The sequence below is a fragment of the Cupressus sempervirens genome, chromosome 4, assembly GCF_028749045.1.
Source record: "Cupressus sempervirens isolate cs-2001-9-10 chromosome 4, ASM2874904v1, whole genome shotgun sequence".
In the NCBI taxonomy this organism is placed as follows: Eukaryota; Viridiplantae; Streptophyta; class Pinopsida; order Cupressales; family Cupressaceae; genus Cupressus; species Cupressus sempervirens.
The window spans coordinates 633936037-634008125 of NC_143121.1; the positions used below are offsets into that span (position 1 = coordinate 633936037).

The window sequence follows — 72089 nt, forward strand, 5'->3', positions numbered from 1 at the left end:
CAACATATTTTTTGTGTATCTTAAAAACACTCAAAGCATACAATGGAATGTTTTCAATGGTAGATTTTAGCACAATTATCTTACCAGCCAACTTGGTATGGATTTTATCAATCAAAGAACTCCAAAACGTCTCAGGAGGGTCAAAGTAGAGAGGGAAGCCAAGATAAGACCCTGGAAGGCTACCCACCTCACACCCCATAATTCTTTGGATTTTATATTGTCTTTTCACATTAACATTAATGAAATAAATAGAGCTTTTATTCCAATTTATAATCTGTCTCGTGGCCTGCCCACAATCTTCAAGTGCCTTTTTGATATTCCTAGCATTTTTAACTAAGGTTTCTCCCATCACAATCGAGTCATCCACAAATTATTGGTGTGAGCAAGTTCATTCCTTTGATGAAGGTCTTAACCCCATAAAATCCCCCTTTTGAACCATTTTCTCCACATATCTTCTCAATCATTCAGCCATTAAAACAAATAAGACAGGGGATAAAGGGTCCCCTTGTCTTAAGCCTCAAGAAGCATGGAAAAAAGGAGTGAGTGACCCATTAACCAAAATAGAAAAAGTGACAAAGGAGACTAGCATGTGAACCATATCCAAGACTTTGTTATTGAAACCAAAGGCTTCCAGTCCACACCTCAAAAATTCCTAATCCACCCTGTCATAAGCCTTAGACAAATCAAGCTTCAATAAAAACCCTTCTTTGTTTGATTTGGTAAGGGAGTGAATATTTTCATGGATTGAGATAATAAAGTCCATAATTTGCCTTCCTAAAACAAAACCATTATGTTGTCTCGAAATCAGAGAAGGTAACAAATTCAAAATCCTAAGAGTGAGAACTTTGGAAATGATCTTATAAAAAGAGTTACATAAAATAATGGTTCTAAACTTATCCATACTATCTACCCCTGACTTTTTGGGAATCAGGGCAATAAAAGTATTGTTCAGTTCTTTTAGTTAGTTTTTTAGAACCAAAGAACTCTTTAACCCCTTTGATAACATCCTTCTGTATTATGTGCATTATTGTTTTTGAAATAAAAAGTGACCAAAACTAGGGGGTCAACCCTTACAAGCAAAAAGCTAGTAACCAGCACATTACCAACAATGTCCATCAGCAAGAAAAAAACTATCTAACACATCGAAAAGCCAAAGAGTCTTCAGCTAGAAACTAAATAGCATAATACTAGGAACAACTAAACTAAAAAGTCCAAAAGATCTAATACTACGAAAGTTCAACCAAATAATTGTTGGCAGAATAGGCCAACACCAAGTCTTAATTACAGCTAGATACCAACAAAACCAAAATCAACAGATAAACATAAAACTCTTGGATCTGAGGATCCCATTAAACTAAATAACTTAAATTTCTTTTTTCTCCTTCCCCTTCTCAGCTAGCAAAATCCAAGACCAATCATCAGCAAGGAATTTGAAGAGCAGCTTATGGTCCTCCATATCCATTCCAATATCCTCATTTTCCTGTGCCAGCAGCTGGAGGGTAGTGGCTACAACGTGGGTGACTTTGAGGTTAAATTTAGAGAAGGTAAAGAACCCTTCCTCTAAAATTTTAACCCTCTTTTCCAACTTGGCATACTACTCTGCCTACTCCTCAGTCTCTTCCTTGGTTTCCATTTCCATCTTCCTTGTTTCCTCCTTGGTATTCTGGACCTAGATTTTATCCTGCAAAACCTTAGGATTAGTAAAAACCTTAGAATTTCCTTGGACGGGGATGAAATGGTTATGGGGGAGGTATCCATTTTACTGCTTTCTTCACAAAAGGTTATGGGCTGGAGGGAAAATCTTGCAAACACATGTGTAACCTCTGTGGTATCAACATTACCAGTAGAAACCTGAGTCTGTGCATTATCAACAGAATTATCTTCTGTGTTTATACTTCTTTCCACCTCCTCCTTACCTCCTTCTTCTTCCTCCTCCCTTTCTTCTTCATTATTTTTTGAGTTTTCCTCCTCAACCTCCTTCACCCTAAATCTGTAGGATTTTTGTTTATGCCTTGCCTAGGATTGGGCAAGTACATATTTGTTGTTCATTATTGGGCAAGTACTTGCCTAGGATTGGGCAAGTACCTGGATTGTGTATTATTGTTGTTCCTTATAAGAAGTACATTTTTTTTTCATTCTTGTTTGAAATATAACATAATATTATTAATGCATAAATGAAAATTTCCAATATATGCCATCTAGGATTAGAGTGAGTGTTAATGCCAATAGAATCAATATTCAAATAATAACTTTTTTTAACAAGAGTTGCATGCAGTTGGAGTCCTTGCCTAAGGTAAGGGATTAAAGAAACAACCTAAGGTAGTGGTTTGTAGGGGAGTAGAGAAATTGTATGTGTTCTATTGATAATTCATTTGGTTGACCAATAAATTTAAAAGTCAAATTCATAGGATCTAATAGTAGAAATTGACAACTAGTGGCTTAAGATGTATTGAGTCTTTTTAGTTCTAAATTATGTGAAATATTACAATGTATGAGTACGACAAAGTGAAGTACAATTGATCCTCGCATGTCCCCCACTTCACATTCATATTCTCCATTTCTCTACCTCCTCCTCTACTCTTCCCATCATTCAACTTCACCCCATCACAATACCACATATCTTCGACGCAATCGAAACCAAACAATCCCCTCAATCCCAGTCTCAATCTCAATCCCACCAATTTCTTCCAGTAAGAAAAAAAAACTCTCGTTGTGCATAACAAACAACTGAAGACTATGAAACCATTGTTCGCTAAAGTTGTTCCTTGCAATGGATGAAACCTAAACATTCTAGAAACCCATTGTTTCGATGCAAAATTAATTGAGATCATCAATAATGGTAAGAAATTATTACCCTATAGTTTTCAAACCCTGCTTCCACATCGTCCATGATAACAAGAAAATTCTTTTCATCCTAGTTGATTAATAAACTGATTCATCCTCTCACAATTGTTTCAAGACCTCTCAGCCGAAGACAAAATAGAATTACCACTTAAGAGGATTGGGATTAAGAAGTGAGAATGTGAAAGGTTAAGATTAAGAGAGGGAAATTTGAAAGGCTAAAATTAAGCGGTCAAATAAAACAAAAATAAGTTAAATGATAATAAATAGATTAAATATATAGGAAGATTTATTTTTATGGAAAGTATATAATTAAGATTATTACATAAATTAAATATTTATTTAATCAATAATGAGAGAGGTTGAAGAATTAATTAAATAATTTATTTAATTTAATTTATAGAAGACTAATTATTAAATTATTAAATAAATTTTAAAAATTCATTAATTAAGAGAGAGAAAAATTACATGATGTGTAACTTACATCGATAAAATACATTTATATATCTCAATTGAAATTTTTTAACATTGATTAAAATTTTGGTATTTCTTGCAAAAGTAGATTTCATGTTTGAAGTGATATTTATGTTATTTAAAAAATGTTATAAATAATTTTGAATCAATTTTTCCATGAAACTAATTTGCTTAAATTTTTATATTTATTTTCTACAAGGAAATCAACAAAACCCATCCTTCAATGAAATGAGTTGAAGATCCCACAATATAGTTGCATTTCTTTAATATTAAGATAAGAACAATAAATAAATGAAAGATAATTTGCTAATTAATTTGATGTTAGTTCCTCTATTTAAAACATTTATTCTAAGAATTTGAATTTATGATGAGATAGATTTATCATGATGTATCTAAAGTATGTAAGAAACTAAAAAATATATAAAATAGTTCACATTCTTGAATTACATGAATACAATTGAATGAAAATTAATATTAAAACCAAAAAGTTAATAATATTGTTTTAACAGCATTGTGCTAACTCAACATGAGGTGAAAATGAAAACTTTATTAGATGCTTCCTAAAATAGTCAACTTAGGAACAAGGATAATTCTTGATGCTTTTCATTTCTTTTATCATTAAGTAGTTTATTATCGAAGCTTGCTAATAGAAAGAGATTGTAAATGAATTAATTTATTGGTTTTGAAGTTTTATGATAGTTAAAATAATTTAAAAATAATTCAAATTAGACAATGCAATGCTACATAATGACTACAAGATTCTAAGAATTACCAAAACTACATAAAACCGTATCAAGCGAAAGAAAAATGAAACAACAGTATTCAGTTGTCTAGAGTATATCGCTACACAGATTCAAATTCTAGAATGCCAAAATAAAAATAAAGGGCAAATTGGCAAACGATTTCATCTTATTTAAATAACAAAACTAATAACAAAGCTAAAGTGGAAAATTATTTCATCCACTCTAAGAAGTTATGCAACAATAGAAAGAGAAGGCGGTCCATTGATCACTATCTATGTGAACATAGTTGTAGGCTAGTAGAATCTGTCTTGGATTTATATGGACACAGAAATATTTTATGTACTGCACATGAGAAACTAAATCAAAAGTTTAGCGATAAGGAAATGGAGATGATGTTATTGGTGGGGTTGTGGTGCTCTCATCCAGTCCTTGCGTTGAGGCCCCATAAATGAAAAATAATTCTTCTCAATGAACACAAAGAGAACCACCAAAAGAAAATGTTTCCCTTGCTTCTTCGATGATTATCCTAGTCTTGTACAAACTCTTTGATTCACAATAAAAGTGCAGCTCTACTAGTATCATTTGCATTCAAGAAACAATTTAGTCAAACTTTGATAGAGCAGGCACTAAGATCCCCTTCTTGATCTTTCTCATTTCCATTCTTCACTCTCTCTGCAATAAACTCAACAAGCCTAGAAAGTGGCAAGACAATGGTGCAGTTAACTCAACATTGAATATAAATTTCACAAAAAAATTAGTTGTTAAAAGAGAACCACTTACCCAAAATTTTGAATATCAAAAAAAATCCTAGTGCAGAAGGTACCACCCCTTTGCATAGGCAGAAACCAAACAAAAGGTTGGAAGTAGAAAGAATATAACAAGGCCTCTTACTATCCTTTGTTCACAGACACGTATTCGTGAGAAACAACGTCATGTGTTAACGACATGCACATTGCCACATTGCCTATGAAAGAAACATGCAGAAGCCACGGTTAGTTCCCATGAATCATTTTCTTATGACAGCTGGCAATAATTCTTAGGTTCATATTTTTGGTGAAATTTATGAGGTAAAAAATGGAAAAGACTGTCGACAATAATGTTATCTGTCAATGAAAATTTTGAATTATTCAATTCAGAAATTATGTTAAATATAGAATATTGAATGGTAAGAAATTTTATGAGAATGTTTAGATGTATTCACTATTTTAAAGACATTGATTAATTGAAAATAGTCACTTAGATAACTTCAGTACAAGGCAAGAGACTAATGATCAAATTTGCATTATTGTTTTCACACATAGCCCATCAGAGAGGACACTTAATTTAATGCATCACACACCATGAGGGCAAAGAGGGTAACTCACATGCGTAGGAAGCTCAATAACCCATGTGATACACCTCTAGTTACACTACTCTAGGATTACATCTCTTCTTTAGTAAGGAATTCGATAAAATATGTGAGCCTAGAAACATGAATTAATGGTCCATACATACTACACGTGATGGATTTGGAAAACATAAAGTGGTAAGAAAGGAACTATAAATGCATTAATTAATTAATTAATTAACAATAAATGCATTTAAATTGAATATGACATGTTTACTATTTGGAAATTCGTACACCTTTTATATGATTGATTTAAAGAAAATTCCTTAGTCCCCACATCTTCTCTTTATTTTATTTTTTAGCCTCTTTAATCATGTCGGTGTGTTAAATATCAATTAGTACTTTTCTTATATTTCTCGACTAAAAGAAAGAAGTATTTGCACTTCACGTAGAAAATGACATAGTTTGACTTTAGAAAGCATATTGTGGATAAACCTTGGTGGATTGACTCTTTTAAATCATAGTTATTGTTTGTTATTATTCTAATAAATATCCTAGTTTGTTTCATATTTAATTGTATTTGGAGATCACAATATAAAGAGTAAATTGTTTCTAATTTTAAAATTAATATAAAAGATACAAAACTAAGAATATTTAAAAATAAGCAAAATAATAATAATTTATAATGAAAAAATTATGCAAGAATGATCTGCACCTCATTAAAGCAAAATAAAATTAAAAAATACAAAGTTTTAATATAAAATAATTAGATAATATTAAAAGCATAATATTAAGGTTAATGAATTTTAATAGAAATTTTTTAAGCAATTTTTTAAAATAAATAGTATTAAGTTAGAATTTGATTAATAAAAAATATTGTACAAAATGTTGAGAGTTGATTTGCCAGTGTATAAGAAAAATCTAAAAATATTCTAGAATCTAATAATCATATTTTAGAATCTAATAATCAATTGTTTGCTTTTAGGTTGCCTTGATGTGTGTTTTACCTAACTAATTAACAATTTGAAAGAATTCTTTAATGTGCTTATAAGACAATTTTTTTGGTTCTTTGGTCAAACTCTTGAGGCGCTAATTTAATAACCTTTAAAAATAATCTAAACCAATACATAGTCATAAGAATATGCTCTTGTTCGACACAAGTATGCAATGTAACAATACTATTCTTTTAAATAACAATGAAATGATGCTATCTTATGTTTTATAGGTGCCAAGTCATATAAAATTGCATTAAGGTATGTTCTTAAAGTACAACTCCAAAAATGACAAAAGAAGTAAGAGATATTTTTCATAGCGAAATTATGATATTGCTATGTAGTTTTAGAATCAAACTCATTGGCCCATGTTTTATGAGCAATGGTTCCCAAGATTTTAACTCTCTTGAGAATGAATGGAAATTTTAGCACTCATTGCATCCAAGTTATGATCTAAGAGGTGAAGCATTTGGCCTTCCTAGGAGGCCACCCATACTAGTATGACTCGAAATCAAGCATGTTTAACCATATAATTTCCTCTATTATTAAACCTACCTAGTTTGCTACCCCATTTGTAAAACCTTCAACAAGTGTTATGCATTGTGTACCATTCATTATAAAGTCCCCTTAGCTTATGAATTGATAATTAGGAGAGATTTCTCCTTTTTGATGATGCTACAAGAATAAGGGTATGCAATGGATATGACGAGAAGGCTAAGAAATAAACTTTTTTATGGATCTGTGTTGTATTATTATTTTAATGCATGTAATAAATATTATATTTATCTTGTAGTTAGAGAATAAGACTTTTTCCAATTACCATGAGAGTTTGGAATGTGTTTTTTTAGATATACCTAAGGTCGGGCCATATTTTATATGCAAAAATATGTGGTTGGGTTGGTTGTGTGTATATAAAATACCTTAATTCGACATTAGATCAATCAAATATCAATCTGAAAGCTAAAGATCTATTTTATTTTAACAATTCAACTTGAAATAACTGAAAGCATCTCGTGTTTCTCTAACTACAAGGAATAACAAAATGCTCTCAACTACAAAACCATCCTAAAAATGAGAGAATAAATATTGATGGATGAATGGATCTAAGTTGCAAGTTTAGCTAAATTGAATGCAAATTGTGTTAAATGCCCTATTTTGCATGCTCAAATTGATTCAATTGTTTTATTATGATGATGTACTGAATTTTAATTACTCTACTCTAAATGAAAAATGGATGCAAATTTCCTATATTGGTGATGTAATGAAGACATTGGATTACTATCCTCTAATCATGCATTATATTTATAGGATTTCCCAAGAGATAAGGGGTGAGTTTGATGTGAGCAATTCATATGGTTAGTTTTGTTTTTTGGATGTATTCAAATGAAGGGCAAGATTAACTCCCCCAAAATGAGTGGTCAAGATAGAAAAGCCCTAAATAATCCACGTGCATGTAATATCCCTCTCTTACTGGTTAATAATTTTTTGTCTTGTAGCATGGTTATTCATAAATTTTAGGAATAATTAATTCAAAGAAATAATTAAATTAGCCATGCAAGTGAATTGAATAAGTTGGATTTAAATTTTTTATTGAACTATATAATCGAGTATCTCGTTGAATTACTTAATAATTTCTTTTTCTTTTTTAATTAATATAAATGGCTTGAATAGGATTAATTTATGGATTTGACTTAGTTTGACCAATTTTATGTGTATGTAGATTGATATAAAACTATTTTTTTGCAACATTACTATTTGGAATCATCACCTCACATGATCCAAACCCAAAAAAGGCATCTAAAATGGAAAGTCAAGGCTTTCTAAATATGAGCAAATATACTCCTAATGTTTCTTTGTTACATTATATGAAATTGGGAGGTTATTCTTAAAAATCTAATATAATAAATAATTCTTCTACAATCCCTTCAATTTTTAATGGAGTTGTCTTTTAATTACAATAATATAGGAGTGAACCTTAAGTCAAATAGATACAAATTTTGTATGGTTTCAATCAATGTATTAGGTATTAGTAGTCCATTAGGAGTAGCATTTACCAAAAGGATATCAAGATCAATGTATTTAAGAACAATTATTTTTCCTATCATGATAGATTCCCTACAACATGAACATTTAGGGAATCTTTTTTCTTCCTACTAATATTCTTAATATATAGATCCTAGATAGAATTTTTAGAGATATGAGCATTAGTGATTACTTGAAATGAAAAAAAATGTTATGTTGGCATTCTTTTATTAGTCTAATAAAGTGTTGATTTAGGTTTGAGATTTTATAAATTTAGCCTTTGTATAAACTTAGTGTTGCCATAACTAGCTAAAGTCTAAGGACTAACTACTGAAGTTACTAGTATACTCAGTTATGACCAAGTTATCATTGATGTCAAGGTGAAGATGGAATGTCAACTAGTATAAAGCTCAAACCGATGAGGCATATTGAGAACACATGTGTGACTCTAATTCACAAGGGTGACCAAAGGAATGAGGAGGAAAAGCCAAGAAGAGGTAGTAATAAAGGACAACCATTAAGGTAGAATCATGCTAAGTGACTAAGAATATGAAGAATGATGCCAAGTATATAGGCAAGGTGGTGTAACTAGTAGTCATGCAAAAAGGTTAATTTGAGTCATTAAGAGGAAGCTAATGGAAAGATACATGTGACTTCCATATCAAAAGCAGATTGAATGCACTCATCATTGTATTTAATAGTCATGGTGTTGTCACATCGAGGACAGATGAAAGAATTCAAATTTAAATCATGTCTAGTAGTGCAAGTCATCAAAGTTACATAATATCCATAACTTTTATTTGTACATAGTCTAACAAGGATGACATGTGACAATAACAGGAGAACAAACTAGATATATGCTTGAGAATTCAAATTTTGAATTTGTATATTAGGTTTCTAAAGAAGAGTACATAAATACTATATAAGTTAATGTTGCTTCAAGTAAAATGGTTAGATTGCAAAGTGAATATAAAAAGAGCCATAGAGTTGAGCTAAGTGTAATCTTAAGGTGAGAAGTGTAATGTTGAGAACTCATGAATAGAGTGAGAAGGATAGTGTGTTGAGGAGAAGCCAATATGTTCGATCAACAGAAGGAAAGAAGCATGCAATTTCCAATAGAGCCAAGTATATAAGTGATCATGTTTGAGTTGCAAAGTTGAGGGAGAGTAGACAAAAGTTGCAAATAAGTCCAAGGAGCATCAAAGTGATCTATATAGAAGGTAATTAAAGTAGCTATTCTAATTATATCATTCCCTCTATTATTTTTTAATTACTACAATAGTAAATCCCATTGAGGGTGGACTTTAATGAGTTCTTTTTATTAAATCCCCTAACAGGGTGGTATATTAGTTTGCATTAAGGAGTCCTTTAAGTAGGTTTCTCTTAATTGGGAAAGTATTTCATAGTCTTATCGAAATCCCTTAATTGGATGACACCTAATAGTGTCCTTGTAATATTTTAAAATAGATAAGACCTTGATTGGGAACACTTTAGGAGAGTGCAAACTTTGTGAGAGTCATCTTACACGTTGTGGTTTTCACCTTAGTTGGGTTTCTATGAGATAAATACAGGTTAATGTGATGTTACATTTGTCTCTATTATTTTTTCTTAGTCCAAATCAATCAAGTTATAGCTAGCATTAACTAGTAGATTGGTGTGAAGATAAACCAATAGAAAAGTTAAAGCTATTTAGGATATATTGATACCCCCCCCCTCTAGTATATTCACATGTGTGGACTAATAGTCAGTATCATATCCTAGGACCTTTGAAGAAAGGAGTCTAACAACTCAAGGTAAAAGATCAAGATGTTGAAAAGAGAGGCACCAAAGTTTTCAAAAGAAAACTATAGCTCATGGTGTAGAAAATGAGGTTGCATCTAAGAACTCTTAAAGATGCATACTGGAGTCATGTGGAGACCAAATATGTGGAAATATTGTTCAACTTAGAGCAGACCGGATAAAGGACAAATAGACTTACATGGCCACAATGGGTGCACTAGCCAGCACTCTGCCTTATGTTGATAAAAGGAAGTAAAGGAGCTAAAGACAACATATAAGATGTGGGAAAAACTTAAGATCATCTATGATGCTGACAAGATTGTTCAAAAGGATAAAGATGATAGCCAGAGAGAAAATTATTATGAGATGAGAATGCAGGAAGGAGAAGACATAGAAACCTATGGAAAAAGGGTGAGGGATGTGATTCTAGCCATTAGAGCTTCTAGAGGCACGTTGGACAAAGATGATGTGGTGAGAAAGAAACTAAAAGCCTTGCTACCCAAATACACCATAAGGGTCTGAGCCATTCAAGAACTAAGATCCATAGAGAAAATGGAGATATCTCTTAATTCCTTGATAGGAAAGTTCATTATTTTTGAACTAATTTTTTTTACAACAATCAACCTAAGGTTGAAGCTAAATTCAAAGCCTTACTTTCACTTGTTTCAACCTAAAGAGGAAAGAAGGAAGAAAGAACTTTCAATATAGAAGAGACCAGGATGGTCTCTACGCTAAATAAGTTGAACAAGAAGCATTGGAGGCTTTGTTTGCAAAGAGATTAACAAGAGGAAAATGGAAGTACACAAGCAATCTTTCATTCAAATGTTTTAGTTGTAAAAAGGTAGGAAACTATGTTGCTAAATATCCAAATTCAATTAACAAGGAGAAGAACAAAAGATGCTCAAGCTTCAAGGGTTAAACAAGAGACAATAATTGTATTTGACTGCAAATATAAGTTAATAAGAAATCAAACGATGAAACATGGAGAAAAAGTTATGTTATGCCAAGATCATTTATATTTATTAGATGCTAGCTCACATAAATTCCTTCCTATTTCTATTAATTTGGATACCAATTGACTATATAGTCTCACTGTAAATGAGTGAACTGTTAGAAGCTATCTATTATATTTGCCCCCATATTTCTAAATAATTTCAAATTTGAGAATAGTCTTTTGAAATGTAAACATTAGTAATCTATTTCAGTAATTTTAAAGAATAAATAGGGATAATTCAAAACCTATAGGGGGACCGCAAGGCATGATACAAAAATCATAAACAGATCTATGTCGGAAAGAGAAAATGCTAGTGCTGGAGATGGAGATTGTTAAAGCTATTTGGATTCTTTTTATAAAGAAGATGAAATAAAACTCCAAAAAAATGTTAGTTATGATTTAAAAGAGATTTGTTCCATTAAACCTTATTGTAATACTCTATTGGGATCAACTAGTCAGTTTATTAGTGGCTCATCTATGAGACCTATTTGCATCATTTATTTCCATCATGATAGGTTTGGTAGAGAAACCAAAGCACATTTAGTTACAAATGTTCATATGAGCTTTCTTGAGTTCAAGGTAGCCTGATAAATGATGGGATTAAAAAATCTATCAAAAACAGGAATAATAGGGTTTTTTTATGGACAAAAACAAATTAAAAAATATGAATAGTGGGGGTATTCTTATGGAGAAAAGGTTATGAAAAAGAGTAGCGATTAGAATAAAACAATGACAATGAGGTTTATAAAGATAATGACAAATTGGAAATAGAGACAAACATGAAGCCAAAGGATTGTGATCCGAATAAAAGTCTTGAAAAAAAATAATGCACTTTCAAACTCCATAATTGACAATGTTAAAAATTGACAGTGTTAAAAAAAGAAAATTTCCCAAAAAAAAAGTCTTACAAATAACAAATTTTTGTAAAGGAAAATTCCATGCTATTCTTGAGCAAGTTTAACTCACTAGTGCATTTCTTTTGGATGAGCAATACAGTCATTCAATCTATGTTCCGCCATTGAGACTAGATTTGTTCAATGAATGGAAAGGGATACATGAAGATTCATGGTGGAAAGGGTATACCACATTTTTAGTTCTAAAGAACTTTTTGTAACCTTAATGTAAGGTGGGAATATTTTATACAAATAGTTTTTGAAAGTTTCTAATTTCTAATTATTTTTTAAGATGGCAAACTTTTCGTACATGTCAATGTAAGATGGGAGTTTCTAAGAGTATGTCTGCATGTGATTGCTTAGTTTATTTTTGCTAGCAACAACTGTTGATATATGATTAAAAAGATCATTTGAGTTAGAACATTGTTATAAGAAGAATCATTGTTTTGTCACTAATGTCAAACTTGCTATATGTTGGTGAGACAATTGCTTATATGTTTCAACCACTATCACATAGTTGATTGATGAAGAGGATTTAATCAATAAGATATAATAAAAGTACCTAGAGGAAAGGTTGAGTTATGATTATGTCTTGAAGTGCAAGAATCAGTTAAGCCAGTGATAACATAATGTATAGATTATCTACTTTGGGTTACAAAATGTTTGGCTACACTTAGAAAGTTCAGATGAAAGAGGTTAGACAAAGTTCATTTGCTAAGCTTGACCAAGTTGATAGAAGGTGTCGAGTAAAAATAGTGCAAGTCGAGCAAAAAGTCAGTTGGAGCCGAGTGAAAGCATTTTCTAGTGGATGTCGAGAAAACTAATAGGTGTCGAGCAAGTTAGTAGATGTCGAGTAATTTTTAGTATGTGTCGAGCACCAGTAAAATCCAATTGATGCCAAGTGATTTTACAGTATATGCCGAGTAACACAGTATGTGCTGAGCATCAGTAAATTGATAATGTTGAGCTGCTGCATTATGAAAAAGATCAACGATTCGCCAAATAAGAGTTGACAAGTTTGTTTTCTTGGAACTTGTGAATTAGGAGGAAGATAAGATTGATGAGCTGGAGACACAAAATCTTATGTAAACCATTTTGGAGGTGAATTCAAATGGATTCTAAAAGAAGTTTCTAGAGAAGACAAGATATGGGGTAGATACATTGTATTGTACCTAATCCATCGAAAACCCTAATTTTTGAGATGGATATTGAGCAGGAAAAAGAGTTCTAATTCCCTATATCTAGGGATGCTCGGTCATGAAGCAAAGGTTGAGAGAGATCAGAATGTTTTTGGATGTGGAAATCTGACAAGAAGAAGAAAGAAGGGTTTGCTTCATCAAGTGATCTAAGTAAAGAAGTTTGCAATGGTGAACTAAGCAAGAAGGCTTAATGAAGATGAATGCTTGAAGGGTGAACAAGCTATCAAAACTGCAAAGATTAGAAGCCAAGCAAAGTTGAGGACTGAATAGTGATCTATAATCTGCAAGTAAGGTTGTAAGTTGTATCAGATCAAACTCTATTGTTCCTTTCTAACAATTGTATCAGATTAGGGTAAATCCTTTGGAGAAAGGTTGACTTAACAGTCATTGGAGAATCCTTTAACAGGGTGGTATTCCAAGTGAATGGCCTAAAGTCCTCTAACAAGGCTCACTTTTAACAGGTTGATTGAAATCCCTTAACTGGGTCACATTTAACAATGTGTGTTGTAACCTTTAACAAGGCATCACTTCACAAGAGTGAGAAAGGAGTAGCATGTTACTGGTGGTTTTTCCCATATTGGGTTTCCAAGTTAAATCATTGTGTCACGTGTACTGATGGATGTGCTGTGTTCTATGTTTTACATTTCTGCATGTTAGTTTAATAGTAACATTTTAGTTTTGGTTTACACACAATGAATACATGCATGGTCAAGAATGTTTTATGGGTTCACTAAATTATAAAAAAAAATTTAAATCAATTTAAATCATTTTTCTTCCAAATAATTCTAAAAACTAAAATATAGGAAAATAAAAATGGGATGAAAAAAAATGTGGTGAAGACATGTGTCACTTTTATCAATAAGCAGTCACTACTTATTCCTAGCCCCTCCTCTTTTCCCACAGCTTATTTTTATTTGCTAAAAAATAGCTGCTCCACAAAAGTAGGAAAAAATTCTAAATTTTCCTTTTCCTATAATTTTTATTTTTCATGGGAACATATTACTACTTAAAATTAAGCTGAAAATTGATTTAAGCGATAGCATGGGGACATGGTGTAATCTTTAGTTATTTTTTAAGATTACAAATTTAGGAATTCAAACTTAGAAAAATTTTGAACTTTCTAATTCATAATATTAGTTTTGTCAGAAAAGTAGAAAAATTGGCATAAAACAGAGAAGTCTTAATATACATTGTATCAAATAATATACATTTGAATTGTGAATTGCGAACATATTAGATTCATTTGCAATTTCAAGTGATATTAATGTTGAACAAGGTGTGCCAAGCACATCAAAATGTGGCGAAAACTTTAAAGATTAGAGAAAATCTTATATGTAAATTGTAAACTATGAACTATGACCATTTTCATGGACTATGAGATGTTTCAAAATATAAATATCTAAGAAACAACTTCAAAAAAAAGATTGGATACAAAAAAGAAAAAAGAAAAAGAAAGTAAAAGTGTTGATGAAAGATAAGTATTGTACCTGAGGTGTCAAGCTCAAATCTCGCCAAGGCCAAAAACTAAAGGCGATTGATCTATATAAATGGCTGTGAAGATTACACAATGATTTGGCTTCCATTGCAGATTATCACAAAGCATGTAGATTGTAGTTGAGACATTCAACAACAATGTTTAAGGCTATCGATAAACATTTATAGAAATCCACAAAAGACATATAAATCAGAGAATTACCTCATGTTCCCATGCTGCTACTAAAGTGCCATTTGTGCTTAAATTTAAGCAGCTAAGTGTTCCCATGTAAATTTTTAATTCCAAGAAAGGGAAAAATTGGAATCTTTTCCTAAATAAGTAGAGCAACTATTTTTTAGCAATTGAGAATAACCTCATGTTCCCATGGTGCTACTTAAGTGCCATTTTCGCTTAAATTTAAGCAACTGAAGTGTTCCTGTGTAAATTTTTAATTCCAATAAAGGGAAAAATTGGAATCTTTTCCTACATAAGTGGAGTAGCTATTGTTTAGGAATTGAAAATAAGCCATGGGAGAAAAGGGGGGGCTTAAAATAAGCAACAACTGCTTGTTGAAAAAAGCTAGAAGTGTCTTCATAAAAATGAGTTATCTTGTTTTCCATTGGCCAAACATTTTGCATCTATATTTTATTTACAACAAATAACATTAAGTTTTTATTCAAAACATATATTTAAGAGTAATGCTTAAAAATAAGCAACAAATTTTGTTTTCATGGGGCCATAAGCTCCACATATTACTCCTAAAGATATTGAGAAACTATTGTTAGCCAAGATAAGCTTAGTAGCAACATGAGAACATGCTTTAAGCTATGAGAGAAAAGGGAGGCCTTAATATAAGCTCCACATATTACTCCTAAAAATATTGAGTAGCCTGTTGTGGTTTTCACAATGTAAAATGGGGACCCCCTACTTTATTTTTCAGCTTTTCGAAGCCCTAATCCGAGGTCTGAGTCTTTTTAAGGTTTTATCTAGTATTTTTTGACCTAATCTGGGTCCCGATCCAAAAATCAGATTCTAAGAAATATCATCAAAAGGCTAAGTCATTTTTTGCAAAGAAAAATGGCACACCAGTGCACCTCATCAGGTGCGCTAGTGCACCAAAAGCCATAAAGGAGGCATCACCCTTGGTGATACATAACACCAAGGGTGAGCTAGGGTCCCCAAGTCTATAAGACCCAGGGATCCCCTTCCCTCCCCACTTCATTTTCTCTCCTCTGAGCATCTCTAACTGCACCTACGCAACTAGCTAGGTGTAGTACTGTGCCCCCATCTCTGTTTCTCCCACCTGCATAAAACATAATTAAATTTTAAACATCCAAAAAAGGGTGCACAGTTGTGCACCTTTTACCATGTAAAGACCTTTAAAAACTTAAAAAAAACCTTTGAAACATTTAAGCACTAAAGGTGCGCAACAACACAACTTCTTAAGCACCTTAAAATGTTTGTAGAGGCTTTACACCAAGTAAATAGGGTGAGCATTAGCGCAACCCATTATAAAAGTTTATGCAAAGCATAAAGTGCACTAGGTGCACCTTTTTTTTGCATTCTAGGGTTTAATTCAATTTTTAGGTGTTTTTGCCGCTCAGGGTTTTTAAGGTTTCGTTCGTGTCTATGTTAAGGTTAGTTTTAAGTGACTTCAAACCAATGGACATTGTTTTTATGCAGATTCAATGAATTCTTCATCATGCTCCCTTGCTATGAAGATGGTCCCAAAACCTGTGGTGTTCAAGTTTCAAGGTGTTCCAACCAAATCATGCTTCCAAGATGATTATTTAGAGATCCAAGACATTGAATTGGGTCATACTAATTTGAGCACATTCTTGGTATTGTGCAACAAATTAACATAAAGGTCTCCAATGATATATGCTTTGATCCAATCAGGACTTGTCAATGCAACATCACATCTAGTATTAGTGCAATCCCAGGTATTGATTATGACATTTGTGAAAAACTATGTTCCTGAAGAAAGGGTTATGAAGAGCATAACTGGAGAGATCGTCCAAGATCTCTGACCCAATAACATAGAGAAGGTGTTCCATCTTTCAAGGGCAGATCAATTCATTAGATTAACCTATCACTAAGTAGAAAGATGGTATAGGGAACATGTTGAGGAAGCTTATGAAATCATTCAATCCTAGTACCTTATTGAGAAGACTCCTCTAGGGCATAAAGCAAGCAAAGTCGACATGACAAGAGGCTACATGAAAGAAGATTTTGGATATTCTATCATACTCTTGAGTAGAGTCATGGGGTTGCCAGCATCGGGGCACTTGAACATATGGAAGGTGCATTTTATTGAGACTATCAAGACAACGAAGATGTTGATTGATTGGAATTTTATTCTTAGTGAGCACTTGGGTGAGCAGCTGGTGGTGGTTAAGAATAACCGTAAATTTTACATGACATCATATTTGGTATACTTGTTAGCTGCAAGGGCAATGGATTATCCAGGGCTCTACAAAAAGGGTCGCATGCAAGATGCAAATGCATGGCCCTATATATTATATCCTCAGCTGGTGAAAAAGAAGCTTCCAGAGTGCAACAAGGAATACAAAATAATGAATGATGCATTTATATTCGCAATAATCTGGTTCATTGAAGGGGATTATGCAAAGAGGATGTCAGAGGAAGCAGTAACTAAGATATCAGAGGTTGGAGCCTACTACATCCAGTTTTGAATAATCACATATTTGAGGGTAGTGAGTACAACTATCAACCCCAAGAAGCTCCCTAGGTATCCCACTGACATACTCATTCTACTAGAGATCACTCGACAACTCTTGTCTACATACGACAGAGTCATGAAGTAGCACAAGATATGTTGGGTATGGCCTATTACTAAGGACCTTTCAGTATGGTTTGAAGACAAGACATTCCATCTTTCAAGCCTGAATGGAATCAGTATCCCTTAGAAGAATACAATTCTCCTCAACTCTATTTGATAACATTGGAAGGGTACAATATTTGGCTGGCAAGACATTTCAACATGAAGATGCAATTGAGGATCATTGGATGAATGCAATAGATGACTATGATGTCTATATAAGGGATTATTGTAGGATGACTCTCTATATGGCAAGTAGTCCTTTGAAGATAAAGATTGCTTTGAAGGCAGTGCAACAGGATACAGAAGATCTTCTCAATCCATCGTTCAATAGGGACAAGATTGGTTACCGACCTATCATGAATGTCGAGATTGACAAAGAAGAAAACTTGGACATTAATCATAGGGCTAGGCATGTTATCAAATTGATGAAGGATTGGATCAAAAGACCTTTCAAGTTGGATCCAATTCCTCAAGCGGTGGTCTTCCACGCTCAAGCCCACCCAACAAAAGCTCGAGAAGCTATTCTCACAATACCTACATTTACAACTCAATCCCCAGTGAGGCCAGAAATAGTGCACCAACTTGACAGGCAAGTTGGATATTATAGGGCCCAGAAAGGTAAAGGTGAGAGGAAAAGGACTTCTCCTCAACAAGCTGAGCTAGAAGAGGAAACAACTCAAGCACCTCCACAACTAGGAGAAGAAAATGTACAAGGGTCAGAGAATGTGGAAGCCACACAAGCCCAAGATAATCCTCAAGTGCCGCTAGCTAAACAAGGCCAAGGAGAAGCTGAAACAAAAGTACAAGAGGTGTCCCCATCTCAACAAGAGGTACAAGCCTCCCCTTCTGCGCCTAAGAGAAGAAAGATTAAAACTCTAGTCAAGAGGAGACAAAAGGTCATTAGGAGAGTGATTCATTTCCCATCAGTCCTAGAAGCTACCCCAGAAGAAGAGGAAAATGAGGATGATGAGGATGAAGAGGATAACCTACCTTTGAACTGGAGTACTTGTCTCGCAAGAGCCATGGAATCAAAACGAAGAAGAAGCTCCACAATCACATCGCCATCTATCTGTGAGCAACCCATTCAGTCTACAACCTCTGAGGATGAAATACAACAATGGATAGACGAGCAAGATGTTGAGGGCACTGATGTCTTTTAGATGTCATATTTTGATTTCATGCTTGTCAGCATTGAGTTAGTCAGAGATAAAATAAGGGATACTTTGACTAATCAACCTCAACAGGAGGATTGGAGTCAATTGCCATCTGAGCCACAAGGACCCGAAGCAACTCCATTGATGCCCTTTCATGTTACATTTTCTGTAGACAAGGGATTGACTACCCCTCTTCCTCCAAATACTAAAGAAGGAAAAGTTTGAGTAGAACAAGGGGAAGAGCCACAACAAGCATCCGCTGATGAAGTGTCAGAGGAAGGGAAAATATGTGAGTACCCTCAGCAGGCTTCCCAAGACACAAAGGTAAGGACTATGGACTCCACGGACACAGAGACTCCTGGTGTAGATCTCTTACAAAAGGAGAGGACTCCAGAATGGGAGATAAGGGAAAGAGCATAACAAAGCAAACTCCTTTGTCCTTGAAAGAAAAAACCCCGATAGAGCATGTACCAAGATGACTAAGAAAAGAGGTCATTAGAAACAAAAGGCATCAATTCACCATTGAGGAAGAGGATAGGATGGAATTAATTGAAGTTCCAAGGAAACCTAAGTCACCACCAAAGGATGCACAAACATTAGCCTTCATCATTAGTGATCAAAACTAGGACTTATTTGCTCATGTGGCTATCCCTCCTTTGCATAAAAATGTTGAAGAATTAACTCCAAGAGATTATTAGATCAGAAAGGTCATGCTTGGAAACTTATGTTGAACACTGCTAAGTTGATGGTCACAACAAGAATTATAGAAGTGTTTAGGCACTTGGAACATGATGGGGCAGAATTGATAACACTTTGGAGACAAAATGAGATCCTAAAAGGATATCTAAGCAAAGTTGTTGGTCCCTCACATCTTTCAAATCCTGAGGAAACCTTGAACGCAACACTGGAGAGAAGGGACGAGGGTGCAAACCGATTAGATCCATCTTTGAAAGCTTGTCAGCAATGGCAAGAAAGTTATGAGGAGAAAGGTGTACCAATTATACAAGGAAATCTCAAGTTGCTACACTATATGCAGGATAATGTGGATAGGCTAGTGACCATTTTGAATCAAGATTTTAGTTTGATGGATGAAGTACATACTTGGGGCAAAGACTTGCAAGCACTACAAGTAATCAAGGGCCAAAGGTATCGGATGTTAATGGAAGTATATATAGTAGAGGAGTTAGATAAAATTGATTATTGGATAGAGAAAATTGCAGATGGCAATAAAGTAATAGAAACATTACAAGCGAAGATTCATAAGCTCAAGGATAAAATCCAAGAGCAAATTTTGGAGGCAGAGAAACATTATAGTGATGTGTGTTTAGACATTTTTGAAGATGATTCTAAGGATAAGTTAATAGCTGTAGAGGTAGTAGTTGAGCAATTTCAGAAAACTTTTGAGGAAGCTTCTAATGATGATGACATCGGATAGGCATTCAAAACGGAAGAAGCATTATTAGAGTTGGATGTGAAACTCAGAGATTTTGCGGAGACTTGAATTGAGGTGGGAAACTACAGGAAGAAAGTCAAGGATAAGTATGAGGCCTTAGATTTTCCAGATGCAGCTCAAGTCACTGAGATCATTGAGAAATTCAAGGGCAAATACCCAAACACAACTCTAGTATAAAGGGGAACAAAACCTAGAAGCTAGAATTTCAATTTTGATATAGTGAAATTTTGCATTTTTTGAACTTGCTTTCCAGGTGTGCTAGGTACATAGGTGCGCTTTTTCAGTGGTGTTCTAGAAGATTTTGAAGAATTCAGAGGTGCATCGACAGTTAACTGCTAGTTCTAAATTTAGAGCTTTCCATGCATCTGAAACACATTCTAACAATAGTTTAACTCCTACAGGCGCCTAATGGAGATGGAGCTTCTATTTTTATCATTTCCAAACACTCCTACATCATTTAAAGGCTTTCTTCTTCTTATTTTCTCATGCTTTCTTTGTTTTAAGACATGTAAAGGCTCATGTATCTAATTAATGATATAAATATGGATGGAGTCCTATTAAGCACCAGTGAGATAGTTAATTTGTACATAAATAGATTTGTTTTATTAGTTTAGAAGCATATGTTTGCATAAAGATATCTCTCACTCTCAACACAAATTGAGGAGAAGATTTCTTATAAATTCAAGAATGTAATATGTATTCCAGACCGCCATTATTTTGATGCAATAATATATGCTATTGGTGCTCGCATTTGGAGTGTAGTGATTCTTGCCTAAGTGTGTTATATTTTGTGAATGTATGTTCGTGAATTGTAATTCAGCCAATAGTTTATTGCATTGTTCTGGTTATGCGATCTTTTAATTCTGGTGTTTGCTACGGGTCTACAAATTCCACTGACGTACTTAGTTCGAGAAGAGATCATCATATTGTTCTCGCATAGCTTTTTCGTCTCGCATGAGTGCACTTTCTGTGGCCTTGTGATTTGATGAAAAATGAAACATCTTACAATTACTGAATTTCCATCGATGATTGCATCAGCGGAATCAAGGAAGTGCTGCTCCTATTTTCATTGGTTACCCACCGATCTTTTCAAAGGCTTAACTCACAGACGTGTTGTTTTCGTAGTTTATGTTAGTTAGGATTTTACTTTTATGTTATTTTCTTAAACTTCTTGTTACCCTACCTTCGTTATTTTCTTTTACAAACACTTGGTTAATTTAGGAATTCATATAGTTGCATTGTTAGATTGCTTTCATCATAAAAATAGAAAAATACAATTTTTAAATTTTTTTTTTTGTGTTTTATTCTTTTGAAATAGCAAGCAAATTCTACATCTTATCCAAATTGTTTTGAACCAATAAAGGTCTCCTTGTGAACACTTACATTTATCTTCAACTCAGTGGATCCCAATAGGTTGCAAAATTGCTTGGAACCTTAGAGTTGATCCCAAATCAACTTTTCAAGAGAGGAGTTCGAAAGGATTCTTGTTGTTAAGCATCGTGCAAAACGACAACTCAACATAGTTGCTGCTAGCCAAGATAAGCCTAACAACAACATGAGAACATCCTCTTAGGGCGTGGTCCCATGAGGGGGCTTCAAGATCTATTTTTATGTAGTGGAAGGTCCCATGAAGTGAAACAAAAAATGTTACAGGATTAAATTGAATTTTCTGCTCAAAAATAGTTGCCCCTATTTTTTAGGGTGCAAATTTGAGCGGGTGGAAAAGGTGGGGGGCTAGAAATTGCCCCACCAACTTAGGCTTTTTGTTTGCCACTTGTCAATTAAATATGTTTTAAATTTTTTATCAATATTATTTTAAAATGATTTAGTCATGTAAATTAACAATGCAATTCATGAGACCGCCACCTTCCATAAATTGTGGAGGTTAAACTTTTAAGCATAAACTCCACTTCAAGATTCATGGGACCTCCCACTTTAAAATTATCCTAAAAAGTCTCAGTAGCACCCGCTAAATGTTTTTAGGAAGTCCCCCTCCATGGGACCGCACCCTTAGCAACTTCAAAGAAAAATAGAAAGTAGAGAATTAACAACTTAATAGAAAATTAGAAAGTTTATATAAAAATGATACTTATTTTATATCCTTTAACACGGAATTTATACATTAGTGCAAATATCTAGTGGGTATCATCCCTAGGAGAGTTTTCCCCTTTGATGAGGGGTTTTCCTAGAAAACAAAAATCGTCTTGTTTTGGGGTTTGGTTTCTTGTTATTGTACATTGTTATTTTGGTAGTTGCTTGCATTTATACACAACTGATTCACCCCCCTCTTAGTTGTCAGGTGTGGACTTTTTGCTTAGGAATGTTTGTCAATAACAACTATTTCTTACCATATAGAAAACACTTCACGTGTAGACAAGAACAAGTTTTGATTAGTGAAAAATGATTAAATCAGACTTAGGAACAATGAGTGTTATACACAACAATTAATATTTGCACTAGTGTAAATCATCTCCATGTAGAAAGTAAATCCTAAACTATTACAAGCACACTTGAAGTTCTAGATCAACACCAATCTCTTAATAGATTTTAAAATTCTAACACCTCACATATGAATTTCTAATATTTATATAATAATCTCGACATCCAAATTAGACCCAAATATTTGTATATTTATTTAAACTAATTTAATATTAACCTAAAATGTTTATATAAATATTATTTTTTCAATAAATATTAATATGTGAAGTGCTATTTTGTTAGAGTAGATTTCCATGTGGCTATGTTCAAATTTTTAGCAATAATTTGGAGTTGGTAGTCTCATGATTGTGAACTTTTGCTTCTTGAATAAAATTATTAAAAATATTTTTTGATATAAAAATCATTTTGACACTTGTCAATCTTTTTAATTTCAATTTTTTTAAAAACTGATATTTTTTAGTTTTTTTTCAAAACACACATCATAAAAGGCAAAGCTGTTTCCATATGTAAGAATTTCCAAAATTTAAGCTAGACTACACTGAGAAATGCATAATAAGACCTCAAAGGCCCTTGGTCTATTGGTGAAGTTGAAAAGCTGATGCAGGAGCATCCAGAGGTATAAGGGCAATCTTGTGTCACGCAAAAAAATGTACTTAGATTTAGTTTCTGTTTCATGTCTTTACATTTTTGGATACCCATTTGGGTCAAATAAAGGTTCCAACTCTCACAGTTCCACTATCAGTGCGTTTGAAAATCCCGAAAAAATAGGAGCATGCAATTTGGCCATCATTTTGGTGACCTAGAAGGTGTGAATTGACCAGATGAATGTAATTGTGATTTAGAGCATTCCAGAAAAAGAATCAGGTCAAAAGGCCCCATGGTTTGAAAGTTATTGCAGTTTTTCAGGTTTTGGAGACCCCCTAAGAATGCTTCGAAGTCAGGTTAGGGGCATTAAATGACCTCGAAAAGGGCTGAAAATTGGCGAACGAGCGAAACTTGTCCATAGGGCTATAGAGCGCTTCGAGAGCTTTTCGAAAATGTAAACGGTTCGTCAATCGGAGCTACGGTTCAAAAGTTATGCCTCCCGAAAGTTCGGTTACCGTTCTGGATTCTTCTAGAATTGCACCGACTTCTAACGCAGCTTCCGGAAGCTTCTATTTGGTCGGTGGATGCCTACTAGCACTTTCTAGAATGTACTCCTAGTCCTTAACCCTCTGGGGTCTATTTAAGGAGATTTCTGGCATTGTAAAAGGCAGTTCGGAGTGCAGTTTGAGAGGAGGTGCTAAAAGGAGAAATATTCTCCATATTTATGCTATTGTAAGCCCTTAGGGCATGTTCTGAAGTTTATTTTCTCTGTACTATTTGTACTAGCTTATTTTCTCAGTTAATATAATTTCCCTTTTCGGTTGTGTCCATTCTGTTCTTGGGTTGTGTCCCCATCAAAAGCTCACAAAGAGCCCACTAGGATCAAGTCTTGTTGAGTGCAAGGCCCCTCGACACCTTATTAGGGATGAGGTTGGGATCGTGCCCCCGACGAATTTGGTGGAATGGATACCCCTTAGTCCTTAGTCCTTGGTTCTTAACCAAAGAAACTAGGCGTAAATGCTGACCTCCATTAAAAATTAAAAAAATTAAAAAAATTCTAAAAATTTAAGCACCTCAATTTCCCTCTAAAATTCATCCAAACAAAAACGTTAGCTTTTAGAAATCAACCGTCCTACTCGACTCAGGTTGCGCCGACGATATATCTATTTCATTTAACGCTTTTTGAAAAATGCGTGCCGGATTTCAAAACAAAATAAATTTCACCTTTGCTCCCTCAGCCTCTTATATTGCTTCTCAGTTCAGCATTTTCTACGCAAGTGATACATTTATCAAAATCTCTACACCAGAAACTTCATATACTAAACTTCTCGTTCAGAAGCACAACACCGAAATTACAAGCTAGCAAAATTGCAGGTAATATTTTCTGTTGTTTGTTTCATCTTTCAATATTTTTATGTGGGCTAAGAAATCTGGAATGGAGTTTTTGTTTATTTGTTTAAATTTATAATCAATCTGCTAAATGCAAGCATTTGAAAATTTCAAGCTCTTGAAAGATACGGATTTCTCGTGGTTTTTATTAAAAAAAATTGGGATGTTTTTCGTGTTTGTGAAGAAATCCTCTGCAGACGGTTGAAAGTCTATGGATTTTTATATTTTTATTTTTTTGAGAATGCTAAAGGCTTCAGAAAGCATTTCTTTACAGCTTTTGTAGCATGCAAATAGAGATTACGTATCTTGGATTAGAAGAGCAAGAACCAGACAATTAATTTGACGCATTTTGCTTTTATGATCAAATAAATATAATGTTTATGACCAAAAAAACATCATAGCGTGAACTCAGAGGCAAGTCACAGAAAATGTTTACACCGTAAAAACCTAGGAACATCAAGGTCTAGGTTGGTTCCCTGCAAATAGATCTCTGTTCTGGGGATAAACGCAGGAGCACTGTATTACTGCTGCTGAACAGGAAAGCCTAGTAGTTTTAGATCCTATTTTATTACAATTTAAATTTCGATAACTACTGTGAGCTTGAAAGTCGGTGCCATTAAATTTTGAGGGGCGGAAGGTACATGTTAACACAAATCTTATAGAATCCGTTTTTATATTAAACGAAGATTAGGGAATATGAGGCATCTAACTTTTGCAATCCATTAATATTCAAGAGAAAAAATCTTGCAGAAATGTACAAGAATATTGAGCTGGCAAGTATGCTTGGGATCAATCATCAGGATAAATTTTCGTCTTTACTGACGCGTGTAGTAAACTCGGCAGACATTGAAATTTCAGGGTTTAAGCTTGAGATCACTGCCTGGAAAATGCCTATGGCCATCATTTAGATTTTGCTAGGTGAATAGCTTGACAGTTTTAAGTTGTGTGAATAGTTAATTCCTCTTTTCTGGTTCCTTATTCTTTTTAATATCTGTTCTTGGTAATATTAGATGAGTTAACTTCTTTAATATGGTGGGAAGATATAAATCTGGGTGACGCTTATGCGTGTACCCTATTAATACTACACGGCGACTTCTTGGACTACTCATGTTTACTTTGAATGAGATATTTAGAGTGCAGATTTTAACCTGGTCTAAATTCCTAATGAAGTCGAAACTGGATGGATCTGATGCAGGTTCGTGTTCTGTGAAGTTTAGTTCTGAAATACTTCTTGTTGTTACCTCCTTTGTTGCACGAAAATAGTTCAAAAGGATGGAATTTGCAGCGCCGTTTACGAAGGTGGCACATGAGAAGTACCTGTCCGCACCTTGCTCTGAGGTAAGCTTTGCTTGTTTGGAGTACTTATTCTGGGGTTTTATGAGATTTCAGTATGATTGGAAGTAAGTGTTTCATAATAGTATGCGTAATCTCGTAGTTGCCCTTTTGCACTGAAATCTTCCTTTTCATGGTTATGCCTGTTTCCCGTTCATTTTCTTTCCAAAATCTAGATTTATTTATCTTCTTTGTATTGTGAATAAATAATTTTTTTGAAGGTTTGAACCTGTTATTTGATTAACCTAGAGCTCACTGATAGAGTTCGCGGGAAACAACTCCAAATGGATGATTGATGTAGTCAGGTATAGTTAATACATGCAACACCCACCTCTGTAGAAGAATATGGCTTGCAGATAAGTTCAAGCATGTGAAGCTTATATTGGAGATGGTTCAGGAAATAATCTACAAACAAATGATAAATAGGGAGATAAATGATTGCCAAACTGTAATCATGAATTTGCAAATGGTTAACATTTTACACACTGGTATTGCATAATGAAAGTCTGATACAAAGGTGAGAAGCTTAAGGGACGGAAGCCATCAGCCAATCACCAGAATAGAAAGAAATAAATTAATTTTAAGATTTTGCAATTTATTGCTTTAGCAAGGATTCAAGATTTTGCCGTGCCCACTAAAATGTTAGTCGCGTATGCTTAGATGGAAGTTTGAGATTGCTGAGAAGTTTAGAGAATACACTGAGGACCTTGCATAGGTATAGTATGCCTTTGATTGCAAGCAAGGTAGTTTGCCTTGAGACTAGTATAGTGATTTTAGTATTTACAAATGCACATCCGTTCCGTACAAAAATGAAGGCAAACCTTAAGAAAACAGAGGAGTTTATTGAACAATAATCTAAAAGCAAAGGAATTTATTGAAGAATAAACGAAGGACCTTTGAGGATGGGCCGGCATAGGTGTAGTAGGTCTTTCCTTGCAAAGCAGACTAGTTTTTCTGCGGGAAAGTACAGTGATTTTACAAATGCACACCAATACTATACAAAATTGAAGCCAAACTAAACAAAACGTACCGCCATTGAATCAAAATGCTGAGATGCGAAAATGGCATTGCATTGGTATTCTATGACTTAATAGTTAATACAGAGACAGAGTAAGAGGTGTGTAGAGGTGAATCAATGTCTTTATAAGAAAAAGAATTATAGCCCATGTCACAACTAAAAAAGATTGCACCTTGTAAAGTTCAATAAACAAGATGAAAAGTGATGTACAAAATCAATTATTAAGAAGTTGGCACTAACTAAAATGGAAAGTTATCACAGCAAAATTCTAGGAATGGCTATACAGGCACCAAAATGCATTGATTAGACAGTTTATTTGTATTTTAAAACAAATTAATTTTTTTACAAAGTAAATGTGTTGTGATTTTTAATTTAACTAATAAATGGAAACAAATTGTTTAAATCAGGTGCATTTTGGCTCTGCATAGATATTGCAGGATTGTTTTTTCTTTAAAAGACACTCAAACTTAACAGGAGAGACAAAGCACTAGAAGTCCTATATTCTTATTCTTGTTATAAAGTTGCAGTGGTGGTGAATGCAGTTCTCTTTGTCAAGCGTGATTGGTATTTACATTTTTTTAGTCTTGGCGTGCTATTTTCTACCAGGATCTGCCAAAGAAAAAATGCAGTCGAAGATCAAAGTTATTCTACAGCTTTTGGCATTCACAATTTACCATCATACATTTCCTTTGTGCAAAAACAAAAGAGTTGCCCTTTCCATTTGGACAGCTAGCAGCCAATACAGAGGATACTTTAGGCCCATGGATTCAACCTTTCATTGCGTCAGTCGAGGGCTTGGGTTTGAATCTCCTAAGCATAGCTGATTATCAGGTAATATAAGTGTTTTCATTTTTCATACCATTATGGTTCTAGTCTTATCCTACATTCCTAACGAAATCTCTGAATTGAATTTTCATGGTCAGATATCTCTCATTGGAAATGTGGCTGAATATATTTTACCATCCACTTCAGTCTTGTTTGAAAAAGCTCAAAGGATAGAAGATTTCTCCGTGAAAATGCCAGACATGGTGGTTATGACTGTGGATAAGCTTGAAGTTAGGGGAGTGGCTGGTTCAATTGCAGATTTATGGGTTAAATATGAAGCAGAATTGAATGGAAAAACAGATGCAATGCTTAGAATGGCAGAGAAGGTGCCTTTTTTGAGTCCAATTGCAAGTGTAGTCAGCTCAGCAGCGAGTCCTTTTGCTGGGATGGTCTCTGACTGGATGCTTAAACATAGTGAAGTTGAAGTGAAGGAAGCTCCGCCAGAAGATACTGTTGCTAAGGATGTGACTCATGACCCCATAGATGATTCTGCACAAGAGGCTGGTAATGATAGTCAATTCCCTGAGAAAATAGAACCTTCCACCAAAAATCTTGTTGCTGTTGTATCCATAGAGGAACAACATTCTGATAATATTATACAGGAAGATAATGAGGCATCTGAGGTGGCTGAAGAGGGAATAGGTATGCCAGTTCCATTACAGTTTGTAGAGAAATCTCCTGACCCAATTTTGGAGCTCTTTGATGCAAGTTGGCACATGGGCTCATCTATAATCTCCCCCAAAAGAGGGCCATCTCCGAAGGAGAAAGCAGGCAAGTAGAACGGTTTACTAGTGTAAGATTTACTCCATTCTAGTGTGAAAACCTAGCTTTTTGTATGTCTCCAAGCCAGTTTTTCACATGCCTTGCATCTTTCAAAAGTATAGTGAACTGCTTGTTTAAGCATTTTTAAATTAGTGGATACCGAGTAAACTGGTTGCCTTTTGTATATAAGCCAGTCTAAGTTCTGTATATAGTTCCAGGCGATTTTCATTCCCACAAGAAGTCTTTCAAAAGACTGCTTCTTATAATAAATGTGAGAGCAAAAATGAAAAGACCGTTTCTCACAATAAATTTGGGAGAAAAAGAAGAAATAAAATTTGAGCTAGTGAGGGTTCATGTTTGGCTTGCTAGTGAAGTTTTTTGTGCTAATGTTGCATATATTCTACGTTTGAGTATTTCAATATACTTAGGTCGGTAATGTGACAACCTTGTGCTTTTCGACCACCTGTTTGAAACGATGAATGCGCTCTCTTATAAATACATTTTATATATTATAATCAAATAAGTTATTTTTCCCTTTAATTTATATTTACCCTAATGGATTCTTTGCCAGGGTCTCACAAAGAAACAATGGATTTATGATGTTGAACTTGCTTTAATGGGTTTTCTGGGTAGTAGCACTAGACTTTACCTAGCCCAGTTTTTGCATAGCCTTTTTCATTTGTCCGCAGCTCATGACTTCACAATTGGAATAGATACTGCGGAAAATTATAAAGAGAGAACAATGTTCGAAAATTTTGAATGGATACTGCACAAATTTTAAACAGAAAGCAATGGTTGAAAATTTTGAATGAATACCGTGGAAAATTCATGACTTATCTTTTCTTCTTTCTCTGATGATATGATCAGAAATGTTGGACATAAAAAATACACGGTCAAATTCAGAAGAACAATTGATAGAATGTTCCAATATTCTTTTTTTTCAATTGGAAATTTTAAATGTGTAGGAGCTTGCACCGACTGTAAATTTGATGTGTCTTGTATAAAATTGTGAACAAAAATTGATTTAGGCTAATCAAAGTAATGCGAACGATAAATAATTTAGGAGTTGGAAGGGATAAACTGAGACGTGTTATCTTTGGAAACTAAACTAAACTAAAAGATAGCTTTGTTTAAATATTGATGTAGAAGATGTAGAATCTCCAAATCGTTGATAAAATTAATACGCTGTCTATTGTAACTTAAACTTTTTGCGACCCAAATTCCTCCATGGGTAGATGCTGAATAGTGCAAAATTGTTGTCTAAAGTCTATATCTGATTTTGTCAACGGCAGTCTATGATTAATTTGTTGTAATCCTTGTTTTTTTATTACATGTAAGGACTTGAAAAACAATGTACCTCAGGGAAATTGTTGGACTGTAAGATTTATCTACTTGATGGCTTTGAGTTAATGATTGAATATAGGGAGCATGAAGTTGCCTATAAGCTGGCTGGTTTTGATGTCGTAGCATTCTTGTTGTGAAAAATCAACTATTGCAGTCACTGATTATCCTATCCTAAACGATTATTAAACTGCTGAAAACAAATTCCCAGCTAATATTGAAAAATAATACAACTGCAACTTCACTTAAAATACGGAAAGAAATGCGCAACACAATCAACACAATATTTTCGGACAAATTGTCCTTGGAAAAACCCCTAAGGGAAAACCAGTTCTACAGATGAGAAATTATATTAAACTTCAGCAAATCAAGAGATACAAAATTCCTTGCCTCACACTGGCAAAACTCCGACAACCTCCTAATTTCTCCCGTTGATATTCCTCATTGCTATCTCTGCACTAACACTGCGCCCTTGCTAACACTGCAAGACTGTTTGCTAACACTGCAAACTGCTTCTCCAAAATGCTTCTTGTCCAAATGACCCAATGACCCCTTTCTATACTACTCCTGTTGGTAAACCAACGACCGAGATTAAATCTAACCAACGGGTGAGATTAAGACAACTCGACAGCCAATAATAGAATTGGTTGCAAAGTGTCCAAAAGGAATCACTAAAATTAGTAAATAATAACCATTTACTAATTTTTGGCAAGTGGACAAACAGCTGTCCAAACCACCCATAAATACAACCGCTATTCATAGATAAAGACGAACAGCTGTCCAAGCTACCCATAAATAGTGCTGCTATTTCCGGGTCAGAAATAACAGCTGTCCAACTAACAATAATTAACACTTGTAGTGTTCAAAATGAAATGTTTCAATGATAAATGCCTCTTTATTGTAATGCAAATGATATAGAGTGACTTCATGTTCTAGGATATGTCTAATTGCATATGAATGTCTTCAAATACTAAGACAAATCAGATAGTCACACAAGGGTATATCAAGTATACTCTTAGTGGGCAGTAGCAAAGGTTGGGAGTTGAAGATCAATCTCCCAGAAAAAGATTGTGCGCTGTAATAGAATTGCACAAATATTCTAGATCCCAGAACTCTCATCTCTTAGTCATCTTAAATCTTATATCTTTTATTCAATTTCAAAATATTAATATCACAAACCTTGTTACAATACCACAACAAAAATGTCCACACTTCCCTTATTTCTAAATACACCTGACCTCTCAATTCATTTTATCTATCATCTATTTCCTCCTTGAAATTATTTAGAATTTAATCTTTATTGAGTGCTTGCTAGTCCCATTTAAACCATTTTTAATTGGAGGGTGCAAAAATATTCTATTTTTGATTATCAGTTTAAAGAGTAAGAAGTTATGATATCGAAATTTAATTATGTATTTCATTGATACATGTTTTAAAGTAGTAGTTTACAAGAATTCATTCATTTTTCATCAGAATGAATGGTACACTTGATGGCACATACAAATGAAAAATAGACCTCTCCAAAAGCTCACTTAATTCAATATTATTTCCTTGAAAAAACATCCAATTAAAACTTTTTCTTTTTCTTTTTCAATTTAGAGACTTTCTTCTATAGCATAGAATCATTTCATACTTGTGCATAAGTTTTAGCCCGAGCTTAAAGGTTGTTTCTTGCATAATGCATAAAGCAATGAATCTTGTAACTGATTGATAAGGATCAACTCACAAGGATTCTGTTACCATCTGGTCTGCCTACCATGGAAGGCATCTGACAATACACCTGTCATCTTGACCCAAATCCACGTAATATAAAATATTGTCTTTTATGTTTTTCCTGAACAAACGTGCCATCTACGAGGCTTAAGTCGGAACACCAATAAAGTTGTTATCCCCTTATCTTTGCTTATACAATACGACATGTTTTGACTCGTTGGAAACTGTTCTTTTTGTTTGTAGGCGTTTTCTCGGGGACGGACCTTTTTAACTTTTGTTTACGGAGATGTGTAATATCCATACTGTTGTATATGCAACCTATGAAACCTTTTCGTCACCACTCTCAAGATGTTCCTCCTCTGTCCTCTTTTCATACGGTCAAGCGTGGCTCAGATATGATTCAATATTTTATCTTTGTTTTCAAGGACTTGAGTGATGATGGGGTCATTCATTGAATTGATAATAGCTTTTGGGTCCCCTATATTTTAAAAAATCATAAATCACTTGAGAGGATATGAAATATATGATGATAAAATTATTTGGGCGCATTATAAAAATCTTTTTCTTAAAGGATAAGATAGTTTTCCGTTAGACAATGCAATTTTGACAAATTTGTGTGATGTTATGAATGAGTAATTACAATTCTCATTTTATTGAGAAGATATAGTTTTATTGAATCATAAAATACTTTCTATCTTTTTTAATTTTTTAATTTGTAATTTAATAATTTACTTTGTATTATAAAGTTATTTGTATAAAAATATAACATTAATTTGATCTGTTTGAATGTTATTAATGTTTTTATAATATAATCTTATATTTGGAGTCATACAGATTTTGTTTGCTTCAATGATTGTTTTGGGTCATTCATATTTAAAGAAATCATAAATCATAAATCATTTGAGAGGATAAAGAAATTATAAATCATAAGTCATTTGAGAGGATATGAGATGTATGATGAAAACTTCTATTAGAGGTCGTTTTTAAGAATCTAATTCTTAAAAGGATAAGATAGTTTTTCCTTATAAAATATTAGAATTTTGTCTTTTTAATATTCTAGTTGAATTATTTGTCACAATTCTCATTTTATTGAGGAGACATACTATTTTTATTATATTTAACATACACCTACAATTCTCATTTTATTGAGGAGACATCCTATTTTTATTATATTTAACATACACCTACCTTCTTGGAATTGTAATTTACTAGCTTTGTATAAATAACATCACATTAAATTGATTTGTATGTATGTTATTAATATTTTTTGACTATATATTTGTATTTATTTATTTAATTATTTAAAAGAAATGTATGTTTTGGGGGCTCGTCATAGATTTTCATTGCTTGGATGATAGTTTCACTTGTATTTTAAGGGATCATAAATCATTTGAGAGAATTTGAAATATATGATGAAAAATTTAGTAGAGAAATCTCATCCTTAAAGAATTAAAGTAGTTTTCTTTTAAACATTGTCAAAATTTTAACTTAATAAATTTATATTATGAATGAATAGATCACAAGTGTTATCTTATTGAATCATCTTAATAAAATTTAACATATCTTGTACACTCATATAAATGTATTTAATTACTTTACAATTAACAAATTATTTATAAAATATCGATAAAAATGATTAAACAATTTTAATTAAGATATCTTGAATAATTCTATATAAAGAAATCTCTAGAAATATCAATTAAAAAATAGTTTAAATTGAATTTACAACACTCAAAAATATTTATATTTATATACTTTTTAATTTTAATTTCTATAAAAATTATAATATATATTTTTAAAAATTATAATTTTAGAAAATATTAAAATATTTTAAAAAATGTATTATGTATATAATAAATATTAAAATTTTGACATGTAGGTGATTATCAAATTTTAGCTAAAAAATAATTGTTAACATTAACACATTCCCATCATCACACTCATGTCATTGTAGAATGCTTCTCATTAAAAAAAAAATTACATTAGCATTAACACACACCATCACACTCCACATTAATTTAATACTAGCACTTGCACCATAGAAGGTTCAAGGAAATAGCTGATAAGTAGATTTGTACATGTTTTAACTTAACTACCTATATGCCCAATTGTGTAAAATTGAATAGATTATCTAGGTAATTCCAACTGTTTGCATCATTTGCCCCAATCAAAGAGCTTTCGTGGCCCCTATAGTTATGGCATGAAAAAGAGAGTTTCCCAATAAATAAGTTACTCTACCATAGATTCTTGTCATGACATATGGACCCAATAACTCAAGAAACAAGAAAATGAAAGTTATCTCAACCTTCTTGACTAGTGAAAATTATAGGAAAAATTACCATGCACCATCTTGCTTCTCAAATTTATAGGGAGGATCAAGTCCATTCTCCTTCATTGTGACATTGAAGGATGCCTCTAAGACAAAGCCTTGTTGTCTCCCTCGCCATTTGTCATGGTTGTATTGAGGCAAGAGCGATTTTATTTTTAAAGCTTCAACACTCTTTACTTTGTTCATAAGAAACTTGATGATTGGAAGTAACAAACTATCGGGTTAAAAAAATTGATTTAGAGCATAACCCCAAGCATCCTTTCATGTTTTGTAGCTGCCCTCTTGATGGTTTAATATTTTGAGAACTGTCGAGTGAACCCTTCCCACATATTGCTATCCAATCTTGGACATAGAAATATCCTTCATCTCAAAGGAGGTATGAAAAATATTTTGATGACCAATTGCCATAATCTCTCCACATAATTGCAAACTTGTAGATGTAACAAGAAGAAAAAAATCAGAGTAACAGTGCTTAAAGGCACTCATTTGTTAAAAAAATTTATTCTTATCGAAGTTAGCTCAAATAAACCAAGTGCCTATCACAATCTACTTTTGATATCAATCATAGAGATGCTAATGAAACTTTCTACATACAAATTCATTAAATGTTGATCAAAAGGTTCAAAAAGCAAGGAAAGTAAATATTAGTAAACCTAAAAAAAACAACCATCCATGTAATAATTACTTATCAAAATAAAAGATTCTTTAGAGGGCTAATTTGAACCTAAAATCATACCACATAGTAAACCAAAAAATTATTGCAATCTAAAACACAGGTAGATATTACCAAATGACAAGTTGTCTTTGACAAAATATCTTAGGTTTGTTAAAAGGACCTTGAAACACAAACTCACAAATCTTGAATATATGTGCTTGCAGTGATTGTTCCATTTCAATAGTAATCAATATATTGAATGAACAATTGATACTTAGTACTATACAAAATAGACAACTATCAAAATACTCATAATTAAAAATCCAATTTGAACTTCATTAATACAAATATGTCAAATACCTTTTAGTATGTGAGTCTTTTCAAAATTTGTGGTTATTTGAAATACTCTAACTCTATATTTATTGGTAGAAGTTTAAAACGTGACAAGATTTATGCATAGTTTTAAGGAAATTTTAAAATAATAAAAAAGTAGATGTTTTTGTTTTATTTATTATTTTATAGATTTAGGAGTCTTATATTATTTATTCAACTTTTTGTATTTTTATTTAATAAAATAAATAATTTATATTGTATATTTTAATCATTAAAAAGTACAATTATTTTTGGTTTTATTGCCAAAATTAAAATTTAAAAAATATATTTTCAATCAATACAAATTTGTTTTATTTCACAAAAAAATATTTTATTTACTATTCTAAAGATTTTGATATCTTTTTTTTTTTTTTTATCGATAAAAGACAATTGCCCATTTTACTAATATCAAAAAATTTACAATGTACCCTATTCAAGTGCATGCTCTAAGGAAAAAGAACGAGGTAAAGAAAAACCCCTGATAATGCGTAGGACCAAAGCCCTGAATACATACAAGTGCCCATATCAGGTCTTCAAGAGGGCACTCCCTCTATTACAATATTTAGGAAAATACAAGGAATTGTAGAGGACATGCCCTCATATAGAGATTTGTTATAGAACAAAATGTAGAAAATTACAAAAGTAGGGAGAAACTGGAAGAGTTCAGAAGGGAGTTGTCCTTCCAAAAGCCATAAATCACTTGCCACAACAAAAAACTAAGAACAACTACAATAGCAACATAAAAGAATTGGTCAAGACATTTCCAATGCAACCTTAGGATATCAACAATAAAGGATATAACTGAAAAAGTAAAGAGCCAAGCCCAAATGAATTAGCCAAATTACCTTTTTTAAGACATTAATTTAGGGCATGAAATCCTACTCCTTTTAGCTTTTTAGGATAGACATAACAACTGCTAGAGAGCTAAAATACTAGCTAGGCTGAAATCAATATTGGAGCTCAAATAGGATATCAAAAGTAGAGAGATACCCATCAGCCAAGGTTTATGATACCTTGGTTTGAAATAAAATTAACTAGGAAGCATATCCTCACCATATTTGAGCATAGCTAAATAAAATTATCAGAAAACATTGTAGACCATGGAAGAAAGTTAGAACCTCAAAACATAAATAAGATCTAAAGTAATTATCAGTGAGAAAAACCATAAACAATTAATGCATGCTCTAGCAAGCATTAGAAATTCCAATGCCAAGCTACGACAATCATTAGAGTTTTCTTTATATAACTATAAACTTTTAAAAGACATCATAGTCCATAAGTCAGTCTTAAGATAAAACTCAAAAAATGTTAAAGTTCTACAAAAAGTAATAGTAGACTAAAGAAACCATCATAAACACTAATGGACTCTAGTCCATCCTAAAAGTCTCTCGGAGGTCCTTGATGGTGACCCTCAGGGAGCGGTCTTGCAGAATGTCTTCCTTCATAAAGTATCTTTCCAACCATTCTTCTTTCAAAGGTTCAAAGATAGAACAAAAGTGGAGAAGAAAGTGGAAGTTCCATGGGTAGGTTTCCATTTCCACCCAAAACCATCTAGATTCTTATTGAAAATAATTGGGTAGGTGACTACTGGTTCTCCACGGACATAAAGCATATCGTAATTCTCTACTAAGGGGATGGTAAGATCATCCCTAATGTTTTGAAGGACCATATCCAAGTCATTCAACAAATATTCCTCAAATATTTCCCTACAAAAAGAGGCAATGAGATCACGATCCACGTAGAAGTGCCAGGCTACTACAATAAACATGGACACAATATTTGGGTTAGACCAAAATCTATTGGAGATGTTAATAAATTGGTGCCCTAGACATCATAATATAGTTCACCAGATGACCCTATTTTTTACTTTAACAATTTGCATGATTCGCTCAATCTTGATGGGTCTATCAAAAGCCATGAGTCAAGATGAGTAGAAGAGCTTAATTAGAGTGTCCATTGAAAGAAATGAGAGCAAAAGATCCATGCATCCAAATAAATAGGAAATTACAAACCTATCTATCCCAATAAATGCTTTTAATGCATTTGATATGAAGGTAGAGAAGATCTATTGCTAAGGACTACTTCGCATGAATGAAATAAAGAAGGCTCCTCATGAAGATCAAAATTCTTGGAGAAGATGCTAAGAAGACAGAATGAAGCAAAGATATAAATGGGAGCTGTGAAAAGAAAGCAACATTAAGGGAGTAATAATGAAGATCAACAAATGTTAGTAAAATATTAACAATAGACATAAACTGTCAAATAAAGAGGAGTGACTTAGGGGAAGAAATAGTTTCTTTTAAACCATCCACCCCTTTATTAGCTAGTTTGTTTGCGATGCCATTACCTTCCCTATAAATGTGATTAAAAGTTAGATGTTTAATTGGTTTAGTTAAGTCAAGGGCTTTAGTTAAGAGGATATTTAATTTCCAATTAGGTATTGATTGACTCCTTAAAGCATTAATGGCAACTATCAAATCTCCTTCTATTTCTACATGTTTGAAATTTAATTTATTACAAAGCCATAGCCCTTCAATGAGGGCTTTGAGTTCTGCCTCATTGTTAGAAGCAACGCCTCATGATTTAAACATTAAGCCAAAAACTTTTCCTTTAATGATTATGGATGCAACATCCAATCCCTATCACACCCGAATTGCCCCTCAAGGCTCCATCAAAGTTTAGTTTAACCCACTTTTTTGTTGGAGGAGTCCACTTACAAAGGGTTCGTTTTGCTTTACTATCTCCTCTAGATTTACCATAAAAGGATAGAAATTTGGGACCAGGCCATTTAAGTCTAGTTTTCTCATCCCATATTATAATTGACTTGGATGAGCCATTAGAGTTTGCAATTTTTCTATTAAAAGTTTTAGTTATAAGACCTTCAATTTTCAAGGTTAATTATTTCCAAGGCATCCGAGAGTCTTTGAAGATTCTTCTGTTTCTTTCATTCCATAATTCCCAGAGAAATATTGATGGGGATATAATCCAAAGGCCTTGAGAGATGCTATTAGGATACAATTTTGGCCAAGAGAGCATAAGAGACAGAGTAGTTTTAGGAAATGCCAATTTAAGATTAAGTTTATTATAAAGCCAATTCCATATTTTAGATGAATAAGAGCATGCAAGAAGGATGTGAATGAAATCTTCCTCTGCTTGATGGCATAGAGGACAACTTTGTACAACTTTGTTAATCTCACTATGGTTTTGACATTGTAGTGACAAAACACTGAATCATTTTGACAGGTGATACAAGGTAAATCTCTCAATAGAGTAGTCCTAATAGAGTGCTTACTCTATTGTGAGTTTAAATCCTTTAGTCAAGGTGAGACCTAACAATCTTTGTAAGCCTTTAACAAGGAAGACCTCTCACAAGGTAGATCATAGATTATGATCAAAAGTTTTTAGCCATAATTGGCCACACTTTATTTCTGCAGTAGTGAAGATTTGCAAGTGTCATCTCCACCCTAGTTTTACCTTCTCCTTGGAGGATTTCTAGATAATCAAATCTTTGTGTTATGCGTTTATTTACTTTATGCTATGGATGTGATGCATGCCTACATATTTTTGTTTACATGTTAAGTTATGAGATGGATGATGGTGGAATGTTTTAGTGGTAAAAGTTTTAAGTACTGATTCACCCCCCCTCTCTTAGAACTTACTTTCCCATTGTTATTTCCAATAATTAGTATCAGAGCCTTGTTCTCTAGAAAGTAAAGTTTGACAGCTTTGGCGGAAAGAACTTGAAGATGGAAATCTACAAATTGGGAAAGACTATTGAGAACCAAAAGATTGAAATACAACTTGCCCTACATCAACTTAAGGAAGCAAGAAATGAACTATAAAATTCATTGAAAAGAATAAAGGAATTGGCCATTCAACAAATTAACATTCAATATCAAGAAGAATACACTACTAGATTGTTTGAGGACAAGAATTCTGAAGAATTTAATGCAACAATTGTAGATCTGATAGAAAAGAATAGTGCCCTAAATGAAGAAGTCAAGAATCTGAAAAAGGAACAAGAAGCTCAATCAATATTGTTATGTGAGACAACTAAATTGAAAAAGAAATATGAAGATAAATTCATGGTTGAAGAAGATAAAAAATACTAGCAAACAGACTTGAGGAGAAGACATCAGATGTGTAAAAAATGGCAAACATGCAACTGGACACAATGAATCAACTGATGATTGCAAATCAAGAACCAAACAGGAAAGACATTGAGATTGCAACTATGAAATCACAGAGTGACCTACTACATAATGAATTGAGAGTAGAGAAAGAATTTATTGAAAGGTTCAATAAACCTAGTGAAGCCATAAAGTACTTTGAGAAACTAATGAATACACCAAGGACAAATGATGATACTATTGGCTTGGGATATTCTACTATTGAGGAAGGCGAATCATCTAAAAGTGGTGAAAAAAGGAATAATAAGGGAAAAACCAAAAAACCCAGTTGCTATCATTGTGGAAAATTAGATCATACAAAAAATGTTTGTAGGAGTAACACTGGCAATCAAACCCCTAAGCAGAAAAATAAAGGACACTATTATAACTGCAAGAAGAAAGGACATCAAGCACATGAATGTAGGAAAAAGATGATGAACACTCATAAATTTGAAGGATATTGTTACAACTTGCAGAAGTATTTACACAAAGCATATAAATGTAGATCTAAATCTAAGTGGACATCAAAAAAGAAAACAAAGATACATCATCATGGAAATTCTTACAATTGGGATTACAACACAAGGTACAATTGTCACTATTGTAGAGAATTTGGTCATGTTGCTATAAATTGCATAAGGAATCACTTTAGAGACAATTATAAAAAGTGGTTAAATAGAGAGATTGTATGCTTTAGTTGTCTTAAGGTCAGTCATGTAAGCAGAAACTGTCCAACTCAGTCATTTGCATCGAGCAATGAATTTGACAAAGGCAAGATGAACAAGACTTGGAGAAAGAAGGAAGGTTGCAACACTTCAAGGCAAGATTAGGTCACTTTATCCAATGGATCAAGTGATCACATCACCCCTAACTAGGCAAGCAAGGGTATGTGTAGAACTAACATTTGAATTGATATATTTTGCATCAGTCCCAAATATCCAAAGAATGAAAAGATTTTATTAGCATAAATTAAGATGCAATGAAGTGATTAGAAGGTTGAGACAATCTATTGTTATGAAGTTTTATGTGTTGTTGTTGAGTATTAAAAAAATATAGTGACTACCAAGTCGTGAAGGTATTGTAGTGGTTGTTGAGTTAGCTATGTTGACCATGCAAATTGAAAACCCTATAGTGACCAAGCTTATAGCTGTATATGCACTAAGCATTAATTGCAAGGTTTTCAAGGTTATATAGTTGGTTTTTGAGTCATTTGCACTTACCAGGTGATCAAAGAGAAAGAAGGCGAACTATGAAGAGAATTTTAGTGATTGCAAACAAGATTCTACTACATGATACTATTCCATCAATTTGAAAGGTATTTCACTTGTGTCGAGTTACATTGTTTCAAGTTTGAAAACCCTGGATATTGAAAATGACAATGAGCTCTTTGACAACAGAGAGAAGGGAAGGAAAATAGGTTATGAATGTTTAGTTGATAAGTAATGATGCACGTGAACATCCCAAATTTTGAACCATACTGGAAATCACATGTAAGAAAGACCCTTTAGGTGCTTTATCAACTATCCCAACAAAATTTTTGATGGTTCATGATGTATGTTGTTATATGTGAAAAATAGGTGAAGTAGGAGATCTAGAGATTAGGGAGACCTACTAGAGGTTATGTGAACATAGAGTCTTGAAGGAGGAGAAAAATATTATAGAGTGCAAAGGGTTGATAGGTGCCCTAGATATTCCTCAAGTGTTCAAGATAGAATGGATAATGATAGTGCTAACCATAATTCATAATAACCAACAATAGTTAGAGGACGGTCGTGTCAAAATTCTAAAAAAATTATTCATAGGGTTATTAGGGTATCCTACCCTAGATAGACCCAAGACCATAAGGAGTGATGCCAATGAAGTAATTAAGAACATTGGAGCAGTATGGGATAAGAGAAACATGTCAATTGATACTATTATAGACCCTATAATTGAATTTGCAGTGCATGTGATAGCACATAGATTTTATCAATCTAGCAGACTCAATGGTGTACCATGCAGTGTTGTGGACCTAGGTTACCAAATTGTCAAGAAAGATCACATTTACAACTTAGCCGAGCTATAGCTTCAACAATTGTCATAAAACCTAGAAACTATTAGAAAGGAAAATAATTCACAATGTAAGTTTGGCTCACTCATTGTCTACATATTCTTTTATGTCCAAAATACATCTCCTACATTTGGCAAGGTAGTTTGGAAGACCAATCAGTCAGTTACCTAGCAGATAGGGGAGTATATTGAGAAATTAGGTGAAAATTTTGATTCAGTAATGACTAGCTATTTTCAAGACTTTAAGAAGTCTATGAAGCATAGATCAAGGATTCCTATGTCTCTAGTGGAACAATATTACAATGATGTTTGTTTCCTAGTAGATGCTTACTATACTTATGTTCAGGCAGTTATTTCAAGGTTTAGATGGCTGAGACACTTACCTTATGAGGTGAATGTTGATGAAGCATCTACAACCATCATTGCATTGTTGACAGAAGAGATAGATAAGGATACTACATCATTTGGAAAATATGAAGAAGCTAAGTCAAGGATTACTATAAACTTGCAAACTACCACCATTATCAGAAAGAAAAACAAAATGGTGAAGAAGCTGAAAGAAAAGTTTGGTGAAGAAGAAGAAGAAGATAATGATGATGAAGAAGGTCAAGGACCTTTGCAAAAAACAAAAGGCCAAGGTGAAGATCAAGCCCCAAACGATGAAGAGGAGGCCAAGGAAGATGCCAAGGAAACTAAAAAGAAGAGGAAAGCACAACATAAGAAAGTGCAGAAAGCTAAGAAGTCAACAAATAAAATAGAACAAAAGCCAAGTGGAACTTTGACAAGGTCATGCACAAGGGTTGCCACTATACAAGCTAGGGAAGCATAATTTACCAAAGGGAAAAGGAAGGATGACACAATAGAGCTGAGAATGCCTACTAAGAAACAAAGAAGGAAGTATAAGCCACATGAGGAATCAAATGATGAGGAGATTGAATCATATGACATCAATCAATTCAAAGTGATAAGCCACAATCCTTCATATGATATTATCAATATATTTGAGAATGTTAAGAACAATGCAGATTTATCTGGATTTTCACACATTGATTTTGATAAGTTAGATAAAGGAGACTAGAATAATGTTGAAGAATCTATTTATGTCATGATGGCTACTTTTAAGAAAACTCCTTTAGAGATTGCTAACTCTGTTCCTAAAAGTCTATATGAGAGAGTTGAGTAGAAGTGGAATTTCAATATGGCTATTGAAAGGAAGATAAGAGAGACAACTTTAGCTCAAGTTATGCCTAGTCTAGACAAGAAGCAAATCATCAAAGCCATAGAGAAGTATAAAGGGAGATTTAAGCCAAAACATAGACCTTTCCATTTTCTAAAGAAGCAAATTGAAGATGCGGTAAAACAAAGTACATTACTTTAGAAATCAATTTATGGTTTAACCATACAGGTTGTAGAAGAGAAAGAAAATATAGTGGGAGAGAAGGCTGAGTCAATGGAAGATAAATGTGAGACAACAAAAGTTGTGGAGTAGAAGGAAGAACCAGGTAAGGATGAAACAGAGGATGACATACAATAGGACACAAATGTTAAATTGCCTGACATCAGTACTCCACAAGGAGAGAAAGAAAGTCAATAGGAATATGTAACCATTGAGGAAGTTTCTGATAATTCTACAAAAAATATAAATCCATTAAGAGAAGATGATATAATAAAATTGCAACAAGAATCCACCAATAAAACAATTCCATGCATTAATCCTATATGGCGAGGATTGATGAATTTGCAAAGGCACCTACTAAGACAAAACAACATGAGACATCTATTGTGCTCCCACTTGTTGCAGAGGCAAAGGAGAAAGAGTCAAATGAACAAACAATATTAGTAGATAAGGTTTTGGAGAGGAAAGATGAGCTTAAAAATGTACCATCTTCAATGCAAACATTCTCCATTGAGATGAAAGGGAAAGAGGTAGATACACCATCTATATCACTGCCTAGTCTACAAAACTTAGGTATAAGAACACTTGTGATAGTTGATTAGGAAGGAAATGAAGAGAATAAGGGTAAGGAATCCAATCATGTACCCACCTCACCAAAGCATGTTGAAAATCAGAAAGAGGATGATCAAGTAGAAGAGGATAATATGATTATTGAGACTAAGGAGCAAGCAACAATTTAGACACTGGTCACTTTTCCAGTCATTTCAACTCCTCCTAGCAGCCAATCTCTTTAGACACAGAGTACTTAGGCCACACCATTGCAGATATCAATGCCAAGTGCAAGCACACCAAAGAGTGTTGAAACTACATCACTGGAGGATGTGAGTTTAGATAAGGTGATTATTCTACCATAGTTTAATCCAACAAAAATCACATTAGAAGAGATGGAGATACTAAAAGAGGTCCTATGTAGAAAATCAAAGCAAGAGAAGCTTAGAAGAGAGCAAAAGAAAAAATAGGTTTTGCATGAAATAAAAGATATTTTCATTGATGCTTTTGATATTTTAGACTTATTGTCCAATAAGACTATCTTAGAGAAACTTGTACATATAGTTGATAAGATTAAAGATGAGGATATAGAGACCAATGTAAAGTTATTTGAATGGTCCGAGAAGAAATTTCAGACTAAGGTCATGTATAAGATATCTAGTGCTATAGAACTAAGACAAGTTGATTTATTAACTAAAATGGATAGTGTAAAGAAAGTTTTGGAGAAAATTTACTCTTTGTACTATAAACTATGCAATGCTGATTTCTTTACTCAAGAAACTCAACAAACAATTGATAGGTTGCAAGGAGATCTTAAGTCTACTAGATCTTCATTGAAAACATCTCCTAGCACTAGTCAAGTACATTTTTAGAGACTAATGTTGACACAGGGAAGGCTTGCTGAGTTGCAAGCAAAAGATGAAAAATATAAGATCAACTCTTATTTGCATATAGTCCATGTTGACTCCACACATAGAAGTTTTATAGAAGGAACTAGCCTTTGCAGATACATTGAAGAAGAAAGTTTCTCATCTTTCTACAAATGAAGGACTAGTGTATATGGCAACACATCTAGAAATATGTATTCAATCACTTGATGCAACAAGAGAGAATGGGGATTCCACATTGGGAATCATAATGGAAGTACACAATCCATTCCTAGATAAATTTATAGTAAATGTACAACCCTCATAGACAAGTGTTAAAAAAGGGGGATTTTGAAGATTTTGTAAAGGAAAATATCTGCTCAGAAGGAGTCATAGAACAAAAATGAAGCATTTACTTGGGGGGAGTAACATAACAAGGTAACAACAACATTTTTTTGCAAATTTTGAAAGTTTTGAAATTTTGTATAGAGACTGAGCATAATGTATACATTATCTGATCTATGCATGAAAAAGGAATTTATATGCAATGAGAAAGTGTTTTTGCCACTCATGTCAAAGGAGGAGATTGTTAATCTCATTATGGTTTTGAAATTGTAGTGACAAAACACTTAGTCATCGTCTAGCATAGTCGGTTGGTCATCACTGCAATTGAGCCACTACTTAGGCTGAGTGCATAGTGCATGCTGAGCGAACAGAGTGAGCCAAGTGATCAATGTGAGCGAGTGATCAGAGCATGTCGAGCATAAGGCTCTAGAAAATACATGTTGAGTGATATGACAGTTAGTGTTGAGCACTAGTAAGTGCTGAGCAGTCAGTATGTGCCAAGTAGACAATGTATGTTGAATAGTTAGTGCATGCTAAGTGATTCAAGAGCCAAGTAAACAACACAAGAGCATAGATAAGGCTGAGCATTAGAAGCCTATTGATGTCGAGGAACTAGTCAATGATATAGATGTTTATAATGGAACAAACTTCTCCATAAACCATTTTTGGCTGATATAATCTTGAATTTTTGATATGAAGAGATAAGGATCAAGTAATGTCACACATCCCGATGCAATACATGCAACCAATAAGAAATAGGGAAGCATTAGGAGGTAATAGAAATTAACTAGAGTTGTTGATTTTAACCTAAGATCATCTCCATGATGCCTATTTAAAGTGGTAGACCCTAAGGGGGAGTAAGGTATAAAGAGAGATACTAAGGAAAGTATCATGTACAAAAGAGGCATGGAGAAGATGCTTAAGTGAAGGTTAAGCATTAAATAACTAGTTGATGAGAGAAGAACCAATTGTGAACTCAAGCAATGAAAGGTTAGAGAAGATATATTAGATCAAGATGATCAAGATACATAATGTAAAGAGGAGATTTGACATCTAGCAGAGAGGTGTTAATCAAAGGATCAAGTATTGAATCATTTTGATATGTGATATAGGATAAATCTCTTAACAGAGTAGTCCTAATAAACTTTTGTAAATCTCCTAACAAAGTGCTTACTTAATTGTGAGCTTAAATCCTCTAGTCAAGGTGAGACCTAATAGTCTTTGTAATCCTTTAACAAGGCGGACCTTTCACAAGTTAGATCATAGATTATGATCACAACTTTGTAGCCATAATTGGCCACACTTTATTGTTGTAGTAGTGAATATTTGTGGGTGTCATCCCCACCCCAATTTTACCTTCTCCTTGGAGGGTTTCTGGGTAATCATATATTTTTTGTTATGTGTTGATTTACTTTATGCTATGGATGTGATGCATGCTTACATATTTTAGTTTACATGTTAAGTTATGAGACAGATGATGGTGAAATGTTTTAGGGGTAAAAGTTTTAAGTACTGATTCACTCCCCCCTCTTAGAACTTACTTTCCCTTTGTTATTTCCAACAAACTTAGGGGTCCATCAAAACAAATCCTCCTAACTCTACCAGTTGTCAAGATTTTGTTTTGGAGAGCTAACCATGAGAATGCCTCGACTTTAGGTAGGCATAGTGAGTCCCAACATAGTGAATAATGTAACTCCACCTTAGGGTGGTATTTTAAATTGGTTAGATGGTTGTAACAGTCCCTGGTATTGTATTCTCCATTTTTGGATCCATCCCATATAATGGTATTATCAACCCCTATAAAAGTAATGTTACAAAGTTTCAAAATATAGGAGAGGATCGATTCCTCCTCTGGTGGGATATGGAAGATTGAGCATGACTTCCACTTCCATCCTTGGGCAGACTCATTGTTCTTCTCTATAGTTTGTTAAATAATGTCCCAATTTAACCTCCAAAATGGTTCTGGAGGAATGGAAAGCTCTAATATTACTAATGATAAGGTAACCTCCCCAAGAATCTAACCAAAATTGCACTTGATTGCCTTTGCCAATTTTCCATGTTAAGAATAAGGGGTCTACAAGTTAGCATAAAGTTCCAAACATTGGAACCCTTTGGAGGATTTTTGGTCCTAAAGATACTTAAAGGATCCTTAGATGAGAATATAGTTCTAGCCCATTGAGGTGGGGGAAGCATATCATTTTCCATATAAGCTTAGTATTAAATATTTCTGCAATAGATCGATAGGATGATATTGCTTGAAGAGACAAACTTAATTATGTAATGTGTTTTCTTCAAACTACAATACTAACCTTCATATATACTTGACTAAATAACATGATACTTGAATGGGCATGTCTCTTGCCTAAGACCACCCAATGTGCCTCTTCCATAAATCAGCAACATACATGATTGGTTATCTTTTAATTACTAACTAACACATAGTGTATTAAATTAGTTTTAATAGCATATAACCTTCTAGGAAGTTTCTGTCTCATGAGAGGAAGGATAAATATAAAGTCCTATGTAGTATATAGGATAAGAAGGTCAAGTGTAGTCTACACTTTCAGACCTATATGTTATCTTAGTTATATACTTAACACTCCCTCTTAACCTAATAATCATATAGAGAGATATCATATCTAGCAACATCAATACAAATAAATAAGCAAGAATTGATACTCTATATCTATCTAAATCTTCTTAGTATGTGGTATCATAGAACACATGATACAATGTCATATTAATAAACTTGTGATATGACAAATCACTGCTACTAGTGATAATTTACAGGATAAATCTGAAGAGTAATTTAATTTCTTCATTTATCCAAGTTGTGAATCATAGAACCTAGTATTTCTATATCACAACATGATCCTAAGTTTAAGATATACCAGAAGGTCTAGCCCTCCCTTATACCTAACTCAAGGGGCATGTTCATTGAATGGACATGTCCCTCTCTAGGTTGGCCTACTTAACAACATAATTGTTTCCTTAATATTGGTGCCCATTCAAAGAGTTATTAATGGTTAGTAACTAACTAACCATACTAGTAAATAAGAAGGCCTTATAGAAGCCAGAAGGAAGATGTCGATCTATCTAGAGGGGACAATATGTTTTATTGAACAATACTTTAAGGGAACTCATGCATCTAGATCAGACTAATCTAAAAATCAGAACACTTATCTTGTCAAAGTTACAAAGAATTAACCCTCCCTCTTGGACTTGAGGGAAGATAAAAAATTCCTTGAGTAAAATGTTTATCTTAATGATCTGTAGTCTCATGATGTAATCTTTATCCATGTGCATCTCATCAGTGATTCTATCCATGAGTTATCTTCATTGATGAACTCCCTCTCAAACAAAATAATCGAGTTTGTCTAAGATGATAGATTCATTTGTTCTTATTCCAAAGTTCCCTTTTTATAGTAGAGTGGCATTCAGCTTACTCACTATAAATTCTCCAAATGTTTCCATATCTAGGAACTGAAAAAAAATTCCATATACTATTGATCACAGAATGGAATTCATCAATCAACATGGTATGTCATACCACTTATCTTCAATCATCCTCTTAATCTAGTCATGTTTTTTTGGTTTTGCTATTTACTTTTAAAAACTTTTCACCATTTCATGTAAGACCCATGGAACAGATCTCCATACAAAAGTTATGTGGTTTTGAATTAATTTAGGAATTAATAGAGGTCTGCATCCTCATATCTTGGTTGTTGACTAATTTTTCTCCTCATAAGAAAGTCTTTGTTAACAGAGTAATCATTAGGATTGTCATTATTTCCAGTCACTATAGCAGACAATGTTTTCCATCCAAATTTATGCAGTCATCCTTTCATACTTGATGATGCTGATTATAAGCTCATGTATTTCATAGGATGACCACCTAATATGAAGTTGATTTTTTTTAAAATCTTAATTATCCTCATGTCTTATTCATTGATGCTCTTTGGATGAAAACAAATCACATGGATTTTGAGAAGCAAAGTCAGTGGTCATTGCACTATAGAATGGTCTCCAAACAATCACTGGTTATCTAAGAGCATTTGGGAACAAGCAACAATCATACTTCTTCAATATGATTCAGTTTTTCTTGCTGACTCAGCTTGTACTTCTTCCTTAATCATTGATTATATATCTTTTCATAGTGAACTATGGCTAATCAATTTCTTCTAATTACTAATTTTTTTGGTGATCACTAAAGATCTATATCTAAAGTATTCCTCTTGTCTGTGCTCAATAATTATCCTTATATTTTTCTACGTGGCCAATCTGCTAGAGATTATTTTGTCATCCTTTTCATTGCTAGTTGCATATATATATATATATACATATACATGTATATGTATACATATACATATACATGTATATGTATACATATACATATATGTATATACATACATATACATATATATATACATATACATATACATATATATATATACATATACATATACATATATATATATATACATATACATATACATATATATATATATACATATACATATACATATATATATATATATATATATATATATACATACATACATATACATATATATATATACATATACATATATATATACATACATATATATATATATATATACATATATATATATATATATATATATATATATATATATATATATATATATATATATATATATATATATATATATATATATATATATAATTGCAATAAAATAAGGGTCTAGAATGTTGTGGAACTTAGTTCATAGATTTTGGTGATATATTCCCAAATCTACATTTGTTGTAATTTGTCTGGAGTCATTGCTTTCCCCCATCTAATTTGTGTTTCTACTATGCTGATAGGCCTATCTTCTCATAGCGAGTAAGGTATTGATGTAATTTGTATGCATCTTTGCACTAGACATTTAATAGATTGAAGCACTTCTCCAATGATTTCATTAGGAAGAAACACTCCCATTGCTATCCCACTTTCCATGTCTTCACGAAATTGGTTGAATCCACATCTCATTTCCATGGAGGCCACTCTATAGTATGGAAGTATGCTCTATAATTTAGCTTCCATGTATACCTCGAGCATTTGCCATGCTTTTCATAGTGGAAAAAAAACTCTCATGGACTCTATATATAAGCATAATGTTGCTCTTCTACCATGTCAAGCTACCCTCACACAAGAAAATCCTTTTCGCAGTGTTCTCACAGAGAATAGTAGAACAATCGTATGAGGAGTTGAGAGTTGTATCTAGACTTATCTCCTACAATTTGCCCAAGTTAAGTGCCGCCAAATCTTTCTCCCATAAATTGGCAAAATCTGAGGCTATTGCATCGTGCAATGCTTCATAATATGAATCTTCAAAATTCCATTTAATAGCTCTCGATGCACTTTTCATCAATTTATTCTTTTGTGCATGAGCAATATCTCTAACTGTAATGTTTATGCCATTTTTGTCATGTTCAACTGTAATGATATCCATGATCCATTCGTGGCTAGTCCTAAGTTCAGCATTGCTCCTTGCATTTCCATGGCTTTTGTTTGCGTGGATTTTGATTTCTCTATATAAAAACTATGAATGAACAATGTCCTCAACATTTTCCACTTATTTAATATGTCCATAATCCCAGATATCTTCCTTTAAGCAGTAAATTTTTTCTCAAAGGTACTTGGCTCTGATACCATATTAAATATTTCTACAATAGATCGATAGGATGATATTGCTTGAAGAGACAAACTTAATTATGTAATGTGTTCTTCAAATTGCAATACTAACCTTCCTATATACCTGACTAAAGAACATGATACTTGAATGGGCATGTCTCTTGCCTAAGTCTGCCGAATGTGCCTCTTCCATAAATCGGCAACTTACATGATTGGTTATCTTTTAATTACTAACTAACACATAGTATATTAAATTAGTTTTAATAGCATATAACCTTCTAGGAAGTTTCCATCTCATGAGAGGAAGGATACATATAAATTCATATATAGTATATAGGATAAGAAGGTCAAGTGCGGTTTGCACTTTCAAGACCTATATGTTATCTTGGTTATATACTTAATACTTAGCCCCTAAGGCTAGAGCTTGATCTTTCAGGTTCTTAATACTTAAGCCACCTTCCTATTTTAGGATGAAATTTTTTGTCCCAGGTCAATAAGGCAATTTTATTTATATTTTCTGATCCATGCCAAAGGTATTTCTTGAAGGTTTTATTGAGGTTATCCTAGTGTCTAGCCAATAGATCCAACACAAAAATCTAGTAAATTGGTATACTAGATAGTATAGATTTAAGCATAGTAATCCTTCTAGCTAAGGATAAACACTTCCCTTTCCATGATTATATCTGAGGCCTAACTTTTCCTATAAGGATTTCCCAAATGGATTCTTTTTTTGATCCTATATCTAGGAACACAACTAAGTATTTGCAAGGAAAAGAGCCTTTGGAAATATTAAGAATTTGATTAATGTTTTCCTCAACAATTTCAGAAGTATTGAAAAAAAAGGCCTCTAATTTATCTAAATTGATATCTTGCCCCAAAATTCTTTTGTAAGCATTGAGAACTCTTGTAAGGGCTTTTGCCTCCTTACAACTAGCTTCACCAAATAGAATGGTGTCATCAACAAATTGTAGGTGTGTGGTTACCTCTACATCCTTTGAAATTTGAATTCCTTCAAGGGTTTGGGGTTTTTTGAAAGTTTTTTAGTGCTTCCCCTAGAGCTTCAGACATGATGATGAAGAGGGAGGGAGAGATATGATCTCCTTATCTGAGTCCCCTAGACAAGGAGAAAAAGCCCTCAGGGGTTCCATTGATGATGACTGACAACTTGGGAGTTGAGATGCATTCAAAGATCAAATTTATCTATCTTTTGGAAAAACTAAAAGATTTAAGGCACCTACATAAGACTTTCCAATAGAATTTATCATAGGTTTTACTAATATTTAACCTAATTATCATATTGGGGGTTCTATTAAGACCAAAAGTATGAATTTCTCTTGTCCAATAATTATTCCATCATGGATTAATCTTCCTAGAATGAACCCTATTTGTTCTTCACTTATTAGCTTAGAAAGAAGAGAAGTGATTCAATTAGCTAGATTTTTGGACAATAACTTATAGAGTGTGTCACATAGAGCTATTGGCCTATAATCCTTGAAAATTTTGATTGAATTAATTTTGGGAATCAGGGCAAGGAAAGTGTGATTAACCTCCCTAAGGAGCCCTCTAGAGTTTCTAAAGTTGTCCAAAGCTTTAGTAATTTCTTCTGCCATAAAGTTTCAACATTTTTGAAAGAAACATGTTAGAAATCCATCTAGTTTGAGAGATTTGTTAGGGGCCATTTGGAACAATGTTTTTGTAACCTCTTGTATAGAAAATTTCTATAGGAAAGCTTTGTTCTGATCCTCGGTAATGATTTTAGGTATATTATCCAACAAGTCATTTTGAGTGTTCAATGGGGAACCTTCTAGGTTATTTAACATATCTTCGAAGAAGGAGACAAACTCCCTAGAAATGTCCAAAGGATGTTCCAATGCCATGTTATTATTATTGTTTATAGTAGTTATTCTATTTATATCCCTTCTTTTCTTAGTGGTGCTGTGACAAAATTGGTGTTTATGTTTCCATCACTCAGCCAAGTTTCTTGAGATTTTTTCTTCCAATACACTTCTTTAGCCACGATGTCTTCCAGTTTTAATCTTAGATCCTTTTCTTTTGTATAAAGGGCTTTGTCCATACCTCTTTGCATAACTTCTTTAGTAGTATATTCTATTGCTTCTTCAATTTCCCATTTAAATTAAAAAACATTAGAAAAGTGGGATTCATTCCATTGAATAAAGTTATGTTTAATGATTTTTAATTTTTGTACAACCTTGTATAATTTGGACCCTTCCACTTTGGTAGTGGCCCACCAGATTTCCAAAGTAGGGATCAAGGATCCATCTTTTAACCACACTAGTTTGAAAAAGGATTTCTAGTAGGGTTGCATCCATGCAAATTGATAGGAGAACTGGAAAGTAACTAGAGCATGAGAAAGGCAGAGTCTAAAAAATAAGAACATAGACTTCTCTTGGGAGGTTGCTAGAGATGAGAAATATGTCAATTTTTTCCTACAATTTGGCTAAAGCCTTGTCTTTTATTATTCCAAGTGAAACAATTATCTTTGGATTTCTAGTATGGCTGATCTTTGCACCTAGTTATTAAAGTCCATAGAACTTTGGGAAGCTCAAGAGATGCGCCCCCCACCCCCCCCCCCCCCCCCCCCCCCCCCCCCACCCCACACACACACACTTTTTCTGAGGGGGACATAATGACATTGAAATATCCCCCAAGAATCCACGGGGAGGGAGAGAATTGTAATTTCTGATCCAGTTCTAACCAAAGGGATCTTTTTTCATTAGTTGGAGTTGGGCCATATATGTTGAAGAGAGAGAATTGAAGATTGTGTACTTTGACTAAAACTGACATCCAAAATCTATCCTTCCCCATAGGAGTAACCATGATTATTTTGGGATTCTAGATTAGTGCCAGTCCCCTAAAGACCCTGATGGCACAACTCCCATATATTTTCTTTGAGGCTAACTTCCTTTCTAGAGAATTTAACTATTCTTTATTCATTTTTGTTTCTTGTAACATAATAATATTAGGTTTATGTTGAGAAAGATAACACTTTAATAAGTGTTGTTTGTTAAGGAAGTTTAGTACCCTAACATTCCAAGTAATGACCTTCATTGCTTTGTGGGAAGGATCATCCCCTTCCCTGCATCAAATAGTGTAGTGAGTTTGGTTTGACCAACAACTTCTAGATCTTGTGACCTTAGTTCATTGACGGATTTCCTTCTTTTTTTTGGAATCCTACTGATATTTGGAGATTCTCTAGGTTCCAAATATTGCTCCAATCCTCTAGTGTTATCTTCATTTTCCATATTGATTAAATAATGATGAAGGTCCTCATGAGATTATCCTTCCCCCCCTCCCCGCCCCCAATTTAAGTAATTTGTTAATAAATTTTTCTTTCTCAGTTGTTAAACCTTCACAAATTGCCTCCTTAGCACATAAATTAATAAGTTGCTTAGCCAATCAATTGCAGAAAGCCTCTTTTTCCTCCTTTCCCATCTTAGAACTATATGTGCCTATACTATTTGAGGACAATGTTTCATCTTCCCTTGTTACTAGAAAAGATACAGCTGCATGTCTAGGATAGGGGCTAAGAGGTAAAGGAGGGCTACCCGATGCAAAACAAAAACCCTTATTCTTTCCTATGTTAGTAGATAGGGAGGGGTGAAAGAGATCCTTACTAACTTGATCCCTAAAAAATGTAATATTCTCTTCTTATGTTTGCTTAATCGGGTCCCCAATCTCCAGAGAACCCTGTAAGAGACACACAACCTTATCTTCCCCATGAAGGGGTGAGTTATCTCTGATAATAAAGCCTCCTTTATTGGGATTGAAAATTATGTTCAATGATGGGAGAGGGAGAGTAACCTTTAGAAACTTAGTTTCTTACCTCTGATTTACATTCTCCTTTCGAAGGGCCTAGTAACAGATTGTTTAGTATGAGTCAAAGTTTGAAGAGAAGGATAAACACAAGGATTCATTATTTTAACAAGTTGGCTGAATTTTTTCCCAACAATTGCTTGATAAATTAATATTTAAGAGTGATTCCTTAGGGTTATCCTCAGATGTTTCCAATCACAAGTTACCTTCACAAATGCCTATAAAAATTTCAGGCTTCAGATAGTAGATAGAATGATTTGTGATGATTTTCAAGGGTTTTAGAGATGTTACTTCAATTTTGATGTCAACCAAAATTTTAACTTCTGAGGATGTCGCAAAATTCTCCAATATTCCTTTGAAACACCCTAGGGAGTCACCAATCTTATGAAGGATACCTTCATCCAAGAGTTCCACTAGAAAGTTTTGGAAAGAAACCCATTTTAGGATAATTTTAGAGTTTAGGGTTTGAGGATTAAAATTAGGTTTCCACTCAAGGAATTTAACATATTGCCCTTCTACAAAAAAGGGATTTCCAAACAATAGTTCATTTTTTAATTGTATATTTTTACATTTAATAAAAAGAGTATTATTAAGGAGGTCAGTGATACTTACCTCTTCTCCCAATACAAAGATCATATGAACAAAAAAGTGAGACTAGATAAGGTTTATTCTGCTCCATTTTGCGAAAATACCTTGTGAGTTGCATATATCCCACATGCCATCTGATTGAAGATCACTAATGATTATCATTTGTAGATTTTCCATTGAAGCCCTCAAATCTGGTCGCCATGTGGATTTCTAAAGGTGGAGTTAGCCCTAGATGCAACTTCCAAAATTTGGGTGGAAATAACCTAGAGTTTTTAATTTCATGCTAATCCTCTCCTATTATGTGATGGAATTATCTAGTTTAGGATTTAGATGAAGATCTATTTGGCGTCGTTTGGGCTGGTTAATGACTAGAGGCCCATGAACTTTCCACTTAGCCATGGCAATCATTGAAATCGTAGCTCCATTCATTATAGTAGGATGACTTAGATCTAGAGAAAAGAAAGAGTTGCTGGTAAAGATTGCATCTTTCATGTTTGCATACTTATCTATCATCAGCAGAGGCAAATTGCAGTTATCCTAAGAAGTCGAATGAATGCAAGTGGTAATGCAGTTACCCAATCATCTTACTTGGCTTCGTTGGAAAAACCCTAGACCTCCTCGATGTCTTTCACATTTTCACATTCAATGTATTTTGCAGAGTGGAATATACTTTAATAATTTTGATATCTTATTACTGTTTATTTTAATTTTGATATTTAAAAAAAAAAAAAACTTTATTTTGATTATTTTATTTATTAACAAACAGAGAAAAAAGTTAAATATTAAGAAAATATTTATTTATTTTTTAATATAAAAAATGTTAAATTTTAAGTTTGTTTAAACTAATTAAATAGATGATAGTTATTTTTTTAAAATAAAATATTGAGAAACTATTTATTTAATTGTTCATATATAAATAATCTTAAATTTAGCATATAATTTTTTTCAAATATTATTATAATTTTTTTTTTAAAAATGTGAAGATATTATCATTCCATTTAGATTTTTTCTATTTTATCCATTCAAGGGTATTATTTTAATTAGAATGATTTTTTTTAAAATTACAATAAATACAATTTTAATACTTTATTTGATTAATACATATCTTGTTTACCTAAAAAAATATAAGTTTTAAGTTTTATACAATTAATTTTATCTAATCTACTATTATTTTATATAATATTATTGTTTATTTTAATTTTCAAAAATGATTAATGAAAAAGATAAAGTTTAAAATAACAACATATATTTTCTATTAATGATTTTTTTATGGAGGTTTTTAAATTAATTAAATACATAATATATATATTTTTATGATAATAAAAATGGTGAAAAAAAGGGGGATGACCCTGCAGTGTGATGATTATGTCATGAGCCTTGGTAGTAAGATGTCTTTGGTTCGATTCTCAGCAGCTTACCCATTTCATGTGTTACAAGGGTGTTGATGCCTATGTTTCCTTCCATTGGCGATGTCAATTGGTGTGCTTTGCCAGGTGTACCCAGTGTTCGTGCATTAGTGACCCTGTCGTTGTGTGGTGGACCCATTGCCTACCTATCCACCCATGTGATTCGTGGAGGTGCTACCTCTGTCCACCATCCAAGCCGCTTCATTGAGATGTCTACACACTTTCGTGCCTTGCTAAGGTGGAGTACTGGTCATTAGCATTGGGAGATATAAGGTGGTGGTAGTTCATTGCCTTGGAGTGATAAGGAGAAGCTTTGGAGAGAAGGATTGGAGCGATAAGGGATCGTTGACTGACTACAGGAAATTTCTCAGTAAGATGTGATGTGTTGTATAGTATATACAATATAATGAGGCATTCATGTTTGCTCATTAGATCATAAAAATATAATGTTCTACCAAGGGGATGGGCCCCCCAGATGTGATCCCAACGTTTCAATAAATAATAATGTTACTAATAAAAAAAATAGTGAAAAAATCTTTGATTTTTGTTAAAAAAATTTAATCTTAATTTTAGTATACTAAGTTTATTTAAATTAATTAAATAGATGATATTAATTTTTTTATAAGAATAAAAATTTATAGAAAGTATATATTTAATTCTTAATATAAAAAGTAATCTTAAATTTACTATTTAAAGTTTTGAAGATATTTTTGTTTTCTTTAAATGTTGTCATTGTATTTATATATTTTTATTTTATTCACTGAAGAATATTATTATTTTTAATTAATAAAAAGGAAAATTTTTAATAATTATTTTAATTAATTAATTATTATTTTTTGCTAAAAGAACAATTAAATTGAAAAAAGATAAAAAGAGCAAGAAAAAGATAAAAATTGAAAAACTTGTTGAGGTGGAAGAGAAGGATTTAGGGGGTAAGACTAGGAGGAGATCTGGGAGACTCGCCCAATCCCAGGCAAGGTACAAACATAAATCCAATAGATGTAGAGTTTAAGAGGTTGAGGAGGAAAGCTCAGAGAATAATAAAGAAGAAAAGGAGGAGGAAGACAACTCTAATTCTAAAAGAGAAGATGGAAAAAAGTGTTAACTCAGAGGATAATTCTATTGACTTAGGTGTCAGCTGACAATGCTGCTACCACAAAGATCACCCATGTTGCCACTAGCTTCACTCTCTAGCCCATAACCTTCTGTGAAGAGAGCAACAAAGTGGACACCTCCCCCATAACTATCTCATCCCTAGCTAAGGAAAAATCTAACATTTCTACTAATCCTATTCTTTTGCAGGATAACATCCAGGTACAGAAAACAAAGGAAGAAGAAGAAAAGGTGGAAACAGATATCAAGGAAGAAACTGACGAGCAGGCGAAAGCATATGCCAATTTGGATAAGAGGGTTAAATTGTTAGAGGAAGGGTTCTTTACCTATTCTAAAATTTCCCTCAAAGTCACTCACACCGTAGCCACCGCCCTCCAACTGCTGGCATAGGAAAAGGAAGATTTTGGGATGAATATGGAGGACCATAAGCTCCTCTTCAAATTCCTGGTTGTAGACTGGTCCCAGATTCTGTTGGCTGCAAAGGAGAAGGAGAAAAAAGAAAATTGAGTTTTTTAGTTTAATGGGATCCTCGGATCCAAGACTTTTTTGTTATTCTATTGTTACTAGTTTCGTTGGTATCCAGTTGTAACTAAGACTTGGGTTGGCTTGTTTTGCCAACAGTTATTTTGTTGAACTTCCATAGTTGTTAGATCTTGTAGACTTTTATGGTAGTTTAGTTGTTCTTATGTTAATTGTTTTGTGGTTCTGTGATGTTTTAGTTAGTTTTTTGTTTGCTGTTGGTCACTGTTGGTAATGCGCTAGTTACTAGCTTTTGGTTTGTAAGGGCCAACCCCCTTGTTTTTGGTCACTTTTTATTTCAAAAACAATTAAATTAAAGAGGAAATAAACTTGCTATACTTATAATTTATTAAAAAAAATACATATCTATTTTACCTAAAAAAAAATATTTTTTAGGTTTTATACAATTAATGTTATCCATTCCGTTATTATTTTATCCAATGTTATAGTTTATATTAATTTTCAAATTGATTAATAAAAAGTGCATTTGGTAATAATTATTTTACTCATTAAAAAATAGATGAGAAGAGTTTTTCAAATAATGTTGGACATCATTTTGTTAATGTGAACAACTTTTCAACCACCGTAAAATGGTTTTATGGGTTTGTAAAGGTTTTTGTGGCTCTTAAAATAGTTTCACAGTGTGAGACAAATTTTTTGGGCAAAAAGTACAAGAGCAATCCCACATTAAAAGCCCATCAACTAATAATTACTGTAGTTGTATTAGATTTTTTATTTTTTATATAGCATTATGAAATATTTTTTCAAAAAAATTATTTTAATTTTATTTTAAAATGTACTAATTGTAAAAACTTAGTAAAATATTATGTAGATTTTTTTTTTTTTTTTTAAATGTAAAAAAAAGTAGTACACAAGCATTGTAATTAATTATCCATAAATTTTAGAATTATTATGTCTTTAATATATTAATTTTATATTTTTTATAACCTAAGATAACTTAAATATGAAATAAGCTTTCTATCAACCTATATTAGTTCTCTCTTAATCATATTTGAACTCATTGGACAAATTCTTTAGTTCCATACTGGATCATGTGTGAAATTCTATCGTTATCCCTTTATGTAATTAGATCACAATCCCATTCTCATATTCCCTTTTTTTTGGCTTATTATGAATTTTTTTTTAATGCAATTTGATTTTTATTCATTGGCTTGCATCTTTAATTATTTAAATAGAGCACTTAAGGTTGTATGTTAATAAACACACTCTAGCATTAGCATTCATTGAATAAAACATTAAAAAAAAACTATGAGAAATAATTTTTAAAGAGACTCCCCAAAATCTATTATCATGTAGAAATATCAAAGCTTACATCAATCACTTTAAAATACTACAAATACAAATATTTTCTTTGCATGTCTTTTGTATAGGCCATTCATGTGAAGTTGAAAAATGGGATTAAGTTGGAGGTAACGAAGTTTCATACTTCAGCATCATCATAAGAAATCTCAAAAGGTGTTCATTGAATTACATTGGCTCATAAATTAGGTACAATTAGTGACACATTAGTTTGGATTTACACAATTGTAAAGGATGTGCTTAGGGTGCGACCATTTATGATATAGACTAAATCACAAATACAAATTAATTCATAACATTTTCTTATAATTTTTCTATTTCAACAATTTATTTAGTTATCAATGACACATGCAATCTCTACACAATATTTTACCCTTTCATTTCAACCACCAATTAAATGCTTATTCATTAACTCATTAATTTATCTAGGCTTCTTTGCATTAGGTTATTTTTCATTTATTACATCCTCAATATTTATAGAGCAATTTTTTATTTATTCATATTTATATCTTGACTTAATAATACACACTTATTTTAGTGGGCATCTTGCGTTTATTTACTCTTTTTTGGACTCAATTTATCTAGGTTGTGCTAGGTAATGCAAAGACTAATGCATAAATATTGTATTTTTCAAAAAATTGGCCAATTAACCCAATCTTACTTCCACACTTTCTTCATATGCAAATTATCCATTCATTTACTTAGGTAAGATTCAAGACATGAAAGTGACCCATTTATTTTCAATTCAAATTTGATCTTGCATACAAATTTGACTAAATCTAGATTATTTATCATTTCTAGAATTAAGTACACAATGTAAAATGTTTCAACTTGCACTAAGATATTGTGTAAATGGATAAGCCTCAATTAATTGTAAGAGTTAAGGCTTTTGGTTAGTAAGCATAAATTTTTACTCTTATGACATTAAGATCTTGTGTTGAATTCAGAATTGGTGCAAACATGGGATCAAAACAAGGAAGAAAGAAGAAAATAAAAGTTCTGACAGATGAGGAGAGAGAGAGAAGACACATAATTAGAGAGTTGAGCAATATTGGATCTTCAATTTCAAATATTATTTCAGAAGAGAAGGACACCAAGGATACCATGATGGATGAAGAGGCTAAAGAAGAGAACCCAATACAAAGAGATTCATGTGCACATTCTAATCAAACATTCAATATAGGTGTGTCTCCAAACCCTCAAGTTTATTCTCATAATGAAATTGGTGATTTTTTACAAGTAGGTTACGAATTAAATGATTTAGGTTTTCTTCATGAGAATAGATTGTTAAATGATCATGCAACAAACTCCAATGTAAATGCAAGCCACAAAAGAAATACAAAGAAAAAATGAAAATGAGATTCAAATTCCAAATAAAATTGAAAATGAAATGCCATTTGAAAAGAAAAATTATATGAATCTAGACATGGAAACACCAAGTAGCGAAAAAACATGTTTGAATGGTACTAAAGTGCATGAACATTTCCATTTTTCTAATGATGTGCTAGATAATCATCATGGATTGGTTTTGTGGAGATAGATTAGGACACATGCTAATAGATTATATAGACAATTTTTTTATAATAAGAAATTTGGGTTTCAATGTCAATTAATGTTGCAACTAATTAACATGTCTGAAATGAGAAAAGTGATGAAAAGGTTAGGAATGTATGCAAAACCCAAGAAAAAAAGAGAGTCTTTAAAACAAGTTTATTCATTGTTGCTAGTGTCTTTAATTTTATTAGAAATAGAAGTCACTCTAAAGATAAAAATGCAGCATGACTGGCAATATCAACAAATTTACTTGATAAATCAACTTTTGACAAAAGATTGATTAGTAACATAAATGGATATCTTGATGTGAGTCGTAGAACTTTAGAAAGAGTTGTAAAGATAAGGGTTAACTTTGAATGTGATCCAACAAGTAGTTTGTAGACTTTTAGTAGTAGACTCCCAAGATCTGATATGAAACTTACTAGTGAAGTCAAATTTTTGGTTGAAATATTTTGGCATGATAATATCTGATTCAAAAGATGTTCTTAAATTGAGAGTTTGCAAGATGTTAACTATTAGCATTAGTCAAAGATCTTTTGAAAAGTGTAAACCATGGTATGTAAAGATTAACAAGGAAAGAGTCACATGTTGTAAAACTCATATTCAATTTTGTTAAAACTATGATGTAATTTGATCTATACATAGTACCATGCATAGTAAAGAAATATTGCAAGAATGTGGTATAAAAATACCACCTCAAACTATAAAGAATTTCATATTAGTCTTATTTTGTAAGCCACCTAAAGAAAATATTTTCTTTTCAATGCATGTCTTTCTGGTACTCGTGATATGAATGGAAATCTTACTTTGTTAGATGAATGTTTGCATGAAAGTTCTTTGACTATGTTTGGACAAAAATCAGTTGATGTAAAAAGATTCAAAACTATTGAATATCCATTAAAGGATGGGAAGGTTGGAAGAAGGTGTGATCTAGTTACAGAAAAAGTTAGTTGTCATGCATTTACATATGAGTTTAAGAGTGTGATCATACTAAAATATGTTAAACACTCTCAATATGTTAGATGACTTGATGGAAAATTTGGCATATGTAAGAATAATTTTCCGATTGGTACTATACTTTCATTCATTGACTTGTAGAGAACTATACACTTACAGTCCAAGATGAGGTACAATCACAATATTACAATTCAATGCAAGTGGAAATTTTTGTTCATATGATTTATAGGCATGCACTTGATAGTACTAAATAGGATCAAAAAATATTGAGAGTGTCATTTCTATATGAGTGTTAATGAACTTCATTCATCTAAGTTGGTCCAATATTGCTTCAAGGTCTTTTATGATAATTTAACAGAGAAATAAATTCAAATGACACAACATCTAATATGGTTAGATAATTGTATAGGACAATTCAAGAATGCTAGAATGTTCTATTGGTTGAGTAGGACCCATAGGAAAACTAATATCCAACATATGTGGACTTTTTTAAAGGTTGGACATGGTAAAGGAGAACATGATGATGGTGGTACATGCATGAAGAGTGCCCTTTGCAAAGAAAAATTAAAATTTGAGGAAAAATCCAAATTCAAAAATGCACATGACATTGTGGAATGGTGTAACAAATATTTATAAAGAGGATCGAGTCAGAACTCTACAATTAGATGTTTCTTTTTCCTAGTTTAAGAGAATGATATCCTTGCAAGATATGACTATGATACAATTAGCAGGTTAGCTAAATGACATTCATTTAGAAGTTTAGATTCCAACACTTGGACTATATGGACTAGGGAGCTTTCTTGTTATTTGTTAGTTTTGTCTTGTAGTGGGAAGAATGCAAGAATACAAAATGGGTTGAAGATTGGCAACAAGAATCATTAGAACCTATGACCATAGACATTGAAGATGATATAGTAAATGAAGGCCCAAATATTACATTTGCATAAGAAAACTATGGTTGTATTTCAAACCTCATACAACCTAGCATGTACAATTTAATTGAATTTCTTGTGATTGTGCTTCAATCTATATTATTTATGTATGTACATGTCATTAATATAATTCAATTATATGCATGTGTACTTTATCTTATCTCGTAGGACATGTTTATATTGTTATTGCACCTGATGATAATGATGAATAGACTAAGTATTGGCTAGCTAGATGTATGGAACCTAATAAAATATTGATATGTCATCAAGTAGATGATGATGTATTTGAGTATCCAATTGGGTCTGCCATTGTAGCTGGCACATGGTTACATACATGACTAACAAGAAAAAATAGTTTACCAATATTTGAAGACTACCAATTAGAAAAGAATATTTTACACTATTATCATTTGGTTGTGGCAACGAATATCAAATTAGAAAGATACAAAGGGAGACCCACCAATAAGGTATTGTGGACAATTTCAATGGAAGAGCATGAGGCAATCATAGATGCATTGCAAAAGAGAGAGGATGCAAATGGTATAGTAGGTTGACTACAAAATACACACATGTAATTTTTTTCTTTATTGTGTACTTTTTTATGAGTGTACTTATATAATTTTAATGTATGTGCACATTGTCAATAGTAAATTAAATTTTATATACCTCTTAATTAGGTCTCAAGTACAACTTATGCAAATTTAAATATTTTAGGTGGATCCAACATCAATATCTTGTGCAATTACACATAGTGAGTCTACATTAAAAATATTTACATTATATGCACATGTCTTATAAAATTATGGTTTTACTAACATTTCAACAACAACAAAATTTTGTAATATTTTGTAGGACCTCATTTGAATAAATGTGTTCATCCAATTCTTTATTTCAATTGAAACATGTTGTAAACATTAAAAAACATGAGTTAACTTCTATTTGTGTCCTTCATACTATTTTACATATATATGACTTCACTTGTTTTAAATATATGGATTCACTAATTTTTAAGATATATGAATTCAATTGTGTAAAATATAGGAGTTCACTTCTATTTGAAAGTTATTGGTGTGCACTTAATATTAAACTCTTTGCCAATTTCTAATGATCCCCTATATTTTTCCATTAATTTTACATTCAAACATGTTTAAATTAATGTTCCTATGTTTAATTAAATTATTGTTCTTACCATATGCTAACAAAATGTGTCATAATGAATAAAACATGTCATACTTACAACATGATAACATAAGAAGATACCATATACTAGCATGAAAACAAGTCATAAAAATATATAAAATGGTCTAATATGTGATAAAATGATATCAATTCATAAAAAATATAATACAGATAAGTGTCCTAATACAAAGTGTATCATATTAAACAAAATGTCTCATAAAAATATAATGTAAAGGTGTCAAAAGACCTAATCTATCATATTTGTAGTCCTCTTTACTCCACACAAAGAGGACTCAGATGGATCATCCTTTGTAACATCACATGTCCCATCATGTGGGGCCTCATGTGCAACATCCTATGTGGCATCCTAAGAAGATAGTATCTACATGCTTAATTGAAATGGGTTTCATAATCTAGTTTGTAAATAAAATTAAATATTTAGTAGTTATTTAAAATTTTACCATGTGAGATAGGTGTTCCTCTCTAAGACGAGGAGGTGCACTCTCATAGCTACCAAATGTGGTAGTGGTCAAGTCCTGCAAGAGAATACATAAATTTTAACAATTTGATAAAGATCATAATGAACTATATAAATAAAATAACTCACCTCAAAGGATAATGTATGTACCTCTATTTGGTTGAGTCCTATAATCCACAAAAACTCATGCCAACATCCTCCTAAAATCATTGATACATAAACCTTGAGTCAAAATTATATATACATAAATTAAAAAGTACATAAATTAAAAAGTACATAATTTACACTATAAATTTTTGAAATAAAAGCATATATATCATACTTGAGCACTAGCTAGTGTCACAGATGAGTCTAGAGATATGCTTCTACCATGATGATCATGTACTCCGATGGCCTACAATTACAATACACAATAATGAATCAAATTTGTATTTATAAGCAAGCAAGCATACATGTGTAACAAAAAAATTGTGAAAAAGTACATGCAGTAGGTATTTGAGGCTGAGCCTCACTACCAGAAGCACCAACATGTTTAAAATTGCCAAAAGGTGAAGGACTCAAAGATAGACTACACCAAGGCCCAGATGGAATAGTACCACCCATCCCCTATTCATAAAACTAACATACATTATTATCCACGAGTCAAATTTGAAGATAAGTTAATAACAATGTGTACATAAAAATAGTAAAGAGTATTTTTCTTGAAAAATTCATATCGTAGGTATTTGAGGTTGTGCCTCACTGGTGGATGGATCAAGACTTGTAGAAGATTCTAATTGTGTAACTCATGAAAATTCCTAAAAAAATAGTAAAAAAGAATGCATTAGCACATGCTATTAAACTCGAGTTCCAATGCACATTATTTTAAGTGTAATTCAAAGTGTATACCATATGAAGGGATGCCAATGCCTAAAGCTATAAAAAAAAGACTATACTATCTCCTAGGAGGAACAATATTATCCATCCTTTGTTAATTGAAAATAAGCATACATTATGGTTAATACAATATGCATATGTATAAGGAAAATAGTTATGTACTTTATAAATTATAATTAAATTTTTACCTACTACTCTTGATTATCTTCCTCCGCACAAAGAAGGTCAACATATGATGACACATAAATATTATATCCCATCACCATGAGCAACATATGCCTCATCATCAAAATCACCACACTTAGTAATATGGGCATCCTGTGTTGTATTTGCATCACTCTAGGGGCCTCTACATATATCCTCACAACTAGTGCAAATGTGTCCAAGGGGATGAATATACCTCATCTATGTGCATTGATGTACTAAATTACCTGAAAGGGAACTCAACAAACTAAGAGTAGATGACACTACTCAATGATGGAGAGACACTAGAATGATTGGTGCAGGAAGAGGAACAAGAGGCTGAGGATGTTGGTGATTCCTAGTATTAACACTAAGATTTTCCCTAGGCCTATCTTGAGGCATCCCTCCACTAACCCCTTGAAGTGATTTTGTATCAAAATAATTGGGTTTTAAACCCAAGTCAAACTCTACCCATTATTTCCTAAGAAAGTACATAGACACCTCATGATTAGTGTATGGTGGATGGTTAAATACCATTGTGATATACGGGGGTGTGTAAACCATCTAATAGAGATATGGGGCTTCTTCTCACTTATCTCATCACCCATCTTTAGGTTCTTAAAATATCTTTTTAAATGTCCTTTATTTATTTTTAATTCATGGACCTATTTATAAGATAGGCCATCAAAATAAAAGGCACACATGTTTTCCCTCCATGCTCTAAAGCTATCTATCCCATAGTCTAAGTGTTTTATAGAGTGTACAATGCCTTGCATTCTATCTACAAGGAAAAGTAACTGGGGGGGAGGATGTGTCTCATGCCTAAGGGTCTTTATGTCTCGCATGAGATATTGGAGGTTGTACCTGATGATCTCTCATAACTCCTTAGGGGTAGGTGCTGGAGGAGGACTAGTTGGTCATGGAGGTGGGGGTGGAGATGGAGTGGGTGTCAGGATTAACCACATACATATATAACAATTACATGAAAAATATAAACAATATCATAATATAATAAATTGCACAGAAGAGAACACAAGAAAATAAGATTTAACGGGGTTCACTCAAACCTTGGGCTACGTCCACCAAACAAAAATTTCAATAATATTTCGATCCAATGATTACAACTTGATTACAATGTGTAATCCCTTAAAACTCAATACTGCCGCAAGAAGCAATTATCAGATACACATTATGAAATCGCTAACCCTAAGCTCTTTTATCAAGTATTTTTTCCACGTCAGGGTTATAATTAATTACAACATGTCTGCCCAAAATTCTTGATAAAATAGGGCCCAAAATAATTATGAAGTATGTATAGTACTTCCCTAATCAGTCACCACAAATTGATAGTGGGTCCTCACCAAATATATCATCCATGAAATGTAGTCTGCATATATTTATACAACAAAAAAAATCACAAAATCACTATTTCATTAAAAAAATCTAAAACATAAATATAATTGCATATCTTTAAAACTATTTAAACATCTTAAAATACATGTCATAGTTAGGGTAAGGGTTTATGATTATGTCTTAGTTAGCCCGTCCAAACTAGTACTATTCATTTGTCATCTAGGTTGGTACTAATTTAAGTCATTATCTAGAGTTAGGCATTTGAGGTTTAGGGTTAGTTGAAGAGTGATAGTAGGAGAGAGAAAGAGGAAGGGAGGACATAGAAAGGGAGGAGAGAGAAAGATGATGGTAGTATTATTATCTAGTTCTATGCATTTGAGGTTTAGGGTTAGTTATAGAATTAGGGTAAGGGTTTGGGATTATATGGGGAACTCTCTAAATTCATATCCAAATAAGATTTATTTGTTTTGTTAAAAAGGTTGGTGAAAACCACTATCAAACTCCTAATTGGGAATAACCAAAATTAAATGTATCTTATTTAAGACATAGTAAATGTGAATTTGTTAAGATTTCTTTGGTGCACATTGATCCTTATACATATTGTAAAACCTTCAACACCAACTATATAATTGTTGGATTAATGAAGTTTGAGATCACTTAAGGAGAAATAATAATTTTCAAAAGAATGAAGAGTGAATATCTCCATAATAGATATATTAAAAATCAATCCGATTTCCTACTTTGAAGATCAGTAATACATTTGAAAGACATATGTCATAAAAACTATCTAAATTCTAGTAAAGTTTCTCTTTACAATTTAAATTTATTTTAATTCATTTTCATAATTGTTGTGATTTTACTATTTATTGTTTAGTATTAAATTACTAAAATAATTTAAAACTAGATGCGTAATCTACTTAACATCATAAATTTTAATGATACTTTAGGTTGATACAACTTTAGATCACACACACAACATAATATTTTATAATTTTCCTTCACATGATACATTATCCTTTTTCAATGTAGTATTCTATGTTTTTGGTACTAAAAATATATTGATGCATACTATAAAGAGAAGGGGAGATTGTTAGCATCCTTCATGTTGGTCAAACCCTTTTTTTAATATATAATATCTAAAGGGATGAACCAAAATTTAATATAATTCTTAAGATGTTATATTATGACGTAGTTTCAACTCTCATTTTTCTAGTGTATATGCTATTTCTATGTCAAATTTTCATTCAAGAAGACGATCTTTCAATTATAGCTAATTGCATAGGACTATCTATACATGTAATTGCTTAGTATATCAACTTAAAGTCTTTAGTGTTTAAACTAATAGGGTAACAATAAAATTCTAGAGAAATTAGTCTAGGGAACAATATTTTTAAATTTTAAATTTTTGTAGCTAGGTCATGATGTGACCTTAATAGAGATATAGAGGAATGCATATGAACTAGTCTTAGTACATAAAGAATCATATGGATCAAACTAGGGTTAACTAAAATAATGGATAAGTCCAATATCGATTATGGGCTCAAGATTGTCACTTATTCTTGTGAGCCATCCAATTACCATTATGTGAATGTAAATGCACACAACTCAAGTAAAATAAAATCAAGTTGTAAATGTTCAAGGTATTTATTTTCATCACTTACATCCCCTATCTTAGGAAAACATTGGAAGGGAAACTACACATGAACAATGCAAAAACTAACACATGAGAAGAAATGAAATGCTTGGATTTTTTTAGATGTTGTTATGGATAATACCTCAAAATCTGCCATGTAATTTAAAATGAATGGTTATGACAACTGAATTTATTCATTTCTATTTATGGACTAATATGAGAAGTTCATCACTAATATAGGTCCTAGGGAGGAGAGAGAAAGGAGAGAGAAAAGGAGGAGAGATAGAAAAGAGATGGAGGAGAGAAAAAGGGAGGAGACTGAGAAAAGAGAAGGAGAAGAGAGAAAAATGATGGAGAGGAGAGAGAAAAAAAGAGGGGGAGAGAGAAAAAAGAGAGGTAAGGACAATCTTGCATCACCCAAAAATATTTCTATTTCTATTTTTCCAATTTTGTGTTTTCAATAAGGGCTATTCCTGTGCAGATTAGTAATTTGAGGGAGATTGATAATTTTAGTAAGTTGATATTATGTATTCAAATTGTTCTAATCTTATATGTGGAGGTTCATCTTAGACATGCCATCCTTCCATATGAGTTTTATTGTCATATCATATGTATTAGTGTAGATATTGCAGATTTTTTGTATGAATTTTGGCTATCCAACCTAAAGGTCCATCGATGAAGGTCTAAATGGCTCCAAAATGGGGCAAAACCTCAACTAATGGATACTTTTATAGTCAACCATTGTAGATCATTGGCTGAAAATTTTGAAACAGTGTCATAATAGCTCATCAAGTCAATGATTTGCTAGTTATGGTCTCTAGAAGTAGACCCATCCAAAAATGTAAATTGTAAATTGTATTGAGTTGATCCTTTGTAATAAAGTGTAATGAAGTAATCTAATATAAGGTTGGTTAACCTCAAGTGTTTGGGCTTAATGCCTATATAGGGAAGGCTCGTAGGTTGTCTAGGGTAGTTTTAGGTGATACTTACAACTCTACCTTGCAAACTATTGTAAGGAAGGTGTCCCTATGGGTTTGCATATTTTAATTCTATAATTCCACATTCATAACAATAATAAGAAGCCAATGTTTTGTTCTCTCAATTTTTGTTGTTTCTATATTGATATTGTGTTTTGTTGTATTAAGAGGAGCACCCTTCATCAAGTGGTATTAGAGTGAAAGTTCTTGAGTGTGTAAATAGATTATTTAATTGAAGGCAATTTGCAACAAGATAGTGGTTTGGGCTAAGTATGTGGACAGATTGTTGATTTTGAGGCAATTTGCACTAGGGTTTTGAAAGCACAAAAATGCCTCCACAAAGAGAGCATGGTGGAGGGGTTTTAGGTGTTACACCTAAGGGTTTTGTAGCCTTTTATAGAAGATGCAAGCATTGGAAAAAAAAATGCGTAGATGAATAAATTGTGTCGCAAGAGATGAAAGTGATGATTAAGAATAAGAAGAAAATGTTGAAGAAGAGACAATTTTGAACCCAAAAGAAGAGAGGATTTTTTAGGCCATCTCCAAGATTGGAAAAAGATCTAAGTTTGAGGTTCCCACATTTTTTAGGAAATCATAACCCAAAATTTTTGATCAATTGGATGAATGAATTGGAGGAATAATTTGAGTATGAAGATATTGAGGATCCTAATAGGGTCAAGTTTGTGAATGCTAAACTGAAGGGTCATGTGAAGATATAATGGCAGTAGATTCAATTAGAGTGAAATAGAAGAGGGAAGGAAAGATTCACTAGATGGGGCCAAATGATAACTAAATTGATTCATTCCTATAGATTATGATCTTGATCTATTGAGGAAAAGGCAAGGGTTGAAGCAAGCAAGAAGATTTGTTCAAGAGTATACTAGAGAGTTCTACCAAGTTTTCATTAGAAATTACTATGCAGAAGATGATAAGGATAAATTTTTCTATTATCTTAATGGGTTGAGGCCAAGAATTTAGGAGGAGCTAAGGTTGGTTTGAATGAGACGTATTGAGAAGGCATACCAATTTTCCCTAAGAGTTGAGGAAAAGATAAACAAAAAGTTTGATAAAAAAATCAGTTGTAGAGGTCTTGATGGAATATTTTTCGAGTGGTCTTATGGAGGCCAAAATGATGATCATAAAAGGATAAGGCTAGATTTAGCAATAAAAATTAGAGGGGAAACAATCATTTCCATTATCAAAATAATAGATATTAGAGAGGAAGGGGAAGAGGGAAAGGATCTGGCAAAGGAGGTTTTCATGGAACCTATTTTCACTATGGAGAAGAAGGGCATAGGGCATTTTATTGTCCTTGGTGTCAAGGAAGAAATGATGGAAGAACTAAAGGCTAGGCTAGAGTTGCACAAATTGATAAAGATGAAAAATCCTCAAATTCTAAAGATGTTGAAAGAGGAGAGGTTCTAGTTAACAAAAGTGTCTTTTTGAGTGGTGAGAATGAACCTAATCAGAGGAGGAGTTTGTCTCAAAAAAGGTGTAAATGTGAAGATAAGTTTTGTGATGTGATCATTGATGATGGAAGTATTGACAATTTGATGTTAGAAAAGATGATCACAAAATTAAAGCTCAAATAGTGGAAACACTCGCATTCATACCATATTGATGGTCAATGAGTAGTGCCTATTTAAGTACAAGATCAAAAGATAGGAGGATGATGTGGTTTGTGATATCATACCTATGGACATATGTCATATCTTTTTGGGTAGGTTGTGGCAGTTTGAGAGGCATGTTGTACATGATAGGCATGCAAATACATATACTCTAACAAAGGATGGAGTAAAACATAAGCTGAAGCCATTGAAAGATATAGATGAGAAGGTATGTAGTGTTACTAGGATAAGTTTTGTTGATGGAAATAAGTTCCTAGAGGGTATGAGGCATGAGCATATGTGTTTTTCTATAATTCCAAAATATGATAAAGAAGTAGACGAGGTACCTACAAAAGTTTAAAATTTGTTGGAGGAGTTTAAAGATGTTGTATTAGATAATGTACTTTGTGGATTACCACTAGTAAGGAAGATTAGTCACTAGATGGCCTCGATTCTAGGAGACAATTTTTCAAACAAGGAAACACACAAAATGACAGAGTCTAAGGGCATGTGGTGTATCAGAAATATTAGCACCTAAGAAGACCAGAGAATGGAGGATGTGTATAAAATCTTGAGCAATGAATAAGATCATAATCAAGTACAAATTTCCATTATCGTGGATGGATGATATTATGGATTGTTCGAGTAGATCTATGTGTTTAAAAAAGATACATATGAAGAGTGGGTGGCATCATATTTGCATCAGAGAAGGAGATGAGTGGATGCCTTCAAGACAAGGGAAGGATTGTATGAGTGGTTAGTCATGCCTTTTGTGCTAACCAATTCCCTGAGCACTTTCATGAGGCTCATGAATGATGTAATGCCCCACCCAGAGATCCTTGGAACAAGGATAAATATGAGTCAAGATTTTTTTTTACAAGTATGAATGCACACAACAACATCATATAGGGACCAAAAAGATCACAATGGAAGACTTAACCACAATCTTGACAACTAATGAATCTCCAAACGCTACTACTCGACTTGACATGACCAATTGAATGACAAGACATCACTATGACAGTAGAACCTAAAATCTCCAAACTATAGAAGCAATATAATAGTAGCAAACTCAAAGGGTAGTTAAAAAAACCAAAATGCATTTCCCAAAAACTCATGGGGATACCCCCTATTTTTGCGCGAGGACAATAGACCGACAAAATTTTGTGAGAGCAAGTGCAACACTACATGCGAGGATTTTCTTTTTGCATGAGGAAATGCATCAAAGGGTGTGACGAAGTACTTGGCCTAGTAGCCAAAGTACCCCAAAATTGGTGTGGACTTTCATGCAAGAAAGTATCAAAAGCCACATGAGAAAATTGAGTACACCACGCAAGCCTTTGCATTCTCACTTGAGAATGTACAATTTTGTGCAAGAATCCAAAATAGAATGCTAGAAACCAAAAAGTGAAAAAGATAAGGATTGAAATTCCTCCACACCAAGGAGTATCAGATCCACATATTAAGGAAAGATACTTGATCAAATAACCAAAAGATGGGAAGCCAAAATTTGAATCTAAAAATGTAACATAGCAGTGAAGGGAAATAACTAAAAGCAATATCATAGTGTACAAAAGCAACATCACAATGAACTGAA

At 32.8% G+C, this 72089-nt stretch overlaps 1 protein-coding gene across 1 annotated transcript; it reads left to right on the forward strand.

Annotated features, from left to right (window-relative positions):
* Window positions 1–24485: 24485 nt before the first annotated feature.
* Window positions 24486–28927, forward strand: LOC149562835 (uncharacterized). The gene is made up of 4 exons (XM_089826287.1): window positions 24486–24588; window positions 25799–25941; window positions 27560–27784; window positions 27877–28927. Exons 2-4 carry the CDS (start codon window positions 25876–25878, stop codon window positions 28555–28557), a joined length of 972 nt encoding a protein of 323 aa, XP_089682413.1. The 5' UTR covers window positions 24486–24588; window positions 25799–25875; the 3' UTR covers window positions 28558–28927.
* The last annotated feature ends 43162 nt before the right edge of the window (window positions 28928–72089 follow it).

What these genes read in the sequence shown, in the direction of transcription:
- LOC149562835 (XM_089826287.1), top strand. Translation starts at nt 25,876, where the DNA reads ATGGAATTTGCAGCGCCGTTTACGAAGGTGGCACATGAGAAGTACCTG. An exon ending in TGTCCGCACCTTGCTCTGAG is followed by an intron (nt 25,942 to 27,559) that starts GTAAGCTTTGCT and finishes ATTTTCTACCAG; the next exon opens with GATCTGCCAAAGAAAAAATG. An exon ending in TAAGCATAGCTGATTATCAG is followed by an intron (nt 27,785 to 27,876) that starts GTAATATAAGTG and finishes TTTCATGGTCAG; the next exon opens with ATATCTCTCATTGGAAATGT.